The sequence below is a fragment of the Dermacentor andersoni genome, chromosome 5 (assembly GCF_023375885.2).
Source record: "Dermacentor andersoni chromosome 5, qqDerAnde1_hic_scaffold, whole genome shotgun sequence".
NCBI classification, from domain to species: Eukaryota; Metazoa; Arthropoda; class Arachnida; order Ixodida; family Ixodidae; genus Dermacentor; species Dermacentor andersoni.
Genome location: NC_092818.1, coordinates 80,658,805 through 80,730,893, shown reverse-complemented (window position 1 = coordinate 80,730,893; position 72,089 = coordinate 80,658,805). Strand labels below are relative to the sequence as shown.

General features: G+C 44.8%; 1 long non-coding RNA gene across 1 annotated transcript; it reads right to left on the bottom strand.

Moving 5' to 3' along the window:
* Nucleotides 1-12,305: 12,305 nt before the first annotated feature.
* On the bottom strand, nt 12,306-64,929 carry LOC129384762 (uncharacterized). Its single transcript, XR_008612412.2, has 3 exons — nt 64,310-64,929; nt 62,775-62,832; nt 12,306-12,389 (listed from the first exon to the last, which is right to left on the bottom strand). It is a non-coding gene; the product is annotated as an uncharacterized lncRNA (long non-coding RNA).
* Nucleotides 64,930-72,089: the final 7,160 nt, after the last annotated feature.

Genomic DNA, 72,089 nt, shown 5'->3' with positions numbered 1-72,089 from the left:
AAGAAAACAGAGAAATCGCCAGATCTCAAACAGCTTACCATGCTCATCTTGAGTGATAGATACAGTGAGTACACGCACATATACACCAACGCACATATACACCAAGCTCAACCGCAGCTGTTGTCACCCCGATGAAAGCCACCACCATCAATTTCAATATATCTCACTGGACAACATCGACAGCTGCAGAGGTTGTCATCCTTCGCGTCACAATCAGCATAATCGATGGTGAACAACCATGCAAATTGTCAATTTTATGTGACTCGAAGTCACACTGCAGTGCTTATGGTCAGCACTGCGTCGAGGTGCACATGAAAAACTGTTATTTGATATTGTAGAAACAATAAACAACTTAGCCGAGAATGGACGCTACTCCATTTGCCAGGGGTCGTAGAGTCACTGTGGCATTATCGGTAATGAACGTGCAGACGCTACCCGCCCCGGTGGCGTAGCGGCTATGGCAGTGCGTTGCCAAGCAAGAGGTCGTGGGATCACATCCCGGCCGCGGCGTCCACATTTCGATGGAGGCCAAATGCAAATACGCCCATGTCTCTTGCCTGGGGGGCACGTTAAAGATACTGTGGTCCTAAAAACCCTAAGAACCCCAAGAATCCTAAGAACCCCACTACGGCATGCCTGATAATGAAATCGTTGTTTTGGCACGTAAAACCCCAAAATTCAATGAAGGTATAGGCGAAGCGGCTCAATTAGTTCACGGAGAAGCCCGGCATTTATCAATCCCGTTTTCAAGAACGCATGCTTCGAGAAAACTTCGCATATGTACACGTCAACAAGCACTATCTGATTGGAATGGGCTCAACTTCATAAATACTTGACTACATTTTCTAGACACTGAATTAAGTACGCAGGTACCGTCAGGAACAGTGCCATCACAGGTACTATCAGCACAAGCACAAATAAATCCTTGAAAAGTACAATATCACTACAGTTATCATAAGCGCATGATACCGACGCCAAGCGTACCGGATTATTCGCACCAATCATTTCCAGCCTTCAGGTACTATCGTGCGTTTAGAGTGACAATGAATGAACAGAGTCACGCCTTCTCTGCTACAGAATACCATTTAGTAACACGAAGAAGAACTTAGGAACTTTTTACGTGAGGCCAGAAAAATGGCGCCTAGCCACCACGACGAACACCGTGTTCTTGTCGCCTCTAAATATATAACTAGATTGATCGATTCCATTTCATCATCCTTGCGTCCACAGGAGCAATGTACTTTTGTGTGTGCGTGTTTGCCAATCGCAGTGAGCAAACTGGCCGAGTGGCTTAATCAGGAGATGTGTCTGCTCGTCGCGTGCTAGGCTGCATTGTGAAACGCCACGGTCTCATGCGCAAAGCAAGACCGCCCAGTGGACAGCCATGGCAACTCGGGTACCGGTGTCGCAAACATCTAAGCCAACAGTCGGAACGATTAGTCACAGAATTGCGCAGAGTTGTCGAAACAGAACGCCACGCTCATAAAAAAACTCGGTGGTGTTCTGGCGCAAACACCAATCAGCACATATCGTAGGACACGGATGGCGCAATGAACGTTATTAGTAGGCGACTCATACACTAATATTCACTGTTTCGGTATCTCACGTCCCCGCACTGCTTGCCGTGTTCACCGCTCTGCCACACGCAACTTCGATTTATCGTGTAGAGCGACTGGGCCATTCATCTTTCTTCACGGAGCAGTCAGCGGCAATGTCTCGTTGTGCAATCACATAGCATGTCACCTTCCCTTTTGATCCACAAATCCCTGTCAGAAGTGCAGGTAATCGGGCACCTTTGAGTGTGAGAGGATTTTCTGGGCTAATAACCGTGTTTTCAGATCAGTACCCGACTCTATTGTCGGTACCAACTATTGAATGAGGCAGTGAAATATAATCAAAATTTATTATGCGCCCACCCCCGATTCTACTGTGGGACCTGTGATCTTTGTTAATTTGAGAGGCGTGCTTACATATAAATTATTTTCCAAAGTACGAAAACATACGCAACTCATACATCCATGGCCCACAGTAAAGGTTTATTGCGGGGCATATTTTTGCAGTTTTGTAGCCGCATGAGATGTAATTTATTTTTACCCATCCCGACCATGTTAGAACGGAACTCATATAAACAGAAGACCATTTTCTCACATCTCCAGAGACACTGATATTTTCACTGTGTGCAGCAGGGTCGTTAGGTTCATACAAGAGAGTTCATTAATGAGTGGCTTCTTTTGTTGAGAACCTATGTAGAGTCGGTTCAACTATGCCTCTACTTGTGCTTCTCTGTTGGAGGAAAGAGAAAAGCAGAAGGCAGGAAGGTTAACCAGAAAATAACGACCATTTGAAAGTATAGAGCCCATTTTCAGCTGGAAACACATATGTAAACATTAAGTTGTGGCGCTCTAACATGCGGATACCACGTATAATGACGGTAGAACGAAGACAATGGCATGACTATGCGACGGCGTGACAACGAGATCGTGACAACGATGGCAGAACAACGCCGGACTGACTACGATAGAATGCGACGATTGAACATTCATGACGTCATAACGCCGATTCTAGAACTACTGCGCAATGTCGACGATGATATAGCGAAGAAGAAATGATGACGATGTAAAGACAACTATGCTGTGACGACGACAGAGGGACGGGGTTGTAGCGACCACAATGCAGGAATGAAGATATGGATGGCCATTTTGCAGCGATGAAGATAGGACGACGACAGCGTGATGACGACGTCGTGACAAGAATGGGATGGAGGCGATGTAGGATGACGATGCCTTGGTGACAATTTGAGGATGAAGCTCAATTGACGGTGATGGAACGAACACAGCGGCATCACGGCAACACATTCATGAACGCCGACGACTGTTATACGACACACTGCTATGACTACGACAAAACAACGGTTGAGTGATTATGGTCACATGGCGAGGACGGTATCACGACCTTGAGATGAAGAAGGAATGACGAATATGGAACGTCGACGACGAATTGACGACAATGTGGTGACAACTCCGAAATGATAACGATGTACAGCTGAAACTCGATTTAACGAAGTGGCGACCACGCTCGAATTATATCGTTCAATCGGGATGCTTGTCAAATCAAGATAAAATGTTTTCGGTCCTTCAAATTCTAAAATTGTAACGCAGCGACACGTAAAAACTACCGCGGCATTGCATTGACTGCTAATCTAGCCGTCTGTCGCATAAAGTATGAAATATCGAAAGCAACCATCACCGCCCTTATGCGGTGGTGTTGGATCCGCAGTTCCTTGCATGGGTACGGCGTGCGGCCTCGTAAAAATAATGCTATGGCCGCGACTACGGCACCTAGGTGTTTTAACGTGATATCTTTAGAGCGCATGCTCGAAGAAAATATTATGTGCCAAAATTAGAAAGAAATCACCGCTTTTTATTACACATTCATTTCAGGAAAAACTTCGTTAAATCGAGTTTGGTCATGTTAGCTTCGTTGAGTCGTGTAGATGATATTGAACTGCATGGGTACCTGCCTGGAATGGAAATTTCTTCCTTAGAGCGGGAACTTCGTAGTATCGGGTTTGGTTAGATAGAGCTTTAACACTATGACGGCAACACCCAGATGACGATCACATGGCGAAGCGGAAATGACAACGCTGAAACGACCACAGCGGAATCATGACGACAGTATGACCACGAATGCACAACGACGACTGAATGACGATAACACAATAAGGATGATGGCACGGCAACTGCGGCATTATAACGGTGGAATTGCGACAGCCATTTCGGTGCCGTGATGACGGCGGTATAATGCTGATGGAAGGTCGCTGACGGAATGACGGCTGCATAATGATGACGACAGCATAACGACGATGGCATGACAACGAAGGAGTGATCACAATGAAATAAAGACGACGAAATAAGGAGAACGGAATGACGAAGGTGGCTTGTTTGAGTTGGAATATACGTCATCATTTACGTACATTACTTGCCGCTACGGACAGCCTCGCTTCGCACTATATCCGGTGCCTGTTGGCACGTGCCCGGTAACAGACAATAGTGCAAGACTGCAATTTCGTATACATATTCACAAACATCTCCGCCGAGATACGGACCGACCCAGCCACCGAGAGCTGCCAACAACCATGCCAAACCAACGAGAAGAGGAAACAAAGAAGTTCCGTTTTAAAGAGGAGCGCATTAGTCCTAAAAGGTAAAGCTGCAGCACAATGTCTTGAGCGCTACTGAAATAAATTAAATGTTTGACGTAATAGTTCTGCGCAAACCCGCAAGGTGGAGAGAAGAAATGAATAAAGCAAAAATGATACATGCACCCAATCGTAGCGACTGCTACAATGGAAATCGTACGGAGCCTCGCAGCTGAAGAAAAATTTGTCCTCTTCCGGGACTCGAATCCAGAACCACCACCTTTCCGGCGCAGCCGCTTTACTATCTGAGCTAACCAGGGGCCTAGCAGATCGCAGGGCTATGTAGAACTTATCAAGAACTCGAAGCAAAGGCAAGAGTTTGACGTAATAGTTGTACGGCTACGGCTGCCCTGGAAAGGCAGTGGCCCCGGGTTCAAGACCCTGACCAGGAGGAATTTTTCTTCAACTTCGAGGCTTTTCTTTCGAGCACTCCATATGGATTTCTTTTGTAGCAATTGCTACGATTAGGTGAATGTGTCATTTTCACTTTATTAAATTACATGTTCCAAGAAGACATGTTTTCTGTTCTCGGAAGATGATACTATTCGTTCCAATCTGGCAACATTGTAAGAAACATAACTACATCAGGTCATATTAATCATCATCGGCTGTGAAAACATAAATTATCTGCATCATTGTTATTGTTCCTTAATGACCTGCCGCAACCAGCTTTGGGGAATTAACGATCAACCGGGCGTTGCAAGGATGAAATAAAGAAAACAATTGTCTTGAGGAATACGACTACAGCAAAAACTAGTAATTTGAACTTGCGTGAAATAAAATTTATTTGATATAGATGTAAACTCTGTTGTGTCTACAGATCACTCAATACAATATTTGAAGTACAACATAAGAATGAAACAGAAAATTTTTAGATTGAATTATTTTCTTTTCCCACTGAAAATTGGAGAGCGCATCACAAACGTCCTTGAGGCTAAAACTCAGTTTGGTTGCACCAAAACAAAGGACCACCGATAGAGCCAAAGTCATGTTCACGCAATGGTTCTTACAGTATTCTTCTTTGAACCCTAAGATGGCGACCTGCTGACAAGAAATGTTTTAGATATTCACTCTCATTGCAGAAATGACACAATGGGGACGTCACCAGAACAAACTTGCGAAGGTAAAAGTTTAATGGGGGGACTCGACAATGGAGTCGCGCACGCGACGCTGCAGCCGCTCTAGTGGAGCACTTTTTCCTGTTTCAACAAAAATTTCGATGTAAATTTTCGGAGGTGGACAATGAAGATTTGTGGATGTCATTCTCAGTGGCAAATTTTCCAAATCGTGTGGCTGTTGCAAATGAAGGTGACGGAAAAATAGAAATTATCGGACTACCGCGAGTTGCTCATCACCTTCTTGAAGGTGTACTTCATGCATATTTTTCTCAGCAGTTTATCACGTTTGCTTAGAGACAAGCGCGCAGGCTCGGGCAAGTTAGCCATTCATGAAAGAACGAGCACAGCACGGAAGACGGCGACACGGAAAGAAAGACATACACGGCACTATGTGTATCTTCCTTGCTGAGCATCAGTCTTGAGAATTGTGCTCGTTTTGCTCAGAGGTTTCACTTTTTTTTTGGGCAGCTGTATGGCAAAAACACACAGGCTGCTTTTGCTCGCAAGTTTTTCAGAATGCCCTTATCGCAAGTCTCCAGCTACGCATTTGTGCAGCATTAACTTGGCCGAACAAACGCCCGAAAAAGAAAGCAGAGAGTGGAGTGCTGTCCAGGAAATGTCACTGATGGGATTCGTGCTTGCTGACAAATCTTTTATATGCCTTGTATGGTTTTCCTTGTTTCGCCATCTCACCGGCCGAGAACAGATGTACCTGCTTGTCGACTTTGTCATTAATTAGGTGTCCGTACGCTAATTGCCTCATTCCGAGCACATTATTTATGCTTGTGGAGGAAGATATCAGAGGTAATGGACACACGCGTGCACACTGACATGCAGAAGAAATAAATATAACACAACGAATAAATGAAAGATACATCAGATGGGACGGGCCTTCTCACTCTAACATCTTATTCAGCACTAACGAGCTCTCACTGACCACCACCAAGATATCTCGCACCCTCGCTTGCAGGTTTAGGTTTAAATATTTATTCTCGTGAATATAGAGGTACGCTGCCCTCTAGAGTTTCACTAGTCCTTTTTTTTTTTGAGCTTGGGTTGTTTCCTTCTGTCACACATAATTGAAGTTGAGGTTGAGGTGATGTGAGGTCACCTTCTTGTGCTTTGAAATTTCTGCTTTTCAACTCAACTGTACTCAACTTGTACTCAACTTTGTACTCAACTTGACGTTAATGAGGAACAGCGTGCGTTGCTTTCTGTGGGTTTTGGCTTCTGGGCTTGCCTAGGTAGTGAAAAATTAAGTTTTCGTTGTTGTTTGGCTTCAGAACGGCTACATCGCTTCTTTTCAATCTGCATGGAAAAACTGCAGGACATTGAACAATGTTTTTTTCACTGACGTCTATTCTCTTTTTGCACCAGTGCGTGAGAACGGGGCCGATTTTTTTTTTTCATAATATATACTTGCGAAATGCCCGGAAAAGGAACGAACTTTAAATCCTAGGTTGTGATGTGGCCTATATATAAATAAAGCCGACTTTCATATATTTATCTTACGCGAAAACCTAATTAGAGTGAAATAAATTTGAAGCACGTCTATAATGCTTCCACTAAGCTACTTCATAGCTTCGCCCTAGTCTTTTGTTAGGCTGTGCTTCCGCTATGTCCCGCTGGTGAAAGCGAAATATTTAGTGACGTGGCACTAATGCGTCGAAAAATTAGTATGGACGACCTTAACCACTTGTGTGCTCTTTAACAAAGTCTCAAAAACGTAAGTTCAAGAAATTTAGTAGTCCCAATCGACGACCATGTTTATTGTTTTAAAGCATCAACACGTAGCACGGTTTTCTTTTTTTTAATTGTCGATGGATAACTAAATTTTAAATTTGGGATAGTTATGTCCACGCAGCGATGCTTATTATAACATATTTATTAGTGCGCGTCATTTCAACGATTGCATTTCTTGTCAGCAGTATTTTGAGTATGCAGCGGTGTGAAATGACATACGGAAGCCCCTGGTGGTCAAAATTAATGCTGGAGTCACCCACTACGGTGTGCCTCATAATGAAATCGTGGTTTTGGTGCGCAAAATCTCGAAATTCTTATGTTGACATATATAAGCCTAGCGCACACCTTGTGCTAAAACCGTTAGCATGCTTAGGTTAGTTGTAGTGCGAGATTGAAACACCGGCCAAAATTAAAACATCATCCTAAGTAAAGTTTCGAATGATTCTATTGATATTCTAGAGCGGCAATATCAGCTGCCTTCGCATGCATATGTCAGTTCGCGTGAACGCACACACGCACACGCACAAACACACACAAACACACCCTCACACACACCTGCCTACACGCGCACCTATGCACACACAACACAAACACACACGTGCCCACATATGCACGCGCACCCATGCGCAGGATCACGCACACACACACACACACACACACACACACGCACGCACGCACGCACGCACGCACGCACATACGCACACACACACACACACACACACACACACACACACACACACACACACACACACACACACACACACACACACACACACACACACACACACACACGCACGCAAACACCCCCTCGCAACCTTCTCTTCCTGTAGCTATTACTATAACACCTCTCTTTATGCCTGCTCGTGTACACATTCCACGGAAACTACATGAGCATCTGGCAACATCGTTTTAAAGTTAGAATGGTGGCAAAACTGTTGCACGAAACGAAAAAAGGAACAATGTCTATTGGCACTGCTGTCCGCTAATGTTTTTACGAGCTCGTTTTCTCCTGGAATTCAATATACGCTGTCACTGCGCGACAATGGTGTAGACTTGAGAAAGTCCGTTTAAAGCTAATCGCTTTTCTGTTTGTCACTGTTCAACGTCATTTGTCATGACGAGACCCTGCGCCTTAGACTCAACCGGGAAGTTTCTCTGTAGGATACGGGTTGAACTACATTCAGCAAGCACTTAAGCAAAACACTTTATTTTCTTCTTGGCAATAATTACAAAAAGATGAAAAAAAAAATATAAAAAGAAAGGCAGCAGAAGGAAACGTCTTTTCAATAAATACGCAAAGTCCCAGTAGCTTGCAGCTACCAGTGCCATATCCGCCACTTTCGACCACATTTAGTTTCGCGAAAAACTTCTTTTGCTGTTCAGTCTAAAATGAATATGGTTCACGTCTCTTTAACCTATCGATCCTAGGCAGTGTGCTGCTGGAAAAGGAGCCTGAAAGTAGTACGGGAGGTTTGTTACAAGGTAAGTGTGTTCGGCAGAGAGAACATGGTGCGTGTAATTCTTCTATACTTCACGCCACATGAAAATGAAAACTTAAATGTTGTTCTTACCCAGGCTAATTAATGGTTTCGCCATGATATGTTACGGCGATGGAAGCAACTGTTATTCCTTATATCACCCGCAGAAGTACAACAGTCAAAAGCTTCACTCATGAGCGCTTCTATAACCTGCTGCGTAAATAATAGGCAGATACAGAAGATTTAACATCCCGGATAAATCATATTACAGCGCCATTCAATATGCATGATCGGTTTTTTGAAATATTTCATCTCACATAAAATAAAGAGGCACTAGGAAAATAGGCATTTTATTCCTCCCAAAAAGTTAGCCACCATCTCAACCACATATTTCATGGACTAATAAATCACTCGCCGACACAGTTGTTGACCACTACTGCCGCCTCTCTCCCTTTAGCTTTTTCGCTCACTCAGTCATTTTCCTCATTTATTTCATTACTCTTGTCAACTCTAAGCTTTCTGATCTCCAAGGTCACGTCGGCTTAGTCTTGAGAAGGTCATCTGCTCAAGCCTTTACTTCATCTTACTTGCCCATCCGCTGTCGATAGTCCTGTTCTTCCTGGATGGCTTCTTCGTGATATTCTGGGCTGAACCTGCTCTAACAAAAGTTGTGTGCTACGAATGGTTTCAACTCTGCGTGGCTTGCAATTCAATCAGAAAAAAAGGTCATTACGGTTGGTGCATTGGACTAGCTCTTTTTTTTTTTGTTTCAAGAGATGTTTCTCCGGAGGATGTGTTGTCCGTAACTAAAACATTGTAAAGATACGTAAGAAATAAAATGCCCATAGATCAAGCCAACTCATTCCGGAAAAATGATTCTATGATTACGTCCCCAAACAGTTCGCTATGCAGAATTACACTACAAAATTGTAATGCAGAAAATATTTTCGTTGCCGTTAAAACCATGACAAAGAAAACTAGAAGGAGGAAGAGCAAGAAAAAGGGAAAATGCAGGAATGTTAACCAGAAAAGCGTTTGGTTATCTAATATGTAGTGGAGACGAAAGTAAGCGAGAGCAGGAAAAAACTAAAATAAAATGAAGCTGTCACCATAACCAAACAAAAATGCCAGGCATAATACTTGCATATGGCGAAAGGCTTGACTACTAGTTGCACATGCTACTTGTAGAAGTGCACTGGGCTGTAAGGATCAGCGATCCTCATAGCACAGAATAGTATTCTCGAAGACCACGGTGCATTGAGCCAATAAACAAGCAAAGAATTTCAGACAAATTGACTGTGCATGGATAGCGTGGTTTCTTCACTGCACTTTGCAACAGGCACCCGCTCAACTACACTGTCAAATAATTCACACCCTTCAACGTGAAAAAGGGTGTAAATGTGTTTATAACTCACACCCTTAGGGTGTTATCTATTTAACGGACTTCGTAAGGGTGTGAGTGACAGACACATTTACACCCTTTTTCACTTTTTAGGGTGTAAATTATTTTACAGTGTACGCGATTGCTCTGAATGACGACCGTGACAGACTCCGCGTGCAGCAACTGCGCCGATGTGGAGACGCTCGGGCACCTCCTACTTCACTGTCCTGCTTTCAGTGTGGAGCGCACGGGCTTGTGTTCATCGTATCGGCATTTGGGACTGCCTTGCGACACGACCAACGCGTTGCTTTTTCCTGTTGCCCACTCGTCGATCGTCAAGAGTGCGCTTTGCGGCACTACTTGACTTTTGCAGCGCGACGCAACTGAAAGGGCGGCTCTGAGCCCCGCATTTTTCATTTGCCGCATTCTCCTTTCCTCTGTCTTCATCTTTTCCTCCCCGAACCCCTGTCCCCGTGCAGTGCTGTTGAGGTGTCCTCCTGTGAGAGACAGTTACGGCGCTGCATTTATGTCTTCCATTCTCTTTAAAGTCACTTCACACACACAGTTCCCGCTGCACCATTCGGGACGCAGAAACCATTAGGCTTAGAGCTACTGTAGAGATAGAGCGACACATTCACTTTTAGTTGGTAGGTGCTCTATCACGTTACCTCAGTAACGCTATGAACGTCATGTTCGCAGCATCTAACTGGCAGTGAAGCCTCACACAAGCAATAACGCTTCTCACAGGCAACAAAGCCTGTCAAGAGATAAGCGTATGTGTCACCCGCCTGTTTACGTCGTCTGAAATTTTATAAAGCGTAACGCGAGGAGATGAGTAGAAAACTGGAGGTTAACGAAAGTCGAGAGCAGGTTGGGCACTTCGCGAAGCGCGATGCAACGAAATGTATTAGGCGTAACCTGAGAGACAGGAAGGAAGCGCTGTAGATCAGACAGCAAGCGGGTATAGCCTACATTGTTGTTAACATTACCAGAAAAAACCTGAAATAATTGGGCCATGGAATATGATCAGGGCAGATAACCGGTGGACCATTACTTACGAAATGGGTAAGTGAATGTTCGAAGCAGGTTATGGCGGTCGACAAAACTACTATCTTTACCTTGTATCACTGTGTAATGTTTGCTATCGCAACCAGTGCTTTGTCTTTCGGACGACACTGAGACACTTTTGACGCACTCTGCTTAATATTATTTTTCACCTCTTGCCTTGAACATTGGACAAGCGCAAGAACCTAGAAAAGTAGCGCTACTTCTTGGATTACACTTAGAAGTGATTGGAGAAATACTCCTGTGGAGACATGGACTGAGAGTTTAATAGCATCGTGGCATTAATTAAAATAAAAAAAGTTTTGTTTCCTTCCGTTACGTTTTTTTCTAATGGTGGAAAATTTGCCCCCAGAGGACTGAGCTGGTTTAAAATCATGTTTCCTGCTTTTAAATGTACGCTATCCTTCATAGACTATGTTCTCCTAACATTATGTTGAAATAAGTACATGGTCCGAATCGCTGGGAATAATTTAGCACATGCAACAAACATTGGTAAACCCACCACCATGAATACCTCAACCAGAATAAGACGGAAGCATCGCAACGATATTTACAAGGTACACGTCAGAGAGTTAGCAGCTTTTACGGGAACATGTCTAAGATTTGAATGTCATATAGTACATGACGTAAAGTGGCACGTAGACAAGACAAAGGGCAATAATTTCACAGGACAAATCATGCGCTCACAGTGCTACAACTGGGAATACGTAGAGGACCATTGGTAGAGGTCGATTTAGGCTTGCAAAAGTGCCCGGCCAAGGTTTAACCCAAGCGCCATTTATCACATGCGGTAGAGTCTGAAGTCGGTCGTAATCAGACTTGTACGCAACAAATGACATGCAGTTATTTAGGTTTTTTGATAATTATAAATGCGTAAACATTTCTAGGCGTACGAAACGAGAAAACCGTCCCTCCGTCCGTCCCGTAAAACGACCGCTTTCGACATAGCGCTCGTATATAGCAGTGAGTGTATTATCCTTCGTGCAGCTCCTCGCTTCAACGCCAACGAAGCGGCGAGAACACAGCACCCACGGAGCTCTCAGCACACGCCTCACTCTGCCACTTTCGCAGGTCGCTTTCAAGGTACGGGCCCACGGGTCTGTCTTCCGCGATAATTAAGTAGCGAGAACATAGCGCGGGAAGCTGTCAACAGTCGGCACTCTCCGTCAGCATCGGAGATCGCTGTCATGGTGTGGCCCACGTGGCGGTGCCGTACGAAGCCGTCACCCGAGTACGTTTGGTCAATGGTTCGACGCAGATAGATAAGGCGCTAAAGAGCGATAAGAGCTAAAAATGATCGGAACGTCATCAGCTTACCTGGTGCCGCCATCCGCACCCACTCGGGACGCCATAGCGCTGTCGTTTGAACTGGCCTGATCAAGGTTCATGACATTGATGACACCGCGCTGCATGCAGATGAGCAAGTGGAACAATGCTTACGCACGCCTAGACAACTCCCACAGTAGTTTCTGCGGAAAATTTCAAGTTTGATGATGTGTGGTGTTTTATGGCGCAAGGGCCACGTTGAAAATTTCAAGTTTAACGGTTGCATTGAGTACTCGGTAAGCTCGCGGTAGTTCGACTACTTAGTTTAGTAACCGATAAAAGTGTAAGAAGTTATATTTTTTGACGAAACAACCTTTGAGGGGCGACGCAGCTTTGAAGGTGCGAAGGGATTAAACTATGAACATAGGTTACCTCCTTCTCACAATCAGCGTGATGCAGTTGCTCCTTGATCACCTGAACCTGACAGGCTTGCAGATTTGCACACTTCTCGTGGAAATTCGACCTCTGAGCTTTTATCATGTAATAAATTTCTCTTTCTCTCTCCTGGAAGAGTTATAGGCGGCCTTCATATCTGATAAGAGATGCTGCTGTATTCTTTTATTAGTGTGGTCTATGGATTCTTTGAAAGAGAGAAGTTTGTGGCAGGTAAACGCATGTGTTTTTATCTGGTATATGTTAAGTTACTCATATACGCATATTTTCGTTAGTGAGGAGAAGGGAAACAGACGGGCTCAATATTGGTTAATGACGATCATATAAAGATAGCAGAATTCCCAACCACTGTATTACGCGAAACCTGTGGGTTCAGTCTCCAATGACGACAAATTATATTTCCATGGCAACATTGATTTCCGCTTTTCTTTATAAGCGAGAGCTAATTACCTCTACAATTTTCTTGGCTTAATGATCTGCTGGCTTTATATGGTCGTATTTCTGCGCCTGCAACGCACGAACAATATTTCTAAGGCTGACTAATATGCAGAATTCTATTAAGTTATATTACAATATGATTAGGACACCTTTTCAAGGAACTTGAACGTTTTCTATGTCCGTTAGAATTAGTCGCTTAAGTCTAAATGGCTAAGAAGGGAATGTCGCCGAAAGGAATGCCGACCAGAAGTCGTTCGACACACTTTAGTGGCTCGATAATGATAGCCACTTTAGACGTTGATGCCAAAGACTCAGCTACTCTGACTTTTCAGTTTCTCTCTCTCTCTCAGTGACCCTGCTGCGACCGCTTTCCCCTAGTCCCAACAAAAACGAAGCGCTGCGCTTCATAGAGAATCCAAGCCCGAGCACCGCAGCATTTAGTAACCGCAATCATTTTGTTTAAAGGTGTTCGTACGTTACTACGCTGCCCTTCCCCCCAGCGCGCAAATTCAGCGATTTTTCATTGTCGTTGCAGTTGTGTTCACACACACAAAAACAAGAAAATTGAGGGAAGAATACCGAATAAGATTTCGAAAAGGAATGCTTAGTGAAGATAAATAACGTGGAAAGGCTGCAGAGAACGCATTGAAAGAGTCAGGCGAGCGCGTTATCTTTACAGTATTTGTGCAATGTTAATAATCGTAGGGAGGAAAGTAACGCTAAAGGAATGAATTACTTTTCAGTAATTGCTCTGTTACATTCGTGGGGCAGTATTAGTAATCTTAATCAATTACATTTCTGAAAAAAAGTAATCGTAATTGCATATTGTAACTTTTTCTGTAACACCTACATGTATGGTCACAATAATTAAAAGGGCGAAGAACGGCCGAGAGAAATGCTCAGTAAGGCGCAAGAGGCTATGCTATATCTATTGAATCTCGCCCTATGAGCGCGCCCACACGCCTGACTATTCAAACACAAGTTATGTATCGCTGGGGAATCGGAAGAGCATACGAAAAACATCCCCCTAAGTGTTCAGAGTTCATGAGGGAGAAAATTGTTACTTGCGCTTGTGTGTGTGTTAGGGGGGGGGGGGGGTTAAAGGGGGGGAAGAATTCTGGGCTTGAGGTTATCTATAGTGTACGGTATGTTTAAAATTCAGGACACTGAAAAAGATATTCATGAATGTCAGCTTGCGCTTGACACGACCGTTACGAGCTAAATACAAATATCCATCGCCAGGCTTCAGTGAGCGGTGACGCCATGTGGATGCGGCAAAAAATGCGGTGGACAGTTAGTGAGGTGACATATAGAGAAAGAGAGAGAGAGATGAAATGCGAAAGGCGGGCAGTTTAACAGGAAGATAAATAACCACTTTGGTATCCTGCACTGGTGAAGAGGATAAAGGGAGACAGAAAGGTAAAGAAGCAAAGAACAGAGAGAGCGAGAGAGAGAGAGAGATAAAAAATAAACAGCAAGCAACACAGAGACATAAAAGAACGCGGGAGTGCCAGAGCCGTGCAACTATAGGTCGCTTGAGAGAGGGATTTCATTAGTGCTTTCGTCGCCCTCTGGTGTCGAGACCGTATCAGCCAAAACTGCAAGGTCTTCGGCTCGGAAAGCGGCCGGTCGTGGAGGAGTGACAGTGACAAGGATTGACCGTCTCTTGAAGCTGTAGCAAGGACAATCGAAAAGGACATGTTCGATGGCCCAGTCGCTGCCACCATTGTCACAGGCAGCATTGCCAGTCATTCCCATGCATGCCGGTAAATTGACTTAGTAACACAAGAAGAAAGGGAACCAAAGGGCCTGGTTTTGTATTAATCATGTCATAAGAAACCAGCAAATAAAGACACCAAGGAGCACCATGAGGGAAACTACTTCTATTTACTAATTGAACTAAAGAAATCATAAATTAATGGGAATGGCAAACCTGCGGCCAGCTGTTCTTGCATCCACTTTGTTTTCCATTATTTTTTATCATTCGTTTCATTCAATTAGTAAATACAAGTAATTTCCCCTATGTTGTACTTGGTGTCTTTATTCGTTTCTATGCTCCTCTCTTTCTTTATCTCTGCTTTTCTATCACCTTGTCTCCCCTCCCCTCTCTGTCCAGCGCAGGGTAGCAAACCGGATCTACCCACCTGGTTAACCTCCCTTCCTTTTCCTCTTTTTCTGTCTCTCTCTTTATGATATCAGTCGCACAATATTGCATAAGATTGGGTGAGGGAACAGACACGAGTTAATGACATCTTAATAAAATGGGAGCTTCGCAAACTGATACATTGTGTAACACAAAATAGTTATCTTGCAAGTTTTCTTTCCGCCTCTATAACTAAAGACGACGCTGCACTGATAAACCTGTTGACATATGTTATGACTTGTAATTATTTGTACCTGTCATAGAAGCATATTTTGAAGAGATAGGCACAGGCAGCTTGAGCGATAAAGTTGGTCGTGGAAGAAGTATTCCCTCCGAAGCACGACAAAGAGTGGCTCCAGTCGGACGGAACGGTCGTACTTATGTGTGCCGAATACATGGCATACAGGCACAATGACAGAGTGGTATTGAAACGATGAAAGGAAAATAAAACATTTCGGCAGAGCTAATCTCACGATGACTGTGGATGGCATTGCGATTAGCATTCGAGCACAGTACTGACACTTCGTATTTCTGTAGTCGTGATTAACCAACATCGCTAGTGGTCCTCCTGAGACTTACTTCGGCTATACGTGACGAACTCCGGTGTCGTCGCACTTTGCTATCGTACTCATTAGCCATGGTCGCCCGTTAGCATGGCGGGTCGACGCCGGCGCCGTCATGACAAGGACGACGCCGTGACATCGGTGGAACGACAAGACGGTATCAGGACATTGAAATGCCGATTGCATTACATCTGCCACCTGACGAACACGACATAAGGACGATGGGGTGACGCCAGGTGCATGAAGAGGATGGCGTTACAACGACGAAATGACCACAACCGAATGACCTAGCTGGAATGGCGATGGCATGACCACGATGACATAGTCAGAGTTGCATGATAGAAACTATCTGAACAACTATCTGACAACGACGCAATAATGACGATGACATAACAATGGTGAAGTAATCACGACTAAATGACCACATCGTAATTAGGATAGAATGACGAAGAAGGAAATAATTGAATGGATCAGCGAAGGTGGTACGACGACGACGGCGTCAGGGTAATGAGATGACGTCACTGAAGTTGGGATCTAAATGACAGCATGACGACGATGACATGGCGACAATGGTATGGCGACGACTGATGGCATGACGAGAGCGTGGCGTCAATGTTATAGTGACGATAACGAAACGACCGCGGTGGCATCAAGACGATGGTATGGCAGAAAATACGTGATAATTGGATAGCAACGATTTGAGGACGGTGAAATGACGATGATTGTATGACGACAATGGTGTGATAAGGGATGTATCACGAAACCTGTACGACAACGATGGTGTGACGAGCATTGCAAGGCCACGATGGCGTCGCGGCAACGGTATGACAACGGATGCATAATAGCGACTGTCTGACAACGACGTAATGACGACGATGACAAGGGTTCAGCGGCACAGTCACGTGTTAATGATGACACAATAGTTACGACAGAATGACAAATAAGAATACCGCCGATGGATCACCGAAGCCATTACAACCACAATGTTATGACGTTACTGAAGTGATGACGATGGTAAAACAACAGCGTCACGACAATAGCATGAGGGTAATGTTATGATGATGACAATGTGATCACAATGGCATGAAGAGAGCCGGATGTCGAAAATATTTCCACGACGATGGAATTACGCTGATGACATCACGACGATGGTGTGATGACGGATGCATGACGACGGATGTGTGACGACGATGCAATGACGATGATGGCATGACAACGGTATGATGATAATGTGATGACTACGACATCTTAACTATCACGTAACAACGACTGCATAACAACGATGATGTGACAAGACCATAACGAGAGTCGAATGACGAAACTGGAGTGACGACGATAGCACAACGGCGATGACAATGGTGGCATAATCACGACTGAATCATATTCATCATCAGCCTGGCTACGCCCACTGCAGGGCAAAGGCCTCTCCCATACTTCTCCAACTACCCCGGTAATGTGCTAATCGTGACCATGCTGTCCCTGTAAACTTAATCTCATCCGCCCATCTAACTTTCTGCCGTCCCCTGCTACTCTTCCCTTCTCTTGGAATCCAGTCCGTAACTCTTAATGACAATCGGTTATCTTCACTGCTCCTTACATGTCCTCCCATGCCCATTTCTTTTCCTTGATTTCCACTAAGATGTCATTGATCCGCGTTTGTTCCCTCACCCAATCTGCTCTTTTCTTATCCCTTCCGTTACACCCATCATTCTTCTTTCCATAGCTCGCTGCGTCGTCCTCAATTTAAGTAGAACCCTTTTCGTAAGCCTCAACGTTTCTGCCCCGTAGGTGAGTACTGGTAAGACACAGCTGTTATACACTTTTCTTTTGAGGGATAATGGTGACCTGCTGTTCATGATCTGAGAATGCCTGCCAAACGCACCCCAGCCCATTCTTACTCTTCTGCTTATTTGGCTCTCATGTGCGGATCCACGGTCACTACCTGTCCTAAGTAGATGCATTCTCTTACCACTTTCAGTGCCTCGCTACCTATCGTAAACTGCTGTTTTCTTCCGAGACTGTTAAAAATTACTTTACTTTTCTGAAGATTAGTTTTGAGACCCACCCTTCTGCTTTGCCTCTCGAGGTAGGTGAGCATGCATTGCAATTGGTCCCCTGAGTTACTAAGCAAGGCAATATCATCAGCGAATCGCTAGTTACTAAGGTATACTCCATTAACTCTTATCCCCAATTCTTCCCAATCTAGGTCTCTGAATACCTCCTTTAATCACGCTGTGAATAGCATTGGAGAGATCGTACCTACCTGCCTTACGCCCCTCTTTATTGTGATTTTGTTTCTTTCTTTGTGGAGGACTACGATTGAATGAAGGGGGCACAATTACAATAGAATGACGAACGAGTATTGATGTCGATGGAACGACGAAGGCGGTATGACGACGACGTCATGACTACAGTGAGATGGCATTACTGTAGTGGTTACAACAGTAAAAGGACAGCGTGACGGCAACGACCATGGTATGATGACAACTGCGGGACGACGAAGGCATGGCAACTTACGGATATCAATGTTAGAATTACGATGACGGATTGACCATGACAGCATCACAACGACGGTATGACACCGAATGTAGGATCACGTCACGACAAGGGCGTGAGGAAATTGCGATGACTACAATAGCATAGGGACATTGGCGTGAAAACGACTGTATCTTGAAGTCCATGTGACAACGATGATATGACGTCGACGGTATGACGAAAGTCGCATTACGAAGCTGGAGCGATGAGCATGATAGTATGATGATGAGAGTATCACAACGGATGCGTAATGCTGACCTTCAGACGACGACGCCATAACGGCGATGGCATGAAAACAGCGGCGCAATCGTGATTGATGACGACAGCATAATTACAGTAGAATTACGAATCACAGTCACAGCGTGCGCGTTTGCCAATCTACAAAGTGGTTTCCAAATTCTGGAGATGGTAACTTTTTGGGCCTTTCCTGCACCGAAACAGAGACAAAAAGGGTCCACGTTGCTTGTGAGTCTGCGAGCACCTTGGGCGAAGTGTTTTATGCTCGGCGTTTTGGATTCCAAGAGTTACTGCCATGGCCTCCTCCGTACTGACGGACTTCACCCTGACTGACGCTGCTGTGGTGGTGTTTCTGGTGCGTCTGTACAGTTGACATCTTAGGAGAACAAACCCCCATTCCCTAACACAGGGTAGCCCGCTGGTCTGAGAGCTGGCTAACTTGCTTGTCTTTCCGCCTATTCCTGCCTCCTCATCCTCCTCTTTCAGGAGAGCGAATCAGCTGCTACTACAGTAGTGTCCCACGCACACAGGACTGTAGGGAAGCACGAGGGCGGATAGCACAGCTGGCGAATACATCATTCGAAGCGCGACCTCGCCTGGAGCACAACCCACTTTCGCTACGCACGACATCCTAAAACATCAAAGGGAGGAAAGAACATACAGTCGTCTGCACCCGCACTTAGACTGGAAGCAGGCTAGAGATGGGCGTCTGTTCCAAATCTACACATTTTGAGCAAGACTCACTGGGCATGTGACCTGCTCCATGGTGCGGGAAACGGCCATAAAAACTAAAGTCTCCTTTGTTAGGTGCAAGCAACCTCGAAGGCAGTGGGATGCACGACTCTTAAGCGAGAATCTGGAGAGCCAACCGCGGCTGCTCAATCAACCACAGAGAGCTGCAATAGCCAGTACAGCCCTGGTCTGAGCGACCCACCCACTTGATCCTCAATCACATTGAACGAAATAATCAGATGTATAGCGAAAACACCTGTGTATGTAGGTTTATATGCCCGTTAAACAGCCCCAGCTGGTCTAAATTTCCGGAGCCCCCCACCACAGTGCGCCTCATAATAAGATCATCATTTCGTCACGTAAAACACCATCATCTTTCTCTCTTTGTTAAAATTTCTCTTTTTTTCCTCTTTGCTAAGATTAATCGTTTCGTCATTTTACCATAACAGCTCCGTCGCACTAAATTTTGGGGAATTCATTCGACGCCAGCTGCTTCTTTTAAACCATTTAGACACTTCAACACAACCCTAATCACCAGTTAAAGAAGTATTTTATGGAAAAATATTTTTGCGGCCCCAGTAGCTCTGGTACTTTGTCATAAGGCATGAGATGAACTTCCGCGAAAGTTGTTAAAGAATGCCACTTTCGCTCGACGGGCGAAGCACTGACTGCGATAGCAATGTTTAGTGTTGCGCTGAACTACGCGGGCATTGTTTCTATATATATGTTGGTCAGACTAACCAGGACGCGATATACGCGGGTGTACCAAAATTTCTGGCATCCTTAAAAGCTTTACCATGTAGTGTAAGGCCTGTAATGACATCGCACAGGCTCCACAACGCTGCTTAAAGGGCCAACAGCGCACCCAGATGGGGAGAGAATGTAGAGCAACAGGACACAGCCGTGTTGTTTTTCACTCTTTCCCAATCTGTGTGCGCTGTTAAGCCTTTCAGATGCTTTACCAACTAGCCCACCGAGCCATGCTTGTAATCCACAATGCTGCCCGTAAGGAATCGTGCCAACAAAATTATGTCACTTTCAGGTTGGGGCTCTCGTGTTGTTTTGTATTTTTAATATTTAATACTCCGAGAACATTTCGGTCCAAATGCCTGCGCTGTGAGTGCTAATTTCATGACATCTGCGCATGCGCTGGCATTATGCAAATTCTGAGGAATCATCTAGTCAAGAATTTAAGACCTAGCATGCGCAACTTTAGCGATAAAGTAGTGTAGCAATACAGCCCGCATATGCAGCATGGGATATAGCATAGATATGCCTAAATATACGCGGGTCCTCATGGCAATGCAGAAACCGACGACGAACGTTTGCTCAGAGTGTCCATGCAATTGCTATCACAATAAAAGATTGCGTTCCTTTGCTGTGGGAGAGCTCTCTCAAGGAAATTACGTTTAACATTGCGTTCTTTAGTATAAAATATTCAAGTCTAATGCGATAACAATATACAGACGCTCGTGCTGCGTTGACGCCGTCGGGCTCTTCTGCTGTTGGCGGTGCATGCGCGGTCCGTGTAACGCGGGTTAGAGGGTTTCGAGAGATGCCGAATGCATTAGGCTGCAAGAACTAGAAAGCGCGCGCACCACGTCGACGCTTTGTTCGGCCGGGTCGCTCGTTGGAGCCAAAGCAGGGGGTTACCTTCCGCTCTTGGAATAGGTGTTAAAACTGAGGACCTGCGTCTAAGCGACAGTGCTGGTGGTACGGGCGGCAGACTTTAGCCTGTAACGTTATCCTATATTTGACTGTGCGCTGGCTCAACGGCACGTCCCGTCAGTGTAATATCATGCACCATCAAGGTAGTACACGAAATGGCACCATCCCACACACACATAGGCATACCATATGCAGGGTGTTTCAGCGAAGACTTCCAAGAATCTTTAAAAGTTGCCTGTGGCAGATATCACAATTCAACTTCATGAGCTAGTCCACTCGAAGTGGTGGACATCATCATCATCAGCCTGGCTACGCCCACTGCAGGGCAAAGGCCTCTCCCCTACTTCTCCAACTACCCCGGTCATGTGCTAAATGTGGCCATGTTGTCCCTGCAAACTTCTTAATCTCATCCGCCCAACTAACTTTCTGCCCCCCCCCCCCCCCTGGTACGCTTCCCTTCTCTTGGAATCCAGTCCGTAACCCTTAATCACCATCGGTTATCTTTCCTCATCATTACATGCCCTGCCCATGCCCATTTCTTCGGCGGACAATACTTGCACAAGAAATTGTGATGCAAAATCGAATAAAAAATGAAAATTCCCTTAATAAGTTTTAAACTAATTATATTACGGCCCATATTGAAATTTACAAATTCTATCCGTGGAGTTCGCTAGGTGGTCCCACTTGGAACGAATTTTCAAGATGACATCAGTTTCGAGATATAAATTCCCGAACTTTGGGGAGAAATGCATTGGCCTTCCACTTAATTTTTAACAAAACGTCGTTTCATGCACTGAAGCACGCAAGTAATTGGAACGCCAATACATTTTTCCGCAAAGTTCGGGAATTTATATCTTGAAACTGGTGTCGTCCTGAGAATTCGTTACAAGTGGATCCGCCTTGCAAAGTCCACTGCTAGAATTTGTAAATTCGAATATTGGTCATAAGATAATTAGCTAAAACAATTAGTGAATTCTTGTTAATTAGTTGATTTTTCATTTGAATTTTTTGTTCAACTAGTGGCGGCCGCTTCAAGTAGACCGGCTCATCAACTAGAATTAAGCTATCTGCCACAGGCAACATTTAAACAAATTTGAAAGTGTTCGCTGAAACATCTTGTGTATATGCGCCTTATGCTTCCGGATGATCCATGGGCTAGCGCTACGTAAATGCTAGCTCATTCATTAGAGAAAACTCTACATAACACATAAAAGATACCTAGTATCCTGAAAACGACGGAGTTTGCTTGCAGGATCAGTTGAAGGCTTGCGCAGAACATCGTTTTTTTTAAAGGCACCGTTCCAATTTGAAGTGTCAGGTGGCACCGATACCGACTGGCAGAAACTTAGCACCTTTCCGGGCATATGTGAATGCCCAAGTCTTACGTTATACCTTCCATCTTATCTGACCGCCGGCTCAGATAACGCACGAACACAAGGAAATACGTGAATAAACACACACACACACACACACACACACACACACACACACACACACACACACACACACACACACACACACACACACACACACACACACACACACACACACACGCACACGCGCACGCACGCACACGCGCACGCACGCACGCACGCACACGCACGCACACGCACGCGTAATTTGGATCAAGTCCATATGGGTAAAAAATTAGGCTTCTGTGTTTTATTTGACAAGTGCCCGTAATGCGGTTCCAAATGGTAGTCTTGTCAAAAAGGAAGCTTGAAAATACCTTAGTTCAATTATCTTTCGCATTTTAACAGGGATAGCAACAAACCAAGGAAACAACATATCACCATATGCGCGTAATTGGTTGTATTCGTTGATAGGCAGAAAGGTGATATTACAGCAAAGCCGATTGCTTAAAAACGCAGAAGCAAACATTTAAACGTAATGTTTGTATATAGGCTGCCCTAAACGAAGTACTCCTATTAAAGTACCGCAAAGCAATAAACTGAAGTCCTCTGCGCATGTGATTTGCTCAGGAGCAGGTACCTTTGCGGGAAACGCTAGGCTGCAGTGCCGCGATATCCTCGTAACACTGTTCAGTATAGCACCGTTCTGTCCCTTTCAAGTCTCCAATAACTATCTCTGGTATGCAGAAATAATCGAATATTCTATGTTTCGAATGGTGAATTTTCGAATAATATCCAAATAGAGTAGCAAGGCTTTCTCGGTTATTGCTCGAAGCACCGCTTATTCGCACGTCTATAGCTCACCGGTATTTAATATGTGCACATGATGATTGTAATATAAGGTATCTGCTATAAAGTATGGTGGCTCCCCTGCTTAAAAATAAGTGTCCTTCGCCGTCATATCAAAACCTTAATGAACCTGAAAGCGAGCAATGAGACAACAATAGGCTGGAAATAAAATGCAGACAAGCAACCACAACCAGAAGCCTCCCTAATGCATTGGTGAACCGCGGCTCCGAATTGCGTGCTGTAAGCCATGTTCGTGTAACGTGTCCAGATACCTCACTGGCGAGAGGCGAAGAAAGCTTATTAAGTTGGAGGCGTAGAAACTGCCAAAGAGAGTGGCAGCCACCGACACAACGACTACTTATTTTGGCAGCTATCTTCTGTTTGAATCTTTCCTGGTATTAATACTCACAAATATAAAATACCCGGCACGTAGAGGCTTGTTCTTGTATCTACGCCGCTGACCTTGTGCAAGCGCGGTTCTCTGTTTCGCTTTCAGTGATTGCGAGTGTTCACCAAAGCGAGTTACTAGAAACATTTGTCTATGACAAGGATGAACTTTATTGACTTTTTTTTTTAAATAAAAGTGTCTTGAGCCATGGCTAGCCACAGCGAAAAAAATGTGAAATTAACTGATCATGTGAATTGCATGTTTGTTAACCGAAATTACAATGAACGACAATCTTATGGTCATCATTAACGAATGTACAATAGAAGTCACTGGTAACTTCGTTAGACAAGGGTACCGGTAAGCTATCGCAGGAGACGAAAGATCTGATTAAGAAACGCCAATGTATGAAAGTCTGGAATCCTACAGATAAAATAGAACTGACAGAATTTTCGAAGTTAATCGACAAGCGTATGATAGCTAACATAACGAAGTATAATATACGTATAATTTAGGATGCTCTCAGGAACGGAGGAAACCTAAAAGCAGTGCAGAAGAAACTAGGAATAGGCAAGAATCAGATGTATGCGTTAAGAGACAAAGTCATGCAGGCATTAGGGAACCAGTGTGTACTAGCCTGCATGTACTGCAGGCTAGTACTACAGGCTAGTAGCCTGCAAAGTACTAGCTTCACTATGCCAATCACATTTCGGCATTCCTTTGTATGTCCAGACGCGACAGCAACGAAGTCTCATCATACTGTAGATAAATAAATCGCAGCCTACACCTAAGGCGAAATACTAAAGCGACTCCCTGCTTGGTCTCATCGTATCCGTTTTCACATATTGTTTTTCTCAGTTACAAACTGGCAAAACGCAGCGCTTGTCTGAATTTCAAAATATTGACACATTCGCTAGAAAACCAACAAGCCTTCCGTGTCCAGAAGCGGCCACCGTACATAGTTCAGTGCAGTGTAGCTGAGCTAACTGTGGCGTAGCAACGGGGAGAGGCAATGGGGAAGAGGCTCACACGGCTAAGGGTTCATTTATCACTATAGAAATACCAAGTGCACTTCAATGGGAGCAAAAAAGAGGGAACAGCCTACTCTCATACACACTGCTTTAATGTACTATACCGAGGGCAACAAAAAAGGCAGGAAAGAAACAGTTCAGAAAAAAAAAAATAAGAAACGAGATTCTGCGGAGGTCCTGATAATGATTCGTCCGGTGTGTCCAAATATACACACGTACATACATAAAAATCATATACACCGCCCTCGTTTTGGAGCGCTAATGACGGCCTTAACGAAGGGAGAGACGACATTTTATTGCGCGCTGCTAATGAAGTCACAAAGTAGGCCTCGCATTGCCTAATGAGCACATGTAACTTGCTTATTAGCGTTACGCGTGTTCATTGCTTCCTTAATCACCTACATCACTTTTGTGGATGTGTGAAAACGTGCTACGACACTAGTTTCGACACAACCGGCATTTTGCTTTGGGTTGGGTAAGTGAACAGAGGGAACCTTGAAAAATATTCGGCAGAAGCCGCCTCATGATGACTGTCAATGGTAATGCGCTTAGCCTTGAATCAATGCAGCGACACAACATATCGCCACTGTCGAACCGTGTTATGCATGAGGCATGTACTGCTGCATAATTACCCTTTCATGCTTCCCAAGGAACACTGGGCGCTATCTCGCACCGCCGTCACGAGGGTTGCGCGTGGCTTCTGGAATTCCTGGAGCGCGATGAGTGCGGACGCCGAGAAACGCGCCATGCGGCAAGTGGGCTTCTCTCCGTCATTTCTTTCTGAAGACGCTGCGCCATCTAGTGGCGCTTCCTAGAAGTTCGCACGTCGCCTCCGAGACCAGAAGCGTGGCGCGTCGATGTCTTCGAACACCGAGAATTGTTCCTTTGCTTGCCGCAGACTCCGTGGAACATGCTCAGTGAGCCAAGTTGCCTTGAGGTTCATTCAATAGCGGCACCTACGCAGTGCATTCATGGCGCAGTTCGCTAAAGCATTGGTGTGAAAATGTTCAATGAAAAGTGGCGCATACCCAGTGCATCTGCGCCTGTTAAAGCTTCGTGTTGCTGTCCTTGATGAAGCCTTGTGACGTGGGTTCGATTCCGCACAACAGTGGTGAAATTTAGATCTTTCTGCCAAGTGGCAGAGAAATCTTTTTTAAGAGATCTTCTTGCAACTGGCACATACCTAGTCACCCACGCTGGTATCAGACGTTCACTGAAGAGCGGCACACACCTACTGGCACATACCCAGAGACCCAACTTGGCATCAAAGAGGTTGATCGAAGACCAGCACCGACCGAGTAGCACAAACCCAGCGCTCCCGGCGGGCATCAAATACTGTTTTCGAACAGCGGCAATTATCCATTCTCGCACGCAAAGTAACTCAATTAGGCGGGAGAATGGTTACATACACCCCCATGCATACATACATACATACATACATACATACATACATACATACATACATACATACATACATACATACATACATACATACATACATACATACATACATACATACAGTTGGCCCGCGGAAAGTGGATGAAGTATGTTAAGAATGCTGGCGCATTAAAATGTGTCAGTCATAAGTTGTCTAACCGTTTTAGCCCTTATCGTCCAATGACAATTGCAATTAATGTTGCATTTAATTAGAGATACGTCCAATTTTCCTAGCTGTCGTTCAAGTAATTATCCGCATATTGCACCGTCCACGACTCACAATCTGTGTCGAGATTCTCTTCTACAGCGAGAGTCACCCTTCCAGCGATGGTCGCCAGCACTGACAAAATCACGACGACTACGGCCACTTGCTTGTCCATGAGTTGTGAGCGATAGTGACGTGGTTAGAATCTTTATTAATGATAACTCTTTGCTTAATAGTGGAGAGAACGCACCAATAATGTGTTCTGTGCATCTGCGAGCATCACGTCAGCTAAGAGTAAATTTGCCATCGCAGACTTGTAGCTGCGTCTTTAGTTACAAGTGGGAGAACTAGCCTCGTAATTGAATCGCAGATGAAGCTGTTAAGGTATCGCAAGCAAATCAATTTGCTTTACGCACGACATAAATTTGCGGTAGGCTGTGTGTAATGTACGAGGAACTTTTAAAGTCTGTGTGTAACTACAGCGTTTGTTGAAAAGAACATACTCTTGTTGCAAAGCCTCTAGGCGGAATTCGCTAACCGCGAGGGAAAGTTTCCTACTTTCCTGAAAGAAGCAAAGTTATGACATCCTACCCATGACTCACAGTCTTATGCTTAAGAGCGTGAATTACTAAAGGGCTTAGGGGAAATCCCGTAATGAAGTGCTGTAAAGTGATATATGGCAGCTACCTGCAATATTTCCCCATTTCGTAAGAGAACAGTACCTGCCACCCAATAAACAGACCAATAAAAACGCGGGACAGGCAGTGAGTAGTGTGTAGAGGACGTTTAACATTGCGGCTCTAATCAGGAGAGTGGCAAATATTTGCTGAATACACGTATTCCCGTTCTTTGTAGCCGTCCCCCATACGCACAGTATTTTGCCTTGATCTTTTTGTTTGTTGATTACGCCATGTACCTAATTTATACCTAACAAGATTAGGAAACCGGTTATGTGTTAGGCATGAATAGAGTGTACTCTAGGCATGAACAAAGTTCAGAATTTCGCGGCGTAATTCTGTACTTCCTAATAAATTAATTATGCATGCACTTTAGAGTTTTACGTGTGTTCTACAAATGGCGTAAAATGAGGAAGCTGCATTAGAAGAATTATAGCTGCTACCCACTTTAAATTTTGCGAAAATGGGAAAAGCTTATGCGTGCAGACTTAAATGTCCGTGGGTAAATGACAATCATTGTAATATATTTATTAAGCACGCGGCTTGAAACCGTTACGCGGCCGTTTCTCGTAATAGACAACTTTAGCTAAGCTTGACAGATCATAGATTACTGTGATAAAGACATACGTTGACCATCTGCACACGGCGCGTCTCTACAGAACCGCCGGTGACAAGCAGCGTTGTCAAGGGTTCAGTGTTTCCTCGTCACGTGTCTTGCTATATTGTAGATTGACGTATAATAAAGTTGCGGTGGAGAACTAGGCTTCAGAGAGAGCGCGCGACAGAGAGACAGAGAGAAGTAAAATAGAGGAAAGTCAGCGAGGTTAACTGGATGCACGGCTGGTTTGTTACTCTGCACTCGGGGAAGGGGTTTAAAAAAGAAGAGAGAGAGAGAGGGAGACTACAGTTTCGTGCAGATTTGAAGGCATGCACCGAGTATACAAGCGGCCGCCATGACCTGTCGACTTGAGGTATTGCAATAACGTTTTCGGTGCTTTCTGTACCATCGATGCGTACGGCCGTAGTCCAAGGATCTTCATTTCATTTCACAGCAGGTGGACACCTCATAGAGGTGATGCTCTAGTGCCATGAGCTAGGACCCTGGTGCCGTTTTTCTAGGCCTATTTCCATGAAAAGGAACACCTGATCCCAATCATAAAGACAGATGATAATACTTTTTCCTCAGCGTGAGATAGGTGTCATTAATGACTGGTTTTACTTTTTACCGCTTGCTGCCACGACTCAGATTAAGTGGCAATTACTGAGCACTCGTTTTCATGCCTCACACGAGACAACAATGGTGTCCTCGTTGAACTAAATGAGCGATTCTGTTGACATTTCCTGGAAATATGTGTTGGGTAAGGGAAATGCAAAACAGACATAAGCGTGTGAGTTAATGAGGGCCTTTTGTAGAAAATTTTCTATGTCATCAATCTAGAGCGTGAAAAGTGTCTTACGAATCACGTAGAGCTTAGTCTGCTGTGCTTCGAGAACTATGACCGCCAATAATATCAAATGGCCTCTAAATTAAGGCACTGTTATGGCTAATGTGTGCTTAACATTGAATGTGTTTTGGTGCAATACTATTTTTGTTAACAATGGCTTATAAGTTATTTGGATGCCTTACTTATATTTTTTTTTTTTGCTTGAGGTGCCACGTGGCAGAACTTTAGGGTGAAATTAGATGCAACAATGGAGGCCAGTTTTATGCAGATACAACGAAAGCGACATATACATGCAACGCGTCGGCCACGATCCATTTTCATAGTCTTCAGGTTGGTAATTTCCTAACTTCACATCTTACTCGCTGGCAACGTTTCAAACGGCTAAGTCACACTCGACAACGTTTTCAATTGCGTGGTTTATTGCAGGCAAATAAAATTGGAAATGTAACTATGTGGAAGGAGCAGATTACTTAAAGTTATGCTGTGATCATACAAGGTTCCATGACTCTGCTGTGAGTTTAGCTTGCGTTAGCTTGCTTGTGGAATTAACTGTAACAGCGCATTATATGTAAAATCTGAGCTGTTCCCGTTAGAACAGTCAAATATAAAAGAGGATGAAAGGACAGCAGTAAGTGCCTGTGCACAGCAAATGTGTAGTTTAGGGATGATTTCCTGTTCTTTCCGCAGCGTATGAAATAGCCATTGCTGACCATGGATTGAGAACTGACTGTGCAAATCAGGCTGAAGTCAAGCTGTGTTTTCTTTTTGTCTAATTTTAGAAAAGTGAGAAAGGCGACTATCTTGCGTCGCAGATATTGTAGGGTTCATTTTGACTGTCTAACAGAATATGACATACGTTATCACCACGAGCATTGTCTATGTGCACTTCATCTTATTGGACCGTGAAAAAGATCAACGAAAAATAGATGAGCACTAAAGTAAACTGAACACCTGACAGCTGAAATCTTTAGGGTTCTTCTAAATGGTAATATGTGTACTATGATCAGGGGCCTTATAGCGTAAGAATATTCTAATCCCAATCTGTTTTTATGCCAATCCCCAATAGTCAAATTGACGTAACCGCCAACGCAAGCGTGGGGTTGTTGTTGGGTAAGCCCAATAAAACGCCCTACTCGTTTAAGGAAGATAACATTTGTTTGCGTTCAATGCGAATAGCATTATTTTCCTTGGTTCTTCTGATCAAATTGACTGAAGAAAGACAAGGGAGACGCAGAAGTGGAGAAAATGCTTCGGTGGTGCTTTGCTAGTGCAGTGAAAGTGGATAGCCAGAGGAGGAGAATGGTGCCGGCGTCCGCGATTGGTCCTCTTCCCCTTGCTTAGGTTGTGGCGGCTTGCCAAAAGTCACGGCGGCGTGCAACAGAGGTGTAAACACGTTGCTTAAAACGGATCCTCAGTGAAAAAGAGTTCCCAGAGCGATGTCCTGTACGGGTCGGAAGTGATCAGCAACGTTATACTGCCAGGCATATTTTTTTATTATACGTAAATAAATCCACTTTCTCCGGCAACAGTAGCCACTGACAGAGTGATCGGCAGGCAGGGAATTTCTATTTATTTGGCAACGGGACTGTCATCAGCTATTCCGAAAAAAAGTTCAGTTTTTTCGGCATATTACTGCAGCGTTAATTCTTACACGTCACTTTGACGTGGTGAGTTTTTACAGTTTTCTTAAATACCATACCAAACAGGAGAAACGGGTGCAGCCCGAGAGTATTGGACCAATAGCGGATGGCTAACGGCGAAAAAAAGGGTCAAATCGAAAATAATTGCAATTCTTTTGTACAGTCTAATCATGCGTAACCAGTGTGTACATGTCATATGAGATAACAATTTTCGCGGATCTCGCGACGTCGCGTGACAGGCGGGCTAAATAGGGGTGGGCCGGAAGTGCGCAGTTCTGATTGCCAAAATGAAATAGAAACAGCTTCAAATAGCTTCACATCATAGCGCCCCAGGATGGGTGCCACATGCTTACTGATTAAAAGAATGACGCTCGTCGCTTACGAAACTTACATTTTCGAAAGCAATAGAAGCCGCGTTTGTTAGTCGGAACCGCGTCAGTAACAGCTACCAGTCATCTCAAGCAGCGTTGCAAGGGCCGTGTATAGATGGTGCATAAGATGGGATCGATGGAAAAGCCCGGCGTTTGTCAGCGCCCAGCGGAAGTATTTGGAAAGTTCGTTAACATAATTTTCAAAAATATTGAATAATTTTCAGCGCCTTCGGTCAAGACCCAATCGATATGCCTACGCTGATTGTTTTACTCCTCTACTCCTTTACTCCTCCTGGCGTTGCCGAAAGCGGTAACATCTTTTTGAACGATCCGCTCGTTTTATGTATGGCCTGGTGCCCCGTAGCCCAGAAAGCGAGATTTATCGCCGTGGGAATAAGCCAGCATGCGCTGAGATAGCGCATTCTGACGGGTTCGCAGTGTCGGAAGTACCACAGGCTGGATTCGGCGACTTTTCAGGGAAAGTACCCATGACCCCAGGCGCTACTGACTCTGCCATAGCACCGATGGTGGAATGTGTGTTCCTGGGGTGGAAGTGCTCGATTAAAAGAGTCATGACCATAAATGCTTTCATAGTAAGCTTTCTATGATGCCGGAGACGCCGGGAAGCATTGACGACATCAACCTTTCTTGCCGATCTGGCGGCAAGGGAAGCAGGGCAACAGAGACAGGAATGAGTAAGAAAGCGTCCGCGCAAGCGCTTCCGCTCATTCTTTCGTTCTGTCGCACATATATTGCGCAGTGTTCAATAAAGGCGCAACTGAATTCTGTTGTTCTGCAGAGCTTCGGATTTTGCGTGCATGGCGGTTGCCAGCTGCTCTGCGTGAGTGTTGCTCAATTCGCGTATAGTTTTCGGCCACCACGTTTATAACTGAAGGGAGCCGTGATGCAAGGCTATCATTTGTGGCAGCTTGGCCAGCTACAAGAACCGCCTTTAGCCCTTTGCCGTTAGTTCTTAATGGTGCGTCGCGTACAATTATTGCCGCGCTACGACTGTCGCTGTTTGTCCAAGCGGTGCCGAGGCCATTTCGTGGGACTACATCATCCGTGTAAATGCAGTGAGCAGCATTTTCGTGAAAATTGTCTTGGCTCTATTGATTACTTTTGCGACTGTTCATTTTCTGGCATAGTGATCGCGAAATGGTGCACAGTTGCCGCAATATGTTGCCCACATGAAGTAAATTTTTTTGACGGAAATAAACAAACGAAAACGAAGTGAGAAGAGATCCATCACAATATCACGATAGCGAGGCAAGAGAGATGTTTGAAGAAGAAGACGTTGTGCGTTTCGGCCGACCGGACCGAGGATGACTAAGCCTCAATCAAGACGCGCTCGCTAGCCACAGCACCAATGCGACTTCATCAAATTGTGCACTTGCGTCGTAGAGTGCTTCACATAAATGACGTGCTTTATAGCAGAGTTTCAAGAACAGTAATCTGTGTGCATGTTTGAAGATGAGCTGAACGAACAACATAAAAGTATACGGACGTTGCCACAGAGTTTGTGAGTGCGCCACTTAGTCAGCTAAGCGTCAAAGTGCGAAGCATATGTATAGCTCCTCTTAAATGCGAGAGCATTTTGTCAGCTATCCTACTCGCACTAGGGTTTGACACCACAACCACGTATGAAGAATTGAGAAAACCTAGCGCCTACAAGGAATCAATCCCAGGCCTGCAGCACGGTAAGCGAGAACCAATCCACGGCGTTAGGCCAACAGTTTAGAAAGAGAGCATAATACGCGCGACATCACAGCGACATGAATAGAGGGTTTTACAATATGTTGTGCACATGAAGTCAATTTTTTGAGTATAGTATGGTATGAATAACTTTATTTGGTCCTGAAGGTTAACCCTAGGTAGACGCAGGCCGCTCCCACGTTGGGACTGAAATAAAGCAATTAAAACGAAGTGAAGATATCAATTACCATAATGCTGTCGCGATAGCGACTGGTGCGCGCAGTCCGCGCGTGGCCGGTTATACAGTATTTTAATACAGGCAGCGATTTTGCCTGCAAAAGCAACGGAGCTATAAACAGTCACAGTGTCGAGCTCCACTAAGTAGGCTGCCATTCGAAACTTAAGAAAGTGTGTCTGCAATGCGTATGGCGGTTCTCGGGTATACCTTAAACAATTATCGTAGATTGACCACCCGCAAATTTCTTTCTCACCGGTAATATCCCCTTTTTCCCTTCCATAATTCAGGCAGACAAACGGGGCGGATCCTCTGGTTAAGATCCGGAACTCTTGTTTGTTTTATCTCGGTTTTCGTGATGAGTTACTTCAAGGTATTCACAGGCCGTCAATGCGGTTCGTGGAATGCTTGTTTCACATTTCGCAGCAGCAATGTTCGCTAGTACTGTTTTCGCGAATGAAACCTTTGCGCTGTCGCTCCACGTGCATCGATCCCGGTGGTTCTGATTGTCGCATTTGCGAACGTTTAGTCAAACGCTTGGCGTAGGTTTATTCAAGTCGCTTTTGTTGTAAAAAAAATAGTAAATTTATTCAACAACCGTTTTTGTGAAAAAACTTTTTGCGCTTGAAATCGTTGAAAACTAAGCACTGCAGCGTGTTTGGTAATCCGCATATTTATTCGTCCGCCGTCGACGTTGCATATGCAAATTGGCCAAGAACTTCAGCACCTGTGAATATCAGAACATCGCACTCAAGAAGAGGCTAATGGTACATTTACCACACGCGTGAAATCTCAAGGATGAAGTCCCACACGAAATCACTCCACGTGACATTAGATGATGTCTAGTTTGTACCGTGAAAGCAACTAAAATTTCTGTTATCTCCCTCTCGTGTTTATCCGAGAGAAGTAGCGAGCTGGCATGATCGTGCCGGCTTAAGGGGGGATGCGGGGATGAAATCGAGATTTTCGCAAGAGAAATGCATTTTCCCATTTTATTTATTTTGGATTCGTAGACATATAAAGAAGCTCATTAACAAGTTTTGTCGCAATCTGCGCCGTAGAAAAGAAGAAAATTAACTCTCTTCTCGTAACAGTGGCGCGTGCTCGTCGTCGAGAGCGCCCGTGAACATTGTATTCAAGACGCAACCGCAGCGTGCGCAAGAAACCAAACACGGAGTGAATGCCCGCATTAGAAAGTTTATTTTTCGCGCTTTTTAAATCATGGGAGACCTCCCATAGAGAGTACAGCAGACTAAAAACTAAACAAGAAAGTCATAATTCACGCTGTGGCACGCTTGTCTAAGAGTGCAGACAAGGGTGCTGCACTGCTATAAAGCCAAACAAAGACAGCAAAGACGACTTTCATTTCATTTCATTTCATTTTTTTACATTAAAGACCCCTTGCGGGGTATCACATAACAGGTGGGTGTACAATAATAATACAGGAGGTTGCCCACTATGTTATTTTACAGAAAGAACACCTTTTGATTCTTCCATGAACGCAGATGAGGTGGCAATTGCAGCGACGTGGTGGGGAAGGCTGTTCCAGTCTTTAGCTGTGAGATGAAAAAATGATGACGAGCAGGTGACAGTGCGTGCACTAAGGTGAGCAATATTTAGATGGTGTCCTGTGCGCCGCGATATGCGGGAAGTTGGTAAAATGTAGGGTGCGTGGCGAAGCGAACTTCTGTAGAAATTATGGAGTAATGATTAGCTCGCGATACTGCGACAGTGTGCTAGTGTGTCCAAACCAGACTACTTTTAATGGTGATACGCTGACATCATATGAGTATGACGAGTGATGGTATCTTACGGCGCGTTAGTAAGATCTTGATGAGGGCTAGTTGGTTCATATTTCGAACTGAGGTTAAACAGCGCGGTTCTGTATGGATTCTAGAGCGTTGCTGAGGTAAATCTGGTGAGGTTGCCATATGGGGGTGACGCGTATTCGAGTTTTGGCCTAACCAGTGTTCTATATGCTAGTAATTTTACCTGTTGAGGAGCACTGCGGATGTTGCGTTTCTGAAATCCCAAGGTTTTGTTGGCAGATATGATGTCAGTTACATGCGAGAAGCAGTTTAAATTATGCGTGATCGTAATACCTAGGTATTTAATTGAATCTACAGTGTCGATTGGGATGTCATTAATTGTGTAGAAAAAGTCATGCCGAATATGGGGGGGGGGGGGGTGCTGCGGGAAAATGGCATAGATTTACATTTATTACTGTTTAGGACCATTAACCTGTGATCACACCAGGCTGTAATGTTACCCGCCGTGGTTGCTCAGTGGCTATGGTGTTGGGCTGCTGAGCACGAGGTCGCGGGATCGAATCCCGGCCACGGCGGCCGCATTTCGATGGAGGCTAAATGCGAGAACACCCGTGTACTTAGATTTAGGTGCACGTTAAAGAACCTCAGGTGGTCGAAATTTCCGGAGTCCTCCACTACGGCGTGCCTCATAATCAGAAAGTGGTTTTGGCACGTAAAATCCCATAATTTAATTTTAAGGCTGTAATGTTGTTCAGGTCATTTTGGAGATAAATGCAGTCATTATTGCTAGCGACAGCTCGACAGACAACGCAATCATCAGCAAACATACAAATCCGAGAGGAGACATGCAATGGAAGATCGTTAATCTATATTAGGAACAGGCTTGGACCTAAAACTGAACAGTGGGGGACGCCTGATGTTACGGGAAGAAATTCTGAGGTAGTATTGTAACACTGGCGGACTGTGATCGGTTACTAAGAATTTTTTTATCAATGTTAGGACATTCGTGTGAAAGTTCAAGCGAGAAAGTTTTAATAATAAGCGTTAACGAGCTACTTTATCAAACGCATTTGCAGTCAAGAAAAATTATGTTGGTCACAGTGTTAGTATCGAGATTTGAGTGTAGGTCCTGAAGAAATGTAGCTAATTGAGTGTCACATGACAGGCCTTTACGGAAGCTATGCTGCGATGGATGGAAGAAGCTATTACTGTCTAGGAAATTCATCACGTGTGAGTATATGACGTGTTCCATTATTTTGGAAGGGATACTAGTTATGGATATGGGATGATAATTTGAGGGTGAATTACGGTTACCCGATTTGCAGACTGGAACAACCTTGCTCTTTTTCCACTCGTTTGGGAGCGTGCCTGATGATGGTGATTGGGAATACAGCAGGGTTAGATACATGGCAGAGATGCGCTTCGTGTTTTTTTTGCAAGCTTCCTTGTGATATCGTCAACACCAGCTGATGAGGATAATTTATGTTTATCAATAAGTGTGGATATTCCATCTGGTGAAAAGATAATATCCGGCATTGGAGACATGACAACAACAGCGAAATCAGGAAGAGGCACGTGTGGTTCGGTAGTGCAAACAGATGAAAATGCATTATTAAACAGTTTGGCACAGTCAATATCAGGTAAAATTTCCCCATGTTTCAAAATTCTGACACCAGGGCATGACTGGGGATTGATTACCTGTGAAATTTTTTTTGGTGTACTGCTGAGCATGCAGGGTAACTCTGAATGAAAAAAATGAGTGCTTCTGTTGCCGGATAGCTATCAAGCAGGCGCGTTCAGATACGTAGTATTTTTCCCAGGAGCTAGGGCTTGGCCTCAGTTAAGCGGAGCGAAATAGACGTTTCTTCTTGTTTTCCAGTTTTTTTTAGTGCGTTCGTGAACCATAGTTTGTTGCGATTAGAGCGAATTAAGATAGTCGGTATGAACTGCGCAACGAAGTTAGTCATCTTATTTCTTGAAGAGCAACCAGTTCTCTTGTATCGAGCGATTTTCGAAACCTAATTCAGATGATTGATAGAATGCGACTAGTTCATTGTTTATCGTGGTATAATTCCCTTTTTCGTACAGGCGGATTGTTTTCTGATCCGAATGACGTACTATAGGGGAAAATGAGAAAACCGCATGAATTACTTTGTGATCGCTTATTTCGCGTAGGTAGCTAATGGAGGGCACGCTTTAAGGATGAGTCGTTAGTAGAAGGTCTAGGATGTTAACAGTGCTATGAGTTGCACGCGTTGGCTCTGTTATCGTCTGAGAGAGGGTAAAATTAAGGCAAATATCTAAGAATTCTCTATCTTCTGTCATGCTAGTAACTGTGCTAGAATAATTTGACCAATTAACATGTGGGAAGTTGAAATCCCCAAAAGCAAGATGCAAGCATTCGGGAATTATTTCGTTAAATGGTTCAAGGTGTTATGAGATCGCGAGGGAAGTCAGGATTACTGTTGGGGGGACGATAACAGACACAAAAAGTAGTAGCTGCAGATTAGGGCGAACGACAAGCCATCAAATTTCTAGGTCAGTGGCCACATGGACTGTGTAGCACATTAGATCTTTTTTTTTACTGCGATAAGAACGCCACCGCTCCGAGTACCCTGCCTATCTTTACGAAAAACATCCCACCGAAATGCGGTAGTTCACTCAGAACTTCAGTGTCAGCGACATCATCGGTAAGACATGTTTCAGTTAGTATTTTATTCTTCTTAAAGCAATTGCTGCAGAGCAGGTTCAGATTGAAGAGGATGGTCAAAACTATGAAGCAGGGCACTTTTGTTATTAATTTACAATAAGTTTTGTTATTAAGATAACATCATCATCACCATCATCATGCTCTTTCATGTCCACTGCAGCACGAAGGCCTCTTCCTGCGATCTCCAATTACCCCTGTCCTGCACCAACTGATTCGAACTAGCGCCCGCGAATTTCCTAATTTCATCGCTCCACCTAGTGATCTGCCGTCCTCGACTGTGTTTCCCTTCTCTTGCTATTCATTCTGTAACCCTAATGCTCCAACGGTTATCTAAACGGTACATTAGATGACCTGCCCCGGATTTCGTCTTTTCCCCGAAATTATGAAAGCAAACTAAAGAAAAGGGGGAAACCGGTACCTACTAAAAAGCAATAACGGGTTTAAAGCCAATTAATAATAAAAAATGAGGGGTGAAAGTCCCAAAGTTATAATTTAAGATAAAAGCCAATTGGAAAAATAAGAGGTGGACACGGTAACTACTAATGTCCTAAGACTCACTCAGCGAGGACAGAGAGGCCTGCCCAGCTCCAATTTTTTTCTCTTGATGTCCATTAGAATATCGTCTATACCCGTCGCTCTCTGATCCAAACCACCCTCTTTGTCTCTCTTAACGTTGTGCCTAGCAATCTTCGTTCCATCGCTCTTTGCGCAGTCCTTAACTTGTTCTCAAGCTTTTTCAGTCTCCAAGTCCCTGCCCCCTATGTCAGCACTGGAAAAATCTACTGATTGTACACCTTCCCTTTAAATGACAATGGTAAGCTTCCAATCAGGAGCTGACAATGTCTGCCGTATGCGATTTAACCCATTTTTATTCTACTATGAATTTCCTTCTCATGATCAGGGTTCCCTGTGATTAGTTGACCTATGTAAGCGTACTCCTTCACAGACTCTAGAGGCTGGTGGGCGATCCTGAACTTTTGTTCCTTTGCCCGTCTGTTCATCATTATCTCTGTCTTCTGCATAATAATCTTCAACCCCACTCTTACACTCTCTCTGTTAAGGTCCTCAATCATTTGTTGTAACTCGTTTGCATTGTTGGCGAATAGAACAATGTCATCGGCAAACCGAAGGTTGCCGAGATATTCGCCGTCGATCTTCACTCCTGAGCTATCCCAGTTTAATAACTTGAATACTTCTTCCAAGCACGCAGTGAGTAGCATTGGAGAGATTGTGTCTCCCTGTCTGACCCCTTTCTTTATAGGTGTCTTCCTGCTTTTCTTGTGTAGAATTAAGGTAGCTGTGTAGATATTTTCCAAGGGATTCACGGAAGCGTTCTGTACTCCTTGATTACGTAATGCCTCTATGACTGCTGGTATCTCTACTGAATAAAATACCTTTTCGTAATTTATGAAAGCCATATGAAGAGGCTTACTGTACTCTGCGGATTTCTCGATAACCTGAATAATCACGTGGATGTGATCCATCGCGGAGTATCTCTTTCTGAAGCCAGCCTGTTCCCTTGGTTGACTAAAGTCCACTGTTGCCCTTATTCTATTGGAGATAATTTTGGTAAAAATTGTATATAATACTAGGAGTAAGCTAATGGACCTATAATTTCTCAATCTTTTAACGTCTCCATTTTTGTGGATTAATATAATGTTTACATTCTTCCAGTTTTTTGGTACCCTTGCAGTCGATCGACACTTCGTATAAAGAGCCGCCAGTTTTCCAAGCAGTACGTCTCCTCATCTTTGATTAAATCGACTGTTATTCCATCTTCTCCTGCCACTCTTCCTCCTTTCATGTCTTGCAAGGCCCTTCTGACCTCATCGCTAGTTAGAGGGCGAGTTTCTCTATCTTGTTCATCACTCTTTGTAATGGATGTATCGTGACCCCTCTGGGTATTATACAGGGCAGTAAAAAATTCTTCCGCTTCCTTCACTATATCTTCGACATCATTGATGATGTTACCCTGCGTATCTTCCAGTGCATATATGTTGGTTTGTCCAATGGCAAGTTTCTTTCTCACTGATTTCAGGCTGCGTCCATTTTTCCTCTAGGAAAACTGCCATTTCCAAACTGCTTCGCCAAAAGCTGCTTACAAGGTAATTTTTGGACTGAGATTTCGTCAGGAACAAGGTGAGATACTCTTTAGATCCATAAATAATTTACAACACAATAAATTATCAGACGTCTGATCTTTAATGACAACAAAAAAATGAACTTTGTTTTTAGAGTGATGACATTTTTTACAGAAATGACAAAAATATGCGACTTGCCTTATCCTGCTCTATAAACCATCTAGAGGGTATCTAATCACAAACAATTAGTACACGTTCTTTATTTTGTAAATGATAGTTTTCCTAAGTTGACACTCTTGATTGCTCTATATGACATAAGCTCCTCTCTATTAGTGTTAGGGTGCTGAACTTTAGAACATAGTCTAATGAAAAAGATCTATAAAAAAAGCCATCCCTAAAATTTTTATCAAAATTGGTGCAGCAGTTCAAAAGCTGACCCTTAAACAAAAAATGACAGTCATTGTCCATTAGAAGTGCTTTGATTCATACTTACTGCTGGTAAACATGGTGAATAGAGGTTAAATCAATTTAAGCGAACTGCATGAACTGCTTGCGAAAGCATTGAAGTGAAAAAGAGGCAACTATGTGGCTCTGTATAGTCTTATGGGCAGAATTGTGCAAATGTTCTGAAAGTGGAGTAAAGTAAATGTAAAGAAAAAGCAATTTAACATTGTTGTATACGTGTGTCGAGATCAATGTGCAGTCTTCTTTCCATGTCGCCTCAATAAGTGCTACTGAATTCTGGTGAAGTTTGAGATGCACGCGTCCTCCGGACTTACGGCGTGCGACGCATGCATGAAATTCTTGACGCTTATGCTAATTGTCTTAGCAGACCACTTTGTACAGCCATGCCATTATTGTGCCTGACTGATAGAACAGGTCCATTTCTCTGCAATTAATCTAGTTTCATTTATCTTACGTGTTTTATTGGAACTTGTTGGATACATGCGTTGCATTCATCTTATGTACGTACCTCCTTAGGTCTCTAGCTCCTATAAGGTTTATATTTACAACCTTCAATGCAACGAATCCTTCATTTGGTAATCAGTGCGTTCAAGTTACCTATCCTGCGTCTGCGCTGTTTGCAGATAAATATGAGGCAACTAGTACACATACCCAGTACATGTTCACCTAATCGTACAAGAGCAATTCAGAAATAGTGAATGATTGCATCCTTCTGACTACTACTCCACAATACTTTATTTTAAGTGAAACATCGCGTGACAAAGCAGATAAGTCGAACACATGCCAGTTCTACCATCCTCTATGCGGGTTGAAGCATTTAGATCGTGCGAACTGTACTTTGGAGCCACCATAGGTATGTATCAAGTTAAGTGCGTCACTGAGCGATCGTGCAACACACACTGAGAAACAACCGACAGCGAATTGGAAAGTTAAACACCGACTCCTTCACCAAATGGCCATAACGAGAGAATAACAGCTTATCAAGTTTAGTGTTCGTTTTTTCTGCGAACACTTGCAGACTTGACAAAACGTGAGTTATCGTCTTTTGTTACGAACCAAGAATAACTGTTGTCCCCCGCAGGCTGGCTTGCAAAATTGAACAGCGAGATCATGCGCGTGGTGCGAGTAAACTATCTTTATTTTTTTTTAATTCGAAAGCGTGCCCTTAGGCATAATACAAAAGGCGTTAGAAATACACGAATATGTTCGACTCGTGCAAAAAATCTAGGAGTGAACGATGGTGGGGTCCATGAATCCAACGTTCAAGGTCGGGTGGGCGGCCAGGCCGGAGGCTTGTTGCCCGGAGATGGCGGAGACGGCTTAGATGAAGTCCTGGGCACGTCCATAATAGGTGTGTCACTGTCACATTTTGGATTCCTGTGTTGCAAAATGGGCACGATGAGCCGTAAGGACCATGGTATTGTTGTGGCCAGAGAGCGGTCACAGACGGGGTGAGCGCGACCCCGACACGTAGCCTCCTTAACGTAACCTCCTCTCGGCGGGTTAACCCACCAGGGAGGTCTGACCCACACGGAGGTATGAGAGCTCGTGTGGTACGTCGGAGGTTTTCCTTTTCCCGGATCAGTCGTCCACAGGCTTCTTCAGGGAAATGTGGAAGTGGGTATGTTGTAATCTGTGGGTGGGTTGCCATATCTGCTTCAAGGAGACCCGGCAAGGCTGCTCGAGGCACCCACTGGACGCGTATGAGGATATTCGTAGTGGCAGCAAGACGGTGAATGCTATCTGACAATAGAGTGGACCGAGACACCCTACGTATGTCGTGGATGGCTTGAGTCGAGTCTGTGCGAATGATGAGTTGAGAGTATCGAGCATCTTGAACAGTAGGTAGCAACGCGGCCAAGCCGTCTCGTATGGCAGCAAGCTCGGCAAGGTAGGCCAGTGGTGCAGGGTCGGCAACATACGAGCACGTTTGGCCTGCCTCTGGTATCAATGGACACACGAGAGCTGTGTGAATTATGGTGCCATTACACTGGCATCAGTGTATGCTACAAGAGTCGCATCGTCTTGATTGTCTTCGGCACGGTGATGGCGGGAAACATGGGCATTCGCCTGACGAGGAACCGGGCTATACAGACGACCAAGAGGCTTATTGTCACTTAATTGCACCCTTTTCCACGGAGCTACATCGGGTCTCGTAGATGCTGGATTGTCTATTTCGTGTCCCATGTACCGGGCCAGTGAAGCAGCCAAGCTGAAATATGATGGCTTTAGGGTGCGCGCGCATCGACGTTGGTGTACGAGTTCGTCAATAGTGTTGAGTTGGGACTCAGCCTGTAGGGTTGGCAACGGAGTGAGACGTGGTAGTCCCGTTATGGCCCGCATAGCTTCGTTATTAATGGCCTCAAGGCGAGCCCATTGTGCCTTCGTGAGATGATGAAACTGGGCTCTGTAGACGAGTCGTGGTTGCAATACAGAAGGGACAAGAAGGCGAGCCATGTTGGTGCTCGCTCCGCCAGATTTCTTCGCAATCCGACGTATCAACTGTATCGTTTCTGCAGCCTGTTGCTTTGCATTCTTGACCCATGGTCCCGCAGATCCGGAGCAATCCATTTCAAGGCCGAGTACACGGAGAGTTGAAGCCTCGTGTAATGGTTGCTGATCCAGAGTTAACTGAAGAGGCCGGAGTGCCAGTAGACGGCGCCCATACTTGTTCGCTACTGACATGTACGTCGTCTTGTCCTTAAAAATATCAAGCCCTATCTGTGCACACCAGCTGTGCGTCATGTTTAGGGCCTCTTGGAGGACTTGTTCTTCGTGGCAGACTTCAGGATCAACTGACCAGACAGTGATGTCATCTGCGTACATTATGTACTGTGCGTTATGTATCGTGGCTAGCTTCCAGGCTAGTGGAAGGAGAGCAATATTGAAAAGGACTGGTGCGAGCACAGATCCTTGTAGGACACCCCGATGTGCGATGAACTGACCTGCTGCTTGGCCGGCCAGGCGAATGGAGAAGGTGCGAGCGCACAGGAAGGCTTCGACGAATGTGCTGACACGGCTAGGGAACTGAAGCCAATGGAGAATTTCGACAATCGCTTCGTGACTCACATGGTCGTATGCTTTACGAATAACCATTGCCAGAATCGTGAGAATTCTTCGGGAGCGGCCTCCGATGAGAACCATAGAAGATAGGTACGCAAGGCCATCCTCTGCGCCTAGATGAGCACGGAACCCGATTTGGCCAGGATGATACCATGAGTACCGCTCGAGCCACCATGTAATACGTGTCGCGAGCATACGCTCCATCAGCTTGCCTAACGTTGAGGTTAGTGCTATTGGGCGCATATGAGCGATATTATCTTGGGGTTTTCCGGGTTTGGGAATAGGGACCATTTCTGCATGCCGCCAAGAATCGGGAATGACTCCTGTAGCCCAAGCTTCGTTTATGGCCCCCAACAGCACTTCGAGAACCTTGCCTTCCGTGTTTTTATAAAGTTCATATGGTATGCCATCCGGTCCTGGTGCCTTGCATGGCTTCGACAGGTCGATTGCCGCTAAAAATTCCGCCATAGTGAAGGCAGCTTGTATACCCTCGATGTCAGAGAGCGTAGGCGGCGTGCCTGCGTCCGCGGAAAGGCAGTTTTGAACAACGAAGGGAGGCGGTGCTTTGTCCAAAGCCGGAAAAAAGGTGTGGGCGACAATTTCTGCGAATACTGCTGGTGTCTGGCCCAATGCTAACAGGGCGCAGGCTGCGGGCTCTGGAGGGCGCCGACCACGTTCCATTACTCGGAAGGTGCGCCAAATGGAGGCATTGGACGACGAAGGTCCGAGAGAAGAGCACCAGTCCATCCAGCGGCCACGTTCTAAGCGGTGTTCATGGCGCCGAGCTACTGCAGTAAGGCGTTGGGCCTCTAAGCGAAGGGTATTTGATGCAGGGTCACGTTCTGATGCAAGTTCTGCTTGGCGGCGCGACGCCCAGAGACGCAGAAGTTGCAAATCAGGAGCGGTTCGCGATTCATCAACCCACGACGTACATGTCGCCTCAACTAATGCCGCCTTAAGACAATGGGACGGGTCCACCATGAAGTTGGATACATTGCTTTCTGATACCGCCCTGTATCGATCCCAGTCCACCACTCGACATAGTCGGCGGAGGCGGCCTGTTCCTCCCGAAGATAAGCCAAGGTGAATCGGATGATGGTCGCTACCCCAGCAGTCGGGTTCACATGACCACGAGACGGTCGTCCTTCCTAGCCACCAAGATAAGTCCGGTGAGTGTGGCTGCGCGCGAGGGTGGTCTCGCCGACGAGTAGGCACTGACACATTATTAAGCAGAGTGAATTGGGCGTCCATAAATGTGTCCAGCACACATGTACCACGCGCACTGGAAATAGCGTATTCCCATGTGGTGTGGGGCGCGTTAAAATCTCCTGCGACCATAATGGGGCAACCACGATGTTTCTGTCGTAGGTGCGCCAGCCAGCCGAGACACAACTGAGCCGCACGACCGCTGTTGGGGCGGGCATAGTATGAAACGATGATAACGTCCATGCGTTGGAGACGAACCAATACGGCCACGACTTCTTGCCATAGAGTACACCACCGTGAAAGATCAACTCGAATCTGAGGAAGAGTGCATCTTACATACGCTGCAGCCTTTCCTGGAGGGACATCGGGCGTAGCACTCCTGCGATCCAACATTGAAGGCGATGAGTATGCCACAAATCCTGGAATGGGTGGCAGGCCGTTGGATTCTTGAAGCAGTAGAGCCCAAACACGCAGCTTCCCATATCCGAGACGCTGACGCAGCTCTCCGACCTTCCCCGCGATGCCGCGACAGTTCCACTGTAAGATGCCTTCTGGCACACTTGAAGACGTAGCAGCCATCATAGATTAAGATTGGCCAGTAGAACCGAGGTGAGATGCTGGAGCTGTTGCGCAACGAAGCGCAGGAGTTCTTGGGGTGAAAGAGGCTTCGACACAGATGCCGGGTTAGCCATATGAGCAGGACTAGACGTCGACGGCGAATGCGACGGCCGCGCTCCGTCATGACGATGCCGGAGCACTGTACGGCGTTCCTTGAGACGTTGGATTTCCTTTTCAAGGTTGGCCAGGCGAGCGTCGATCTCGAACTCTTCGTCTGCCAAAGGAAGCGGCGTGTCTTCTATCGATTGTGATGCCCGTTGCGGTCGTGAAGTGGACGACCTAGCAGCTGCGCTATAGGTACGAGTGGCAGCATCACTTGTCGCTGTACTTGCTTTTGTCACCTGGCTAGCGTCCTCTTCCAGCGAGGCCAGAACGGCGTAACGGTTGTACACAGGGACTTGTTTCATTGATGAATCTCGAGGGGTCCTTGCTGGCTGTCGAGAATGGCGTTGTCGAGCCTTCTTGGTGGCCTTCAACTTCGTAGGACACGTCGTGGAAGTGATGTCATGATCGTTTGTTTGGCATAGGCCGCATCTAAACGATGCCGACGGTTCAGGCTCCATGGTGTCGTCCTTAGGTGGGTAGGGGCAGGATGATTTCATGTGTCCCTGTCTAAAGCAAGAGTAGCAGTACACAACGGAAGGCTTGAACGGACGCGGGTGCAGTACGCAGCACGCAGGATACGTTCAGGTGGGGAATTAGGACCTTGAAGCGTGATTAGGCACGTACGACCGCTGCCTAGGTAGCGAGCAGCCACGACCTTGTGTGTGGGACACGATAGTTCCTGCAGGAGCCTCTCGGGTTCTTCGTCAAGGTCAACGCCATTAACCACGTAGCGTCTTAAATCTGTACCACTGGCGAGGTACGCCTGGACTGGAAGGACACACTCTTCCGAGACTTGTATTTGTTGCAGTTCTTCGAGTTTATAAACTAGTGCCATAGCAGACACCCATACTGAGACCGTATTAGTGGGTTTGTGTAGAGCAAAACCTTGAAATCGGGAAGTCTCGAGGCAGGCGTCCAGGGCCGCTCGAATGATACGGTTGTGCAGAGTGGACATGTCATATCTAGCACGAGGCTTGATAACCACTATGTACCACGATGTCGTTGGCGACTCAGGAGACGTGCGTGTCGGTCGTGTGGGCAGGCCTTGGGATGAGCGAGGTCTTTTCGGTGCTGCTGGAGCTACATTTTCATCCGATGGGAGGCCAGTAGCTTCCTTCGTTCTCTTGGCTGAGGTGTGCGCCACGACAGCAGGGCTGTTCTGCTCCATGTTGGTGGTATCCATGCTCAGGGTACCGCCTTCACACGTTGCACTTGTCCCCACGAAGGACACGTTCCTGGCTTGGATGGCAGTTGCATCGGTAATGTTTCGCTCCCTCGACGCAGCGGACAGCAACTTGGATGCTCCCCGCCGACACGGCGAGTGCCTCGGGGGCACTCGCACTCGCGAAGCCGTGCAAGAACTCGAGTTGGACAACGCAGCAGGAGGGTGTAGATGACGACGGACCTTGTAGATAGTCGCCAGTAGTAATTACGAACCGCCAAAGCGGTCCATAAACAACAGAGTTCGAAAGAAAGAACCAGCAAACGGGGCGATAATCCGGAGCTACGGAAAAACACGTCCGAGCGGAACGAGTGCTGGAAACGCCCCCAAGCTATCTTTATGCTGTCATAGTTTGCTACCGCTAACATGGAAATAAATTTCTACCTGAACAAGACAATGGTAAACTATATATCGGAAAGATGCGTATATACGGAAGATCAGTAACCTGCTGTGGTTGGGAAGGTGCGCGAGTCGATATGGCTGATGGCTTCATGCGCGCTACTTTTCCACATGCCTAGTTGTCAACGCCGAATAATATCAAGCTTTAGAGAGGCAGTCGAGAAGTTTCAGAGACACGACAGTACGCAACATTCGTTCGCTGCTGCCGGCACTCTTCTCCACGCCAGCGTCCCGATAGGGAGTGCTCTCGGAGATCGAGTGAGATTGGTTCATGTTTGCTCAGGCGCCTGTGACTTCATGTTTGTTAACGAAACTAGTAGGGAAGTGTCAATACAATTTATACGGCCGATAAGGACACAAAACTTATTTCATGTATATGTTGATTACTTTGCTATCTCTATCTATACCTCGCCTTCGAGAGAAACTGAATTTTATTTCTTTGGAGAAGGAATCGTTTTGTTTCCAGAATAATCGCATCGTTTATGCATAAACATGACGGAATTTGTTGTGGAAAGGGATTCCATTCAGTTGAATATATGTTATTGTTACGAAGAGGTAAAATACAAAATCATAAAATGCGGAGCACTGTCGTTCGAAATTCCAAAGAATGAATTAACTTTATTGTAAAGTACGCTGGCCATGTCCTATTTCTTTGTGTATTTGTTCGACATTTTTGTTGCCATGGCAGTGTCTTCTAGTGAACGTCATTTAGGCCAAGAACAACCCTTTCCTGCTGAGAACTTTGGAATACGGCAATATTGTTCGAGAAACGTTAGTGAGTTACATTTTCTGGTCGTAGTCATTAGTTTTATGCAACAACACAAGCGGCCTAATCTCATATATGCAATGTCCGGAAGCAAATGAATGTAGGTACGACGTTACTTTATTGTCTCATAGTATGAAAAATGGTTTAGTACGTGATTTATACATTTTCACCCTTTCGAACTTGTTGAACAATATCGAAGTTTTGTTTGTCAACCCTACTCCGAAAGGTCTAAATTCGGCGTGGCTGGGAAAACACACTCGTAACGCTCCAAAGTCTTCGCCTAAGTAGATTTTTTTGCAAAAGACGCATATAACGCACCCACTTCACCCTTTACCAACACATCACCCCTAATTTGAACTTTGCTAACACCAAACAAACATGGTTCGTCGTTTTGTTAACCGATGACAACGGTGGACCTTGTCATCAAGCTTATGTGACACAATATTAATGAGTGAATAAATTTCATTACTACGTACCATACTTCTAATTAGGCCAATAACGTTAAAATTTTGCTACACGTTACATTTAAGACCTTCCTCACAAATTTAAACTTGCTATAATTTAGTCCCCTCTGGGAACTGGTAAAACATACCAATAAACATAGGTACAATACTTTCAAGCACTTGTAAAGATTTCATCTTGCACAGGATGTATTTGATCTTCACCAATTTACCTTCAAATGCTCATTACCATAACCCTCTCCGCATTTTCGTTAAGTTTGAGCATGGACTTTTTAAAATTTAAGCGAGGGCGGCGGGTTAGATTACACTATAACGCTGCGTAGCTCAATGAATTTTTAAACTATTGAAAAAGTCCATATAACTAAACAATTTAGCTACACACTGCCTAAAAACGTGCCAGTCTTTTCGCACAAATATAACCTTGATGTAACGTAAAGTTTGCTTGCGATACTGGAGAAGACAGCGTAAAATAAAGATAAAACGCTATAGCATTTGCTGAAGCAATTTTCTGTAAATATGAAATCGTGGTCGTTTTTCGCCCTAAGGGTTACTCACGTCTCATCAAAATTTCATCATTGTGAATGGTATATTTCTTGCTGAAAATAACACCTTATGAGCGCTCTCAATCGTACTAACAGATTCGTTGGAAAATTTGCAGGTTACAGAGTAGTGAAACATTTAACACATGCAGAACTGGGGTTCACAATTCCGAGAAAACTGGGAAAATCCTAACCAAACGATATATTGCAATGCAGTGCGAGAACATTACAATTTGCTTTGTAGGTGCTACTAATCTGAACTTTAATGGCAACTGCTAAAGCTGTGCCTGCAGTACTCGTCAGAATACATTTTGCTCTTAAATATTGGCAAACTCAATTTCAGCCTAACAGGTCTAGTCACACCTGGGCTGGGGAAATGGCTGCTCACTGTGCATAGGAACCACTGCAGCGTGTGCTTTGCTGGTGCTACTCCTTTCATATACTTAGCTATAGCTCAAGTTTAGTCGGCCGTTCCCAACAAATTATTTTTCTCTGTTCATATAAAGTATTAAGCATTGAAAGCCAAAGAGTAGAAGTTCGCTCTTGTTGCACGTCTATTAGTGCAGAAACCAGAAAAAAGGCACAGAAGATGGTTTCTGCATACATTTAGCTTTCTGTACTACTGCAAGAGATATGAGTTGCTTTTTTTTTCTTGTGGCTGCAAACAGGCTTGCGGCATGGGCGACTGCAAACTATGTGATATAGGTAATATTTTTACAGTGAAGTTGCGTACGACTAGGATCCTGTGATTTCTTCGTCTCTGCACCCAAAAACCCACCAATCACAGCGGGAGGCGCACGCCAAGTGCACCGCTGGGTTCCTGGAAGCTCCGACAGATGGCACTTGCCTCCGCGCATTCGCCTAGAGCAATCGGAAAGAAATTGAGAGAAACAGAAACAGCGAATTGGATGCAAATAGTGGAAACGAAAAACACCATCGAGAATTACAAGAATTAGAAAAAAGAAATTAGAATGGTAAATGTGTACGATAACACGAAGGAAAGTGCCTTGCTGTTTGAGGCTCGAGATGGTTGCCTAAGGGCAAAACATACCGGAGCAAATATTCGCAATTAGAAGGGGCACGTGTATCCGGGGACCACTCAGCACGTTCTAATGGAATGCGAAGTGATTCGCCCAGACATGTACGTAAGGTACAACTACCAGAAACGCTTGGATTTAAAGTAGACAAAGGTACCAGCCGGTCAGCAGTCGAGATAAGCAAGAGATGTTGGGAGTATTGGTGGAAAAATCCAGCGAAGAGAATGATATGACCGGGTCTATTACAGGCAGATAGCGGCGCAAGGTAGATAGAGAAGATTAAAGAGACGATACAATAACGCTAGAAAAAAAAAGCATGGACAGCATACCGGAGTAACTCCAGCAGGCTAGGAGACGACCTGACCCCGACCCAAACGCCCAAACGGATATGGCCGAACCAACCATACCTTCAAGTTGCATTTCAATTGACATTGTGAAGGGCGAGAGTCGAACCCATCACCTTTGATGTTATTATAAGGCGAAAGTAATTAGGGTACATTTAGTTAAGCTATAGTTAATTAGGGCCCTCGAACCCACGACATTTGGTGGGAGAAAACAATAAGAAGTAAAAATGCATTAGAATGAAAATACCAAGTAATGTAACGAATGTCTCGTGAGCGCGCAGGTTTTCGTTTTCATCCTCTTAGCGTATGTTACAATGACTGCGAACTTTTTATCTTATAGCTGCGCTTTGGCATAACACCAGAAACGGCTACGGCCCTTGCCGAAGTCATGCCCAAATTTCATTGATAAAAAGCTTCATCATGACAGAGCAATTTTTTCACTATGCGTCTACAAATTGCTAATATTCTATACCAGTTCAAGCAAAATTGATGTAACACTAACCGCTATTAATGTTTCAACAATGGTTAAAGCCCACGAAACAAAAAAAGTGCAGCGAGACTTTTCACGCGTGCATGTGCGGGATTTTTGAGGTTTGAGTCAAACTTTTATGTAGCACGTATAGAGCAACATAAAGATGAATAGGGAATTTTTCATGACTCCCTACAATTTCGTGATTGTCAGTTTTGTTCTGATTACAATATATGAGAAGTTAAATAATTGTTAATAACTAATTATCTACCTAGGCAACATATATACTAAAAATAATTTGACTTGCTCCAAGCGACGCTAAGCAACATTACCTTGGTTTTCTTCAGCTACGTCGTGCTCGCGTATTTTTGATTTCCAATCCGAGAGAGATGCAACAATCTGAGCGAGATGTACCAGGCAGCACCGGCAACGTTGGTTGTGAGCGAGGCACAGCCAAAGTGATGCAGCAGTGCAAGATTGCGACCTGCCGCAGGTTTTCGTAGGTGCCCGGGACTGCAGAAGTTGGAGCACCAAAAGTAGACAGTCTGGCAGCTCGGAACTTGCGTGGAGATAGCCCAAGTATTAGTCACTCATGTTGTTGACGTAGAAGTGATGCTTGAGCTGAACATAAAAGAAAAGAACGGAACAGATGGCAGAGCTGCTCCTGTAGGACTTCGGTAGGCCATGCATCCGCGGAAGGCGTGAGCTCGGAACACCAGAAGGCTCGCCTGCTGCTGCTTGCGGTGAAATATCGAAGGCCGATAGCATCAGGGTTGCGGCAGTCGCTGAAAGCATCGCGAAGGTTGTGAATGTGGCGTCGCCGTGCCCGCGAGTGTGAACTTTACGCCCAGTGGAGCCGGTGGGGGAGACTCTGAACCGATGATCTGTGAGCCGCACCCGAACGGAAAGTGGACAGCTTACGGGAACGCCCAAGGAAGGAGAGCAGTGGGCCGTAAAGTAGATAATAGCGCTTCCGTTTGGCCCAGGGAATTCTTTCGAAAGAGTCGTTGAGCAGGTGCCTTTGAAGTGGGAAAGAGGCTCACCAACCAAGTGAAGGTTTGATGCTGGGGCCGGTGCGCACTGGCGATCGGCACAGGTGGACGCAGGCGATGTGGGATGGCAAGACACGGAATGACGTGATGATTCAGATGGCGAGAGCTGTTGTGACGGAGCGCTGGCTGGAGGAGACTGAGCGCTCGAGGTAACGTAGGGAGCGAGGACGGCTGCCGCCAAGTCCTCATAAAATTTCGGGCCGGGGGTGAGAACCGGAGCCTGGAACGCTGCCGCAACTTGAAACCGTATTGAGAAGGAAGTGGCTGTCCATCTGAATGAACCAGGTGTCCGGCATGCCAAAATAGACTTCCTGGACACCCTGCAAAAGCGGGACGTGTGCCGGACCCCGTGAGGCGGCGTCACTGGCCTTAGTAGAGTCGGTGTGCTGACGCTGGCGTGGCACGTCAGGGTCACCAATTTGTGGGAAGGCTGGGCTCAGTCGTCCGGGTCACCAATTGTGGGAAGGCAGGGCTTAGTAGTCCGGGTCACCAATTTGTGGGAGGCAGCGCGAAGAGGTAGCCGCCGTGGCCACTGTTTATTTAGGCCGGCCACCCATGGTGCCGCGGAAATCTGGAGCGGCCGACACCGCTCCGCTCAAGTCGAGCACGATAGCGTGTTCTCTTGTCGGGCCTCCTGCACGTGATCCTCTTTTATTGGTCAGCTTTGAAGGCGACAGTCGCACCGCTACACACTTTTCACTTCACAGTGCACGCACACTGCACAAAGCGAACACATTTACGCCTAGCACAGCAGCGACATATCCCGCGTACACATAAAAATTTGTATCTCTTGAACACACTTTGTAAGAAGGACCCGAGTACTGAATCCGGATAGGGTCTGTAGGCTTTTGGCATCACCACAGCGCGTCGCAGCAGCCAAAACTTCACATGGAGTAGCACATAACAAATGAAAGTGATGAGGCATCAAAGCTTATCGCTACTGATCGTATCATTATTTCTGAAACTTGTAAAGGACTGGCTTTCATCAATTGTGATTAACCGCATGCATAACCGCATCCAATCGCGTATGCAGAATCCGGCTAGCAGTGGCGGTTGCACACTTCATTTTGGCACAGAAGGACTATGTATCATGCTGACCATATACTGTAAGGGTTGGGGTCAGGCATGAAATAGATGGTAGCTGGCCCGTGCCGTCGTCCAACTTATCCACGCTGAGGATGTTGTTGAAGGGAGAGACTGGTTCTCATCGAGAACGAGAAATATGGGACTTATTTACATTATCTACATGAGAACGTTACAGTTCATCAGTCTAGCATGACTGAAAGAGAATGCCCACCCAGCGACCGCGCCACGGCTGCTTATAAACACTTTGTCCTCTCACGATCTCTAGGTGAGGGAAAACGGCCGTTCAACCGTCGACCAATTCGGAGCGTCCAAAGTCATCATAGCCGACATGCCATTGAGGGGGAGGGTTTACACACTCACTTCCGCGCAGGTTTGACTGACGACACCAAGGTGAGAAGGTTATCGCAGACACGGGTCTTGCCTTGAGCAAGCGCCTCTTGGTCCCAGAGTTGACCCAACAGACAGTGGCCGCCGCGTCTGTTCATTGACTGACGACTTTCTAAGACACGTGAGACGGCGCCGCAAAACCCATTCTTGCAGGTGTTCCACCGCTTCAAACAAACCGTGACGGTGACGGCGAAACCACTAACAATACTTGGTCCGCCGACTGCGTGTAGACATCCCGGCGCCGCTCGCTTGGGGGCTGTCGTATTGTCCTCCTTACAAAACGAGTCGCCGCAGTAGACATCATGGCCCCGCCGGCCTGTTGACTCAGCGCATTGTTGTTTTTCCAAAGTGAGTCACCGCAGGCGGGTTTCGTCGGTCACTTTTCCTCTAGTTCGCCAGCCCCCACAGGCCGTTCGTAACACGCATATGCAATGGGCTTCTCTTTTGTAAAGCACTCGCGAAGGACAGCACAAAGCATATTAAATATGTGGTTCTGTTCCTTCTGACGTTCGTCTGACACAAGAAACTTCGCTTCTTCAGTTTCCGTTGAAGACTGCACGCAGACGAGTGGTCAGGAAGGGTACAGCAGTCTGCTGCATTCGCTTACTATCTCTGCAGATGCTAAATAACTCATGCAATGACCACAAGGACGACAAAAATAAACTCCAGTTCACGGAGCTGTCACCTAGGTCCCGCTGCGGCCAACTTCGTTTCGAGCAAGTGCTATGTTTGCTTCGGAGACGTCACACGGCATACGCCAATGAGAGACGAGCAAACGTGTCGATACCGCGTAAGATTTGCTCGCAAACACAAGCCCACAAATACACGTAACATTGCGGCGCGACTGGTCGCTCGAGGAACTTTGCGTGTATTCGCCGGTTTCTTTCACGCTCAGAGAAAGACTTTCATGTACTATGTATTGAGGTACAGAAAACCATGTCGGGCGTTATTCATGTTGCTCTATAATTTTCTCATTAACTCTTTTATTCTAAGTACAATATTTGAGAAGTTAATTATTCAATTAATACTGTTTATCTAATTAGGCGGAATGAAAAAACATAATCTGAGTATGTCAAAGTCACGGCAAACAACATTACCTTGGTTTTTTGCAGCTATGTGCCGTCCGCATATTTTTAATGCCTGCCTGAAGTTATGTGGGACACCCTGTATATGTATGTATGCTTGTATGTATGTATGTATGTATGTATGTATGTATGTATGTATGTATGTATGTATGTATGTATGTATGTATGTATGTATGTATGTATGTATGTATGTATGTATGTATGTACGTACGTACGTGCGTATGTATGTATGTACGTACGCACGTACGTATATGTATGTATGTATGTATGTATGTATGTATGTATGTATGTATCAAACTATTTTCCCAGCTGCCGTAAAATAATGAATGCCTCATACCACCTTATGCAATATCTCATACCCCCGTAAGCAAGCAAAGAAAATGATCAGCCTGAGAGTCTACTGATATTGAAAATGGTGCCTGTTTATAACTATTCTACTGATAAATGCATATCCAAGTGATGAGACGTACAAGCTTTAGCACAGAATGAAACTAGTTGGCATCCAATTCGGGACTTGAGTTCTTGCACACGCAGAAATGTTGACGGGCATGAAAAATCCACGGAACCCTAGCCACGAAGAGCTTCGCTGTAAAAAGCGATCGAGATTGCTTTAGTAACGACGAGTGAGCGGGAATAAGCAAAACAAAGACATGTTTTCTAAGAAAGCTGCTGCACTGACATAAACGCAGAAGCAATCCTGCGAGTTTGTAGCATAGCACTTTATTACGTAATGTGGCCTTGATTGTTTCATACTGTATAAAGGAATAAAGAAAGCGGCAAGAAGCGCTAGAACAAACTATAGCCCAGCATATGGGTCAAGCTACAATCGCATTTTAGTTTAGGCACGCACGCATTTAAAAATCTTGAGGAAGGCAAACCATGGACAGCGCCTAAAAAATGCACAGTATGCGTCTTCGCTTTCAAGAATTTGTAGGAGTGTAAGCAGAATGAGAGTACTGTCTTTAGAAGGTACAAATCTGCCGTTACACTAAAAGTAGCAATCGTTTTTGAAAACAATAACAAAAATTCTATGCTTAATGTTGCGCGATATGTACTTCATATAACTACTAAGAATATAAAAATAAATAAATTTGAATAAAGAAAGTGCAGGTACCTACGGTACCTGTCGTAAGCCTCAAAAGCAATAATGTGCGGTATATTTAGCCCTTTCACATTAAATTGGTTCACAATTTTAGCGGGGGCTTTCTCAGCTGTGAGCCATGACATTAAACAGAAATACCGGATCGAACGGTATTCAAGCACTATGGTTGGATCGTATCTTCATGGACGTACAGACACTAAAGTCGGTTAAGGCCACACATTTTCCACACAAATGGAGCGATCTTGCAAGGAAGTGTGGCCAGACGAGGTTAGAGCCTTGGCGGACGATGTAGCATGCAGATGCAATCAGGAGGCGTAACCATGATGACAGCAGGCACCGTTGAAGTTAGAATCAGCCACGCCATCTCCTGACAGTTATAGCATAAGCACGTAGGACAAAAAATGTTCAGTTATTAAACGAAAAAAGAAAAGAAAGGCTTCTACAGCATGCTAAGTTCTGTCAAGAGAAACCACATACATGAAAACCTGTTTAGGTTACGGATAGAAATAAATCCCGCAGCATGCTTCAACGTTTTTATAATTACGAATAACTATAGTTCCTGAGCGAGGAGAATATAGATCAACATTAAAATACTGGAGCATGCAAAGCCGATTAATTGCTGTGACGTATTTTAGACTGCGGAGCCAGCTTCCCTGTGACAGTGAATGAGCAGTCAGCCATCAACCACAGCGGGTCACTTCATGTTCCTCTATGCAATGATGAAAAAAGTGTGGATGGCGAAACACCGCTGCTATAAGAGCTGTAGATATTGCTGCAGATCACACAGTTTTATCAATATTAGGATGATCCGGTCTGTCAGCGCAGTGTTATGGCAGGCAAACGGGCTATTCTGGATAACAAATCGATTAAGTGCGTTTACAAGATACACTTCCACGTATACTTATCCAATGACAGGCTGACATTTTTTTAATTTTTTTACTTGCAGGAACTCTTTCGCATGTGCAATACTTCACATGTAGATTAGAACAGAAGAAAACCAAGGTTGTTTAAGCAGAATAATTGAGGTGCACGTAAAACCTAGTATATGTTCAGAAGCAGCATCCACAGCACAGTGAAATGGATGGAAATGAATGTAATTGCTCTAGGTGCTTGCCTGGCCTTTACTGTAGAAACGCCGTGGAAGCACCTCCCGAACAAGCAGCAAAACAAAAGCAACACAGAAAGCAAAAGAACCACACCGAAAAAAAAATTGAACGGAGGTGAAAGAAAAGGAATCGGCAAGCAAGAAGAGCCCGTTGAGCATTCAGACGCACCTGGGACCCCTTCAGCTTTTTCGCACCCAGTAATCACGTCTTTCCCAACCGAGGAACCATCGTTGCACCGTATTCTCTATGGTTGCTCTATTAGCCAAGCGCCGTTCACACAGTACTTGTACATTGCTTGCCTCTTCTTATCTTGTTCTTCCCTTCAGCAGCTTTCCTCATCCCGTTCTTAAAGCAGCGTGAGACAACAACCAACCAATTTTCTCACCCCACTTGCCTTGTCGACTGGAAACGGCGCAATACGATTTGCGCTTGTCGCCCGCTTCACCTTCGCGACTCTCGCTGTAAAAATGGCCTGCAAGACTCAGCCTGGAAGGCGTTCTAATGAATCCTGCCTTGAGAAAGAGTTTTGCGTTTTTTTTTCTATTCGTTGGAATTCGAGTTCGTCCACAACTGCAAATGGGTCAGTTATGAAAGGTGCGGTATTTGACTCTGCTGGCCAGGGTGTGCGTGAGGAAAGAAGAGTAATATTATAAATAAAACAGCATAACGGCGCAAGGATTTTGTAGCTTAATACATTTGTGACAGTAACCAAGAAGTGACATTACGGAGGCGTCGAGGTGGAGAGCCGTCCTGCCCGGCGGCTGTACTGTGCAAGCGGAGCGATAGGAGGCTTTACTACAGCTATTATTTAATTTTTGTCTTGTATGAAGGTACAAGCGTTCCACATCAAATGGAATATCTCTGGTAAGGACATTGATATTACCTTGCAAGATATGGTCCATATTTATTTTACCTAGGAGGTGAAGAAAATGGGAAGGCAGGTTTTTTTTTTGTCGTTTGTCACCAGACGCCACATACATTACTAATGAAGAGAGAAATATTAATAAAGGAAAGCAAGATGGAAATTCCAACAAACCCTACACGAACTAACAAAAGCCACAAGCATGCTAGTAGCGCCACCGCGGGTACCAGCAGCACAAGTGCGTAAAGTTATTGCGGACATTCGTAGCATCACATATCGAGAATGTTATGCAGCTTTTTTCAAACGTATGCGACATTGAATATTGCCCTGAAGCCTACTACCGGTGTTTCAAATGCCACATGCATTTGAAACACCGATATATTTGAAAACGCATTTAAAAGGTGTTGTTAGGTATTCGCAACTCACGTATATTTAATTTTGGACTGCCATGAAAAAAAGAAGTGTCGCTAGAGAGAAAGAAAGCAAGGAGAGACAGAGCATGGAGGTCAACCAAACGAACGTCTGGTTTGCTACCCGAAACTTGCAGCAAAGGAAAGGGTAAATGAAACGAGGAAGAGAGTCACTACTGAGTGCTTGCGGTCGAATGCACAGGAGCACTTGAAGTGGTCGGTGCACTTCAAGAACTGTCCCAGAGCACGGATAGCATTTTGCGCCAGCAACGGCTGTGACCACGGTCCGAGTATCTTTGACTCGGGAAATAATCAGGAGGCTGTGAATAAATTGTAAATTATATTGTCTTGTAAATATTGTAAATTATAGCAAATATGCGTGAGTAAATGTTTTGCACAATGATGGCGCAAGTTGGAAGAAACTCGCTGCTTTCAATGTGGCGACGTTATTATGTTTGGAAGGATGTTGCGTAGAACAGAGACAAACTGCAACCTTCTTCAAGCATGGGAGCATGGGAATCTCCAACAAACAAAGCGCTGGGTTTTACTGAGATGAAAACGCGGATTGTAGCCACTTAAGTTGGAGTGTGAGTGAAAAACTTTATCAGCTCTAGATTCGCTGGTCTTCTGCGGTCTTCAGATGGAATCGTCCATCTTTTAGCACAACGGTCGGTTGCCCTTAGTCCAGGGCTCCGCTGGATGCTGCTGCCAGTTGTGTTCGCCGAATCAGACCTTCTTGGTCGACCTGGCGATCGCTGGAGAGCACTCCCTCCCATTGCTCCGCACTCGGGTTTGGTATAACGGGTACCACGTCTATCTTCTGGCATGCCCACGTTATGTGGTACAGCGTGGGTGTTTCGTGGCACCAGGGGCATTTGTCATTGTATAGTGTGGGATAAATTTTGCTGAGTACGTGTAGGGTCGGGTACGAGCCCGTTTGTAGCTGCCTCCACGCGACAGAGTCCTCTCTGCTAAGGGAGTTGTGCGGTGGTGGATACCGCTTTCTGCAGCCCTTGTAGTAATTTATTATTGCCGAATAGTCTTGGGGTACAGGTTCGGTTTCCTCGAGGTCGCCTACGTTGGATGCTCGGTAATAAGTGTACCCTCGAGCTATCCTGTCCGCCTCTTGGTTCCCTGCCACTCCCGTGTGTCCCGGCGTCCATACTATCGTATGCCTAATTGGTTCTTCTTTTGTTTGTCGTTCTGTTATGTGGTCTCCGGAGCGGAGTATGCGGAGTGCTCCGTGCCCTATTCTGCCGCGTAGGTAGTTGCGGCACGCTGTTTGCGAGTCTGTAAGGATTGTTAGAGACCGTTTAGACCGATAGCCCTCCGCTGCCGCTAGAGCGACGGCCGCTTCTTCAGCCTCGACTATCGTACAGCCTTGTAGTGATGCGCTGGTGATCTCGCGTAGGTTCGAATCGATCACCGTTGCTACCGCGTTGCTGTTGCTCTGACCCGCTGCTCTGGCGTATGTGGCTGCGTCCACATATACCGTCGTTTCTTGGGGTGCTAGGGTCTTTTGTAGGTATTCAGCCCTCGCTTCTCTGCGTGCTTTGTGTAGGTTGGGATCCATGTTCTGGGGTATGGGTGCTACTTTTAGTGTGTTGCGATACTCATCCGGAATTGTTTCGGTCCTCTGTATCTCTTGAAGTTGATCGGCGCAGCCTAGTTTCTTCAGGAGCTCCCTGCCAGATGGGGTCTGCTGTAGTCTGCGTTGTTGGGAGACTAGTTGCGCCTCTTTCAATTCGTCGAAGGTATTGTGTAGTCCTAAGGCTAGAAGCTTTTCGGTTGAGGTGTTGTGGGGAAGGTGGAGTGCGGTTTTGTAGGCTTTGCGTAGAATCGCGTCCGCCTGTTGTACCTCACTCTTGATGGGATTGTAGTATGGGAGGCTGTATGCCACTCGGCTGACGACCAAGCTTGTGACCAGCTTGAGTGTGTCCTCCTCTCGCATGCCGTGGCGTCTGTGTGAGATGCGCGTGATCATGCGGGCCACTTGTAGGGTGGATGCCTTGAGTTGGAAACTCTCTTCATAGAGGCGAGATATGCACCACTGACACAACAACGGGCTCTGCTTACTCTGACCCGTAGTTCTAGTTGAAGTTTTGGCATTGTGCTGCCGAGCACGAGCTCGAGGGATCAAATCTCGGCCGCACGACCGGATTTCGACACGGGGTGAAATGCAGTATCATCGGTGTAGCGTGCATCGGGTGCACGTTAAGGAACCACAGGTAGTCGAATTTACCGGACGTGCTTCTCCATGAGGTCTTGGTTTTGGCAAGTAAAACCTCGAGTTTCATGCTTTAATTTAGAAGACACTTGTACTAAAGTACTAAGAAGGCACGGTGATATTGCTAAATAGCCAAGTTTCTTCCTGCACCATCACTGCACAGCATAATTCGTCATGTAAAGATATGTAACAATTACAAAGAAGGGCTTGAATGTACAGCTTTCTGGTTGACACATCGTTGAGATAATGAAGAATACCTAATAAGTAATTGTTTTAGTCGGTCTCCCAACCACATGCTCTTGGTAGAAGTGAGCCTCAATACTGGCCCAAAGCAATAATTATCAAGGTAGTCCTTAAGCTCTACTTAGCTTAAAAGTAAAAATAATATCTTTCATAAATTTTCCGAACCTGGGAGAACAAAGTAATTATAAGAGCGAGATGGTATAACGAGAAGAAACGAAGATCTACTATGGTAAAAAAACAGGCTTTTTTGAAGCTTTCTGTGGTAGGGTAGAGATGCAATTTTACTGTGCAGAATAATTTTATAGACTTAACACCGAAGTGAGAGAGTGTTTCAGTGTGACATTGACATCTTTTACTCAAACTACCACTGGAAGTACAACAGGGAGTAACAATGCCAAACGCGTTTACAGCAATACAGTTAGTGCATATAGAAGTACTAACGAACGTTATATGCCAATTTTTATTGTTTTCTTGCAGGAAACCACTTACAAAGGTGGTATATAGAGGAAATAATAAAAACGGTAGGGGCAATAACATCGGACATTTCTTAATTTGTAGGTTATTTAGGCATGATGGATGTTAGAACAGTACGCAAAACAAGGCACATAGTAAAAAGGCCAACACAGTAAGGAGGAAAGAGCGCTATGCCCTCATTACCTATTTTGCTTTCTTTTTGTCATTTGTTCTGGGGAGCGCAATGCGCTTACCGCCATCACTACTTTACAGTTCTAAATTGCCTAAATCACCACTCTGTTAGGTGAATTAGGGGCTAAATAAAAATTGCTCAAAATTCGTTTTCTTTCTATTTGAAGGTGTTGTATGAAATGCTTACAAAACATCTCCTCTGCCCAGGGAAGACAGAAACGACAGCGGCATCACACTTGATTAAAATTGGGACTATGCTACGTGTCACGAGTACCGAAAGTTCGATGTGTCTAGGTTAATTTTGTCCTATAAAACTATTACTAAATGCTAGTTTTCTCACAAATTTCATGATGTATCCTAGACACGTTTATAGTTTGTTTACGCAAACTACGTTCCGAATTTCTCGTTCTAACATTAAATTTCACGCCGCCAGACTGTGACATCACTCTGAATACTTAAGGTTGATTCGGGGAGAGAAAATAATAAATTTACGGGCATGGCAAGTGTAGCTTGAGTAATAGCTATGGTTATAAAATGAGCAGTATCTACGAAGCACAAAATGGAGTGATTCTAATGGGCACTTATCCATGGTGCTTTATCACAGGATGTTACCTGGCACTTGACAACTCTAACCTGAAGATTTTACATCGAAGCGAGTAGAGTGACAACAACCGCTCAAAAACATACGGTTTTCTGACAACACCAGTTCAATGAGGAAACTTAGATCTTGAGCAAGTTTAGAGATATTATACGCAATAAGAAGACAATGTTTTATGCGTGCTTTAATAATGGCCTAAATGAAGATTACAAAGCCATCGTTCTTGGCCTGTTTATTAACGTTATACGAAATGGTTAGAGTGTTTCTCTACAGCCTTAGGAGAAGCGAAAACCGCAGATTTCTATTCCATATTTAGGGAACATGAAGTGCACGCTAAGGATGATGAGTACCGAAATATTTCAATGTGGGCATTTCGGTGGTGTGTATGATGTCTCTAGTTGGTTTTTCAGGTCCATTTTGAGAATTATGCGTTGAACGTTATTTATATTAACTTTGATTAGGAAGCATGTTGCAGGTGACGTGCGATAAATGTTAATTCTGTGTAAAGTAACAAGCAGCTTTGTGGAAAATCAGTTATTAAAGCCATACAGTGTGTCACAGTACCACTGTTCGTAATACTTCAAAGGGTCCTGAAGAAACTGTGCATCTGACTGATTTCACATTTGGTGGAAACGGGGCATGTTCAGTGTAAGTGATGAAACTTATACGTTTCTGGCTTAAAAGAAGCGTTGCAAATAATTAGTGATACTTCGTCTTATCCTTATCTTTATGCTTTATACGAGGCTTGTAATTCGTTTCCCTGGTGTCGTTGGCGAACTAAACAAGGTACATTCTTTATAATTGTTTAAAGTTATTACGTTAAGCCAGCAGATGTACAACCTCTTAAATCGCAGTCATACGAATGGGCAACTAATTCGTGTTGTGAAAATTTTTAATCAAGAGCTTATAAAACAGAACAAAATAAAAATAAAAGGAGCGGTGCATTCATGACTTATCAGGGCAAAGTAAACAAATGGGTCATGCACTGAAATACCAGTCGAAATGCAAGGACAGTGAAGTTGGATAGAGAAAAGACAAACATAAAAAAGGAGTTATTTCTTGTAAGCAAAAATAGAAGGCGGAAGTTTCAATAATCTTGATGAGAAAAACGCGTTTGCTCTAGACCGTGGTCGTTACCTGTACATACGAGAGTGTCATAGCCAAGAAGTAAAAGAAGACGGAAGACTCTTCTGCGGTGCATCTGTTGTATCGGGAAAGCAGTGAAGAAGTTGAGCTACCGCAATTGTTCTACTCGACGCCTGTGTTTTTCGTATCTGCGCATTGTAACACGTGGGAAGTGGTTCTGCCGTGTAATTCGAATATGCGTAATTTATTTATACTTAATGTCAGCCTTCTCTCTGTCGCCAATTTAACGAAGAGAATATGAGTACTTTTCGCTAATTTATAGCGAACAAAGACTGGTCTGAAGTGTAGGGTGAAAATGATCCGAATATTTTGTATATTTGTTGAGATAATAAAATCGTGCACTTGCGTCCGGTCCCCAAAAAAACTTCTTGGACAGACGATTGCCAAAAAAGGAAAAGCATGGAGGTACGCATAGGTGAAGGGCGGCAATATACTCGTGCGGAAAACTGACACATCGAACGTGCTTCGCGTGACTTTCCCTGAGGGCTTAAATAAAATACAGTAATCAACATTTCTAGCTGCCACCCATATCATAAAACAAGAATATGTGTGAGTTTCCTCTGTCAAAACCCGTCGTAACAAATGTTAACTCGGCTATCGGTAAACCCTTACATTTTCGCCTGAACTCCCAGGCCACCAGAAACAAGCAGGGTGAAGTGCATGCGTTATTTTGTTGCTTTAGTTTTTTATATGACGTCAACATGCCTACTAAAACCAGGTATCAGGAAGATTGTGACATACTTAGTCTTTCCGGCTATCATACGTATTATCTGAATCGCGCTGAAAAGGAATGTCGGGGTCTATTACCATAGATGAAAGATTTATTTTATGGTGACGTATATAAACCAAACGATTTAAGTGACAGTACTATCGAAATCTTAACCATTCTTTGTAACAATAATATTTTCTCTGTTTTTTATCGTCCGCCAACTGGTTGCTCATCGACCTTTTCTTAAATTATTGAATCCGTTTTTGTGTTGGGCTGAGGAAAATGTATAAAACACAGTGCTAACATGCAAAAATGTAAAAACACACATTAACAAGTTACAAGAATCAGTTACTCAGTGTGCGCTCGTAACACTGCTGGGGTCAAGTGGCTTCTCCAGTCTAATTGCTGCGCATGCGCAAATATGAAATGGCTGTGCTGCATGGTTAGACGTCTTTATCACTAATCTGAACGCTCATAATACGGTCTCAGGAACTATCAATGTACAAGTAATTGATCACTCACCAGTTTTCATTTTTTCCTGAATAAAGCGTTGAAAACAAACCTTTCCAATACCGACAATCTGTAATAATTCAAGATATAAACCCATTAACGTTAAAACAATTTCAGATGGTATTACTGCAGACTGATTGGGAAGCAGTTGTGAACAATTGGGCCCTGATTAGGCCTATTCGGCTTTCCTAACGCTTTTTATGTATTAAATGCTTTAAAAACAAAAAAGGCTAGCCTAAAAATTAAAGAAAACCCTGAATTACTAAAACAGGTTAAGATTAAGTTTGTATTTAAATCTGAATTAAGTTTAAATTTCAACTGTTGTAAATTAAAGCGGAGCGCAGCAGGGGATGAAAAAAAAAAATGGGGAGAGCGAAGAGAGCGCGTGTAGGAAAGTGGAGGAGGCGGGTATGGCGAAAGCTCGAGCAGAAAAGCGTAGTGCCACGCACAAGGGGCTTTGCTGTGACGGTGGCTACGAGATGACGCCAGAGTAGCGCGCATCGTCTGTATTAAAACAAAGCGCTGCATGAGCGGAGGTTGCCTGCGACAGCTGCTGAGAATGGCACCAGCGCGTCACCAACTCTATTCCTCGCACGATCTCTCGATAAGCGAGGCAGTCACCCCATACTTCGCTCCGTAGTATAATAATAATAATAATATAAATAATAATAATAATAATAATAATAATAATAAAGAAGGCATCCCACGGCGGCCGCGGTATATACGCTACATAGCAGACCGCACCTACCTGCAACTGTAGTGCGTATGCATAGCATTTGCTTTGTGCACTACAGGGTTATTATTATTATTATTATTTATCGTAAGCGCTCGTGCACTCATCATCCTCAAGTACCATCCTTGCAACTTCTTAACAATATCGCGCGAGCGTCGACCGCACGACGTGTCAGTGGCCTTGCAGCAGTGAGGGGCACTCCTCAAGCGAACAGCGCAGCAGTACACAATAGAACTCGAATTCGCCTTGCACGACCGCACATAAAGTTGGCAATCCCACCGTAAATAACCTCTTTAAGGCCGCTGGCAGGCCTTACGGTTGAGGCTCGCGTGCTGTTGTTAAAAAATTGCATGGGTGTACCATAAGAAAGCCACACAGACCCCCTCCTTGTAAAAGAGCCTGGGTCCGCGCATGGTTGAAAATGTATTGGCAAGAAACTAAGAGAAACACGACAGGCCATACTAAGTCAATTCTGTCTCCTGCATGCTCGAGCACGTGAATATAGCGTGTTCAATGGTTCGTTATTCACGTGAAGCAAGCACACGTATCGAGCGAAGTGCTCGACACAGCCGTTGTTGCTCCAAACCACGCAAAAAAAAAAGAAAAAGAAAAAACAGAAAGCTGGAAGAATCAAACATGAAACTGAATAGAAATACGCGCACCGTGACAGACACAAAGCTATGTTCAGCGCCTAACACACTCCTAATTCTGAGGAGGGTTAAGCACCTCGAAATGAAAGCAATTTGTCTGACATTTCCTGTAAGCTAAGCATACCTTATAGAACAAAGATTTGGCGCCACCAGAGCGCACTCACCCTTGAGTTGCTGCTTCTTTCCTACTCCTGAAGTGGCGCTGCTAGCATCATTTCCCTTCGTTGAGTTTCTCCTATTGCACTTTAGCGTCTCCACTGCAGTGACGACAGATACACAAACACGATAGGAAACTTTAGTGTTTTTGCTGCGGCGTAAAGGGCTTACTTTTGGTGCACCCATACCAGAGCTTGCGACAAAATTGTCCCGGCCTTGCTTGAATGCGGCTCCCTCGAACGCCGTAAAACACGCATTACGACGCTCGCTGTTCGACTGCAGCGAAGCGGTCCCAGCGCAACAAATATAAGAACTGCGCTGTTAAACAAAAAGGGAAAATTGCGTGGTTTGAATAGTTTGGCTGCTCAGAGTCCCTGTAGCAACCAGCACTGAATGCTAAGAGGCTCATGATGCGCATCCCGGAATAGCTCAGAGAACGCTCGCGTTGTCTAATCTATACGAAGTGTTGCGCCGCGTCATCGTTCTCTTCTGGTTTCTCGCTCAAGACGAGCGATTCGTTCTAATGCCGAGGCGCTTCGCGTCTAGAAATGATGAGAAGCAGGCAGATAACTCTATCCATGAACAAGCCACAGTCAGCGTATTTTCCTGATGTGCATAGCCCCCCCCAAAAAAATGCGTTGTGGTAGTTCGGTAGTTGCGGTAGAATTCTGCCTCTTCGTGAGGCGCACCCAATAAAATATGCAGTTACTCTTTACCTGAAATCCAAACTGTAGACGGACAATGACTCAAATGTTCGAGTTAGGCACGTTTCTTCGAGAAAGCTAACCATTTTAAATGCGAAGCATTTCTTGCCGAACATTTGCCACTTTGACAGTATCTATCTATCTATCTATCTATCTATCTATCTATCTATCTATCTATCTATCTATCTATCTATCTATCTATCTATCTATCTATCTATCTATCTATCTATCTATCTATCTATCTATCTATCTATCTATCTATCTATCTATCTATCTATCTATCTATCTATCTATCTATCTATCTATCTATCTATCTATCTATCTATCTATCTATCTATCTATCTATCTATCTATCCGCCTAGGTCTTCGTGCTATCATGGTCGTTCCGTTAACTTGGTATGCACCAAAATTGGCATAGTATGACAATGATGAACATAAATGATAAGTCATGACATGAATATCGTGAGGTGCGTGTCATGTAAGTCATGAAACAGCCACCAACGTATTGGTGCTCCCATGGTCGTTTCGTTGACTTGGTAGGCTCTCCGTACACTGCTTCGCATAGCATCGATTTCCACAGAACGTCGGATCTGCCGACATTTTTTTATGTCGTTATGCAAAAATCCACGGGCCTATGCAAAAATTATCCTGTGGCAATTTAAAAGCATAAAAAGAAAGATGGCGCGCAAGCCTCTTTTAAGGGCTGGTATATTTCCATCGTCATGTGCTGGACTAACGCAAAACAGCACCTTTAAAGGGCCAGAAGTGTTAAACGTGCCAAGAATAAAGAAGAAAGAAGCTGTAGTGTTCGACCTAGCTCTTATATGACTAGCAGAATACCTGCCACAATCGGTCGGTCTGATAACCTACGCCGTTGGCATTTCCACCTGATCTTTAGTACCAACTCGCCTATAGCTTCGCCCACGATTAGAAAAGGCTGTAACGCTGACTTGTGCTTACCTTCAGAAACAAGGCCTTGGTGTCTGAAGGAGCTTTGTATAGGCCCTGAGGCTACATATGTATTTATTTTCTATTTTATTTCCTTACAGTGAAACTGATGAGGGGTAAATTCTCTACTATCGCGCCCGCGTGCAGAACAATATCCCGAAGATAGCACAATGCCGGGCCGACCCACGGCGGAGGTGCATTTCGCCTTTGTGGAGCCCACATACGCGGTTTCCCTGGTTATCTTTCTTCGCAGAGTGGAAGGACTCTAAATTTTTGTATTTACATTTTAATAAAAAGTTTAATTACTCACTCAATTTCTGGCCACAGCTGTCATGTTTTGATGGGTAGGTAGTGCCAAATGTTTCGCTACGTGTGTTTGGACGCACGGTAAAGAACGTGACGTTGATCGTTATTCCCCAAGCGCGCCATTACACCAATACTTTTTCATCACACCTGTTTAGCTGTGGCACGCGAAACCTAATAATAAAAAGAAACTGCAACGTTTCCTGAGCACTGTAAGAAAACGTTTGCACTCCGCGTACAACGTTGAATTGAACGTTTGAGACAAGCATTTTGCCGGCGTAAGCTGCAGAAAGTCGATAATCTCGGATAGAAGACCGCTCGCTGTCTCGGTTCTTCGGCTTTCGACGCAACCAATTATCTGTGACGTCATTCTACGTTATAGCGCATAGACGGCAGTCACTGGGCAAATGCTTCTTTTATAAGCTATACCCCACTGACGTTATAAGCTATACCCCACTCCTGTCGTTTTAGAAAAGTGAAAGCAGCGGAAGTTCACAAGTACCACCCATCCTTCCACCGTTCCTTTGTAGGACCTTTTTATGGCACCCACTTTAAGGGTTTACCACATGTGCACCGACCATGGAACGAAAAAGGGAGCAATAGGCAGGGTATTTCCAATTACGACACCCTTCTTAGAGGAAACAGCGTGTTAAGGGCGGAGTGGGGATGTAAAAATTGCGCTCGTTATACCTACGTCATTATTACGTACTTCATAAACAATTATGTGGCAAGATAATCATTGAAAAGAATCGCACTAACTGCATTTTGTCCGCATTTATGAATTGCCTCGGCAACAGACTCTTTATTTCTTCAGTTTAATACAACGTAGTATAAGTTCTTATTTAAGAAAAAGGGATGTGACTACTATATATTTTTTTATCAGATCTCAAAAAAAGAAAAGAAAAGAAAACGCAGCACTGTTTCATACACGACACAAGTACGCAACACCAAAAATTTGCGCTGTTCAGACTAGAGCATATTAGGAATAAGCGTTAGAGAGGCAACTATACGGCTATTGAAACACTTCTCAGGTTTCCATTTATAAGCGTTTTACTAGTAAATACAGCACAAAAAGGCGCTTCGCAGCAAAGCACGTCAACAGATTTGCAAATCAAGTGAAGCCAGGCTCCTTTAGTCTTATTCGGTGAAACAGAGGCTTGATTTCAGCAATATGAATTGAAGTATTTGATATAAAATTACTAATGTACATGATTGGGATATAAACTCACTAATGTGCACATGATATCAAAAAAAATTTCCATCTATTCTGCGAATTTTCGGGACTTCAAGAGACGCCTGTGATTCAGGCGCCCCAAAATAATGTTAAATGGGATGCGCATAGCAGCAATTTATTCAGAACTGCTTACGCCACCATATTACTTAGTTACGCACAGGTTCTCAGTAGATGCCATGTATTTTATGAGCGGGCTCGATGCATGAGTGGCAATTACGGAGAGCTTCTACTTGCAACACGAACTGCAGCCAAATAAAGGAAACACCCAAACACGTAGACGTTCCCATGCCGAACAGGGCTGCCTTGGTTCCGTGTGTGCGTTCTGAATTGCGGTCATCAAGAAAGGAAAGCTTTTTTTTTAGTTTTCTTACAGGATTGGTGCCGGCAGCTTGCCCTATCTAGTTCAAATCGCCAGCCACAGCTGTACAGCACCTGTGCGTGCAGTATCACCTCGTCCAGCACTGGCCGTTGAACAAGAGTGAAAGTCTCCTCCGTCCTTATAAAGATAAACTGCTTCTTGAGGGGCTCGACTGGAGGGAGTGCGAAAGTGATTTTAGTATGCTATCGTCTTCATAGGGCGCTTTTTCTGAAACGTCTGGCGTTCATTCTTTGTTTACTCGTTTCTTTGGTCGCTCCTCTCCAGAATCGTGCACTTATTTCGTCATCGCTTCTCGTGATATATTTATTTTTCTTTCATCGCTTCTCTTAAACCGAAAAGTGAAAGTGGATGGTATTGTTGAAAAAAAAAAAACGAAGCGAGATAGCGTAGCAATGGTTGAGCTGTAAAATATAAAATAAGACAAAGACACGCTGTATTGATAAAGCGCGTTCCGCAAACTCTTTCTTGTGTAGGAAACAGTAAGTTAGACACAAAGCATCGATAAAAGAAACCGGAAAGCGTGACAGGACTTAGACGTAGAAAGTTTGTTTCTTTTTTGTCTGTTGCCCTCGGATGCATCTACCTACGCACAAGCATAATGCTATCCTGTCACAAGGCATGGTCGGCGGAAGAGACCGCGGGAAGGAAACATCAAATAGATGGTGGTACCCTGCGTGTACGTTGAAATGATACATCTTATACTTAATTGGTACGTCAAGCGCCAAGTAAACAGGCACATTGTGCTTACAGGACGATTCTATAAGACCTTTCGCTTCAGGCTATACCGCTGATTGTGCACGGTATACACGGGCACAAGCCTCTCCAAAACGTTGGGCATGCAAAACAGACATGTGAGTGACGTCACCGGCAGTCTGATCTTTCTCCGTAAGTGGACTTCCAGTGATGACTATATGATTGGCATATTACTGTCTCTGTGAACGTTTTTACACGTCAATGCGCACGTTGTCAGTGAATCTGGAAAACAGCCTTTATAAATCACTATATAAACAGCTTATGAAAAAAAAAACGCATTTATTTCAGCAGGGATATCAGCAGTCATAGAGGCTTTGCGTAATTCAGGAGCACAGGAAGCATACGTGAATATACTGGCAAATATCTGCAACGACTCTACAGATTCCTTACTTCTGCATAAAGAAAGCGGAAAAATACCTTTTAAGAAAGGGGTCAGGCATGGAGACATAATACCTCCAATGCTAATCACTGCATGCTTAGAACACGTATTCAAGCTATTAGACTGGGAAGGATTAGGAGCGAGGATCAACGGCGAATATCTGATCAATGTTTGCTTTACAGATGACATTATCCTATTCAGCAACGTTGGGGACGAATTGCCCCATATGATTGAGGACATTAACCAAGAAAGTGCAAGAGTACAGTTGAATATTGATATGCAGAAGGCAAACCTAAAGTTCAATAGCCTGGTAAGGGAACAAGAATTCGTGATCTCCAGTCATCCTGTACAGTCTGCAGGAGTATGTTTATCTAGGTCGGTTGGTCACGGGGGACCCTGATAATGAGCAGAAAATTTACAGAATAATAATAATGGGTTGCAGCGCATACGGCAGGCATTACAAAACCATCACCGGGAGCTTACCGCCATCGTGACAGAGAAAAGTGTAAAATCTCTGCACGATCATGATGATGATGAGGCTTTACTGGCATCCCCTTTGAGGCAGGGCGGTGACAAACAGTCACCCAAACTGTTTGTATTAATCAGATATACTATTAACTAGACATACGGGGCACTAGAGATCCACTCCCTATTCGACTTATGTGGCACTAACAAGGAGGGTTAGAAAGAAGATTGAGAATAAGTAGAGGAGTGGGGAAAGAGCGATGGAATAAAACATGTTAGGCGTAACAAAGCAGTGTGAATCAGAGAGAAAACGGAGGTAGGCAATATTATGGGTAATATTAGGAGAAAAACATGATGCTGGGCCGGCCATATGATGCGTAGAGAGAATAACCCGTAGACCATTACTGTTACAGAACTGGGGCCAAGGAAATCGAAGCGCAGTCTAGGACGGTAGAAACTTAGGCTAGCGGGATGAACTTAGAAAATTTGCAGCTCGATTTCTTGGTAAGCTGACAAAACGTCTACAGTAGTAAATACCTTGTCAATTGCGAGTAAGACCAAAATGTCTCCAAATAGGCAATATGTACTGATAATTTTAATGGAGGGATTCCCTATTACTATAAACCCTCCGCAGCGACGCACTTTGTTAACTTGTTTTTCTTTTCTTTTTTTTTTCACTGTGGCTAACGGCATGGCCTAGTCACATTCGTGACGGCAGCGAGCACCCAGTCGGCTTGTAGGGTGCCTAGCTCTTCTGCGACTCGTTCACGACTGACATATGTGACACTGGGCGTACTTTTCAGAATACAGGCAGACTGCCTCCTTTTGAGACAAGTTTCACTTGAAAGCCACTTACCATATGTAACCCTAGCGCCAAACATTTACACAGATTTTGATGACGCTCTCCGGAGTGAGCTCAGCTTGTATCACGCGATTGCCCTTCGACCACATCTCCAGGCTCTCAACCCAGTCACGTCCCAGAAGCGGTGGTTTGTTTCCCGGCATTACTACTACGGCAGGGTAGTCCTTCCGCTGCCCGTTGTATTCGACAGGAACTTCGGCTTGGCCCTTCATGTCAAGTGGTGCACCGGTGTACGTCCTGGCTTAACTGCCAATGGTGAGAGTGGTGGTGGCTTCTCTATATTCCTCAACAGATCTTCCGATACGATCCAAAGTGTATGAAGCAAGTATGTGACTAGTGCAGACAGTCGTATAAATCCTGCTTCTACGCATACCACCTCCGGTCTTCTTATATGGGGGGATAATTGTTTGAGTGTTATGCAATATTTCAAAATCTCTTGTTGAAGATACCATCATTGGAGTTCTTCAGCTAGATTATCTAGAGAGGTGGACATTACTTGCACGAGTAATCAGAACACATATTCAACTATTTAACGAACATTCAGTAATTAATTAACTTTTTAATTAATTGCACTGAGGCACACATTGCAGTTTACTTATTGTCACCGGTGAGATTGTTAGGTGCATCCACTTGGAATGAACTTCCAGAATGACAGCAGGTCGGAGGTATTCGCCGTCAAGGTCGCCGTAATGTGAACTATTAGTCCACTTACATTTGTAACAAAACGCTTTTTTATGCATTGATGCACAAAAGGACCTGGAACGCCCACACTTTTGAACATACCATCTCAAAACCGGTAAAATCCTGGAAAATAATTTCAAGTCGATGCGTCTTGCAAACTCACAAGCTACAATTTGTTAATTGCAATATTTGCCGTGAAAGAGTAAGTTCAGAACTTAATTAGTAACTTTTTGCTAATTGCTTGAATACGTGTTTCGATTTCCAGTGCTAGTAAAGCCCGCTTATTCGTATAATCCAGCTCAGCGACAAGAATTGTGATAACTGCCATAGCAGTGCATAGCATAGTGCAGCGGGTTGTGTCATTCAACATCGATAATTATTTTATCTTGGTTAAACAGCTCTTACGTGATATTGATACAAACTGCGTGAAAAAAAAGTGGATACGAGGTAAGAAAGCGATCAGTCGGCCGCACCGTCTGTTCCCTTGCTCATCTTGTGTCCCATCTTGTGATGCAGTTTGTATTACAGTCGACACCCATTAATTCTAACTCCGTCATGTCGACTTTACTTACTAATAATTTGAAGGCAATGAAAAGCCCCACCAAAATCCATGCATTGCTATGAAAGAAAAAGAAAAGTCGTTTGGTTTGAACCACAACGCTCGCTGCTTTGGTTACTGCCATACCCACCGACCTCCCCCTCCACCCCAGGCACTCTCCGTCGCGCCGTGGTTGCTTGAATCCCGAAAACACAAGAAATTCAGCAGACGATGATATTGCCACATTAGGCGTGATGCAGCTTTTAAATGGGAAGCATTCTTTTGCTTAGTCGGAGCCAAGGTCAAACGCGAGGCCATATAAGGTCACAGAGTTTATCGACGATTTGCGCGCATGCCCCGCTCGCTGGCTGATTTTGGCTCGGGCTCTCCTTGCTCCGCGCGCACGGGCGCGCTCTCCTACGCGCCCGCTCTCAAGCAGCGACTGACCTGGCGCCTCCTCTTCTTGGCCCACTTGCCGGTACGGGTCAGCGAGCCACAAATAGACGTGACTCGGTCGCGCTAGCTGCGCTGCGCGACCTAGT